At 35.7% G+C, this 71853-nt stretch overlaps 1 protein-coding gene and 1 long non-coding RNA gene across 4 annotated transcripts; one reads left to right on the top strand and one right to left on the bottom strand.

Moving 5' to 3' along the window:
• The first annotated feature begins 31135 nt into the window (after positions 1-31135).
• On the top strand, positions 31136-33285 carry LOC113282799 (tyrosine/DOPA decarboxylase 3). The gene has a single exon (XM_026531897.1). The coding sequence runs from the start codon at positions 31325-31327 to the stop codon at positions 32924-32926; it is 1602 nt and encodes a 533-aa protein (XP_026387682.1). The 5' UTR covers positions 31136-31324; the 3' UTR covers positions 32927-33285.
• Positions 33286-37754: 4469 nt separating this feature from the next.
• LOC113277836 lies at positions 37755-41010 on the bottom strand. 3 transcript variants are annotated; one of them, XR_003325159.1, is made up of 4 exons: positions 40918-41010; positions 40383-40443; positions 39620-39773; positions 37755-37999 (listed from the first exon to the last, which is right to left on the bottom strand). It is a non-coding gene; the product is annotated as an uncharacterized LOC113277836 (long non-coding RNA). The 3 variants fall into 3 exon arrangements; XR_003325160.1 differs by lacking the exon at positions 37755-37999 and adding an exon at positions 38093-38233; XR_003325158.1 differs by lacking the exon at positions 37755-37999 and having other exon boundaries at positions 39135-39773.
• Positions 41011-71853: the final 30843 nt, after the last annotated feature.

Here is a 71853-nt window from a genome sequence, read left to right as displayed (position 1 = left end):
TTATGGTATATGGGAAACTCGTAAAACCGCGACTCGTCCGTGGTTTTGGACTAACTCGTCCATGTTTGGACTAACTCGTCCATGTTTGGACTAATCTGTTTTGGACTGGTTTTTTTTTGGACTAAACTGTACTGGGCTTCAGAAGGATGGACTAAAGCGTCATAAGCCCAGTAACTTTGGGACCAAACGTCAATTTCTACTGTAGAATTGCAAATACATTCCATGGATCTACGCTAGCGGTCCCTCCACGATCTCTGATTTTCATCTTTTTTGGTCGACTCTCTTCTTCTATTTCTTTCACCATACATTGAGTAGTGCTCGTGTAGTGTGTGCGCCAATAGTTACGCTGAGAATATTCCGAGTATGGTACAATATTGGTGATATAACATGCAACCATAGCAGACTACAAGTCATCACCAGCAAATGATTATGCTTACTTTCTTTGAATCCATATGACCCCTTGTAAGCAATTGGACATTGCATATGGATATTTTTGTTGGTTTCTCTTTATCCACAATTATTTGTAATTGGGATGCTGTTATCTACACATGCATCCATGTAATTCTCTTTTGTTGTCTATGTCAATGCTTTAGTGATATAAAACCTTTTAATATATTTTACTCTTTGCCATCAAAAAAATAAAACAAGTTGAGAGAAGGTGCGGAGAATACAAAAACGAACAAGAAAAAAACCAAAAAATTTAAAGTTGGATGTAAATAAAAAATATATGTACAATTTATCATTCTTGGAAACTACAGATTGGCTCATTACAGGTAAGTAAAGAAAACTTTTCTCTCCTATATGATCAAACGAAAAAACTCTAATCATACAATAAAGGAGCGGATCTAAGCATGAGAATCTCAATAGATCTACCCTTTCTGTTTCTAATCTGATTTGTTTATCTTTCTAACCTGATTTGTTTCTAATTGCATAGGAAAGCGAAATCTCCTAGAAAATAACGTGATGTTACAATTATTGTCGGTTATGTATTGTCTTGGTCGGATTTTATAGATTGTATGACCCAAATTATTGTATTTTATAAAAAATATAATTTTTATCTAACAAATCTTCGAGTTCTCAATTATTAAGAAAACTTCCATTTACTATATAATCCTCCGTGATACTTGTATCATTCGTGTTACTAGGGCTCAAGAGACCCATCTTGATCGGTTTATTTCAAATGGAGACGCTCATTTTCCTCCACTTGTTCGTGCGACATGAATATATATTTTCTAGTATTCTAATTAACCGCCGTCATGCAGTAGCACGTAGTAGATAGTTTCGTCTTTGTAATTTGAACTCAATTCTAGTACTATCATGTCTCTCTTTTTTTTTTTGGATCGCCAATAGAAAAATATTCATTGGAAAAGAGGTACTTAAAAGGTACTCATCTCAATAAATATAACCTACACAGAAAATGGAGACTGAACTTGGAAACGATCACTCGAAGAAAAGAACGAAAAACAAACAGCCAAACGAGAGTACAAATACTATCTTACCTCCTATTACAAAATGACAAAATGTAGTGGCACCCATATAGAAACAGTGGTATACTTGTGTGGATGTGGAACAACAACCAGGCTTGTGAAACACAAGGGAAAACACTTGTATGGTGCAAAATTGCAAATACATGTCATGGCTCCTACGCCTCTATCTCTTTACGATCCTCACTTGTTAGATTTTCACTTTTTTTTGGGATCTGTTTCTTCTAGTAATATTACAGGTACCCGACACACATTCGTTTCCACGCAGCAAGTAGTTCTCGTGTAATATGTGCAGCAATACTTACGCTAAGAGTATAGTACCAAGCATGGCATAATACTAATGATATAAAATCCAAAAATGTAAATTCAAAAGAACAGAGACTTTTTAACCAATTTTGTGTTAACGATATGGATTCGCCCATATTCTCTGATTTTCTCATAGACTGTGTGGCTGGAGCTGATTTATCTTGTGGTCCTTGAAGTATAACTTGTTGCGAAGTTATGGTTGGAAATCATAAATCCGATGCTAAATTGCTAATATTACCGAGGCCTTTGCTGCAAATGCTTTTACTATGCGTAGATGTTATTATCCTAATAATTCCAGACCAAGTAAGAGTAAATACCATAGCTGTTGGAATGAAACCGTACGAAGAAAACTAATAGCCGCCCATGCATGCTATTAATTAGTAACACCAATAATTTATGTCTTTTTTATTTGAACTTCTGTTGTGTTATTAACGGTATATGTTCTTCGGGTTAATTCTACTCGTCGCTGGTGGTATGACTGATATGTTCTTACGGCTTGAGCCAATTCTTACATCATGTAAAGATAGTACAACCTGCAATACTTCACTTTTCCAGAAATATTAGAGCGGTACACCATATGAACCTTTTTTTTTTTTTTTTGACGCAAAGGGGTAAAATTTATTGATAAAAGGAAAGAGAATTACAATCCCGATACAAGAATTATCATAACAGCACAATCAGATATTCCTATCAACTGAAGCTTCCCCGTTGGTGTTTGTACTTTATGTTGTAATAACTTTGGTTTGATTCTTGGTTTTGGTTTTCTTTTTCTTTCTAATATAATAACCTTCTCTTCAAGAAAGAAAAAAACATACAAACAAACAGCTTGTTATAAGGTCGTAAAGGTAATCAATCTAAACCAGTTTCTCCTACACTCTAGGAATCGAAAACCACCTTTACAATCTTATGACTGTTGGCACACTACAGCGATAGCGTTGGTTCTTATTCATCATTTTAACAAATTTATTATTGTTAACATTAACTATGGTTGGAGTAGTATGGAGTTGACATTAACTATGGTTGGCCATGGGCATATACATCAACGGTTTTTCTTTCACTAACCTGTCGTTGTTGCTATGATTGAGATGCTACTACGGAAATGTGGCCTACGGTGCTATTTGCATTGCACCTTTCCAAATCGTCTGGATCCAAATTGGCAAAAATAATGGGGATGCCATGTGAAGTCACTCCTTTCCTTGGATTAAATCAAGAGTTTGATTTGATTGTCCAAGTTTTATGTGACCAACGTGATTCACGTCTAAATGCACGAGCCTAGGGCTGCACAACGGGTAGGGTGGATAGGATATGGCCTATACCCGTCACCCTACCCGTTTACTGGCGGTTAAGAAAATCTTTACCCGCCACCCTACCCGCCGAATAATGGATAGGGTAGGATACGGTTAAAAAACTGGCGGGTAGGATAGGGTTGGCGGGTAGGAGTAGGGTATGTGCACCCCTAGGTAGAGTGGGTAGGATATGGCCTATACCCGCCACCCTACCCGTTTACTGGCGGTTAAGAAAATCTTTACCCGCCGTCCTACCCGCCAAATAGTGGATAGGGTAGGATACGGTTAAAAAACTGGCGGGTAGGGTAGGGTTGGCGGATATGGGTAGGGTATGTGCACCCCTACACGAGCCCATGCATGCTTGTTTCTTCCGTTAACTTCTCCTCTTGTGTGGCTCTTCTTCACTCTACTCTCTGTCATTCGTTCGCTCTTTCCACTTCATCAACCGAGCAGGGACCGGCCTAGCAAGGGGCTAAAGGAGGCTATAGCCTGTCCCTAATTTTTGGGTAAAAAAAGTTTAGTATAGAAACTTAGGTTAAATTTTATGTTAGCCCACATATTAATTGTATTTAGATAATTGTATGTGATTTTTAACCCATATTACGAGGTAACCAAAATTTAAGTCATGTTTAAAGTAAATAATCTTCTTCCACTCACTACCTTTCTACTCCTACTTTCTTCTCTTTTGGTAATAACTTTGTTCTTCTGTTATTTGTGTTCGTTTTAACTTTTATTTCCCTAACTATTTGGTATTGTACGGGTGGATCACTATTTGGCCTCTAATTATGTGATGTATTCCAAAAAATTTGCAGATGAAATATGGAATAAACACTCTAATCCTTTCATGAATCACGAGAAAAATCATTACCCGTGCGACGGCTCGGTTGCAGGGACGGACCCAGGATTCTCCCTTGGGTAGGGCTGGATTGTAAAAGTTAAAACGAACAATCCAGCCGTTTACCCCAAAAAATACTGTAAAATGTAAATCAAATGAACTTGGGTCTTGTTAACTTGTATACCCGTATACATGTTAAGGTTCACTAAAACAACAATTTCTTGCATTGGAAACAAGATTTGTTTGTTTTATTGCATTGAAAACAGAATTATTTGCATTGGAAACAAAATTTGTTGTTTTTAGTGAAAAAAACAAATTTTTCTAGTAGAATATGACGAAAAAATATAATTTCCAAAGATATAAAATAATTTTTTTATTAAACCTTAACATGTATACAGGTATATAAGTCAACAAAAACAAATGAACTTTTATGGTAGAATCAACCGATAAAGATACGTAACGGGACAGATCGTGATTGTCATACAACTAAAATCCGGCGACAACAAACCATGATTGTGTTATTATTAGCAACAATAAATTCTAGTACAGGCAGGTGGGGACCGGACCACTGGTCGTGTATCACACCGCGATATGCGGACAGTTAATTTTGGTTGGTGCCGCGGTGGTATAAGGGTCTTGCGGGCATACCCGTATACAAGTCATTTTCAAATTAAAAAGATGAGGAACAAAGGCCATGGTCGAAAAAAAATATTTATAAGGAAAAAAAGTTCATGAAGGGAAGAATTTGTTTAGGCACAAGGCAACAGATAATGAATATATGAACTTTTTTAAAAAAACAGGAGCTGACAAAGGAAAAACAAAAAGAAGAAATGTACAAAACTGATTACATTTTAATTTAACACAAAATTGGTTAAAAAGATCAAAATCAACAATTTATGGGTGAAAATGATATTTAGATTTTGATACTGTTTAAATGGACAAAAATGTAAAAATAGCAATGGTGTAAACAGTTTCATCCTACCCATTTTCAAATATTTTTTTTATTTTTAATTTACATCAAGATGCATCCAGTTTCATCCTTACTATTTTTTAAGTTTAAGTCAGAATGAATTCAGTTTCAACCTTGCTATTTTTTTGGTGTCCATTTCACCCATAGCAATTTTTACTCGTCCATTTGAACATGTCTTAAAAATATTTGGACAAATGACTCATTTTCCGTTAATTTAAAATGTAAGATTATTAGATATAGTGTCGCTTAAAAATGTAAGATTATTAGATATGTTCTCCGGTTACTCAAGATGATACTTTCAAGTTTGTGAATCCTAGTCTCATAAGGAGTAACTGGGAAACACTAATGTCTGTGTAACTCCCTTGTTGTATCTTTCTTTCACTTTGTGTGAAGTTTTTTTTCTCTTAATATAAAGTTTTCCTTCGGAAAAAGAAATAAATAAAGTTTGAACCCACTGGTCCCGAAACAAATATGCTATCCGATACATGTAAATGATGTCAAGACAATCTGCCCTATCGGGCATACTTGTGTGGGGGCAACAACCTTGGCTCGTGAAACACATGGGAAAACAAGTGAATGGTGCAAAATTGCAAATACTGTCTTGGCTTTTTTGGTCGACTCTCTTCTTCTACTAAGAGCAACTGCAGTGGACGACTAAACCCAAATTTGGTGTCGAGTGGGCTGGCGTAGTGGGACGGACCATCGATCAAAATTTGATCAAAGAGTAAAACTCGGACCAAATTTGGTCGGCGATTAAGACCAAATCCAAATATAGTCGGGCGTTTATATAATGTCCGCCTACCCGACGGGCGTTGGTATAATGTCCGCCTGTAGCCGCGCGTTCGTAAAGTTAACGCCTGATGCAGGGCGTTGGTATAATGTCCGCCTGGATGGGGCGTTGGTATAATGTCCGTCTGAATGGGGCGTTGGTATAATCAACGCCTGGCATGGGGCGTTGGTATAATGTCCGCCTGGATGGGGCGTACGTAAAGTTAACGCCGGACACCCAGGCGTTGATATAGTCATGATCCCAAATTTGAAAAGTTTTGAAAACTTTACTTGGGGCGTTGTCTTTATCAACGCCCCATTTTTTTTTTTTTTTTGAACCTGGGCGAACGTATAATTTCCGTCACACACACCAGGCGTTGCTATAGTTCACGCCCCATACAGGCGTTATCTTTATCAACGCCCCATACCAGGCGTTATCTTTATCAACCCCCCATGCCAGACGTAATCTTTATCTACGCTGGACGATGAAGCGGACTTTATATCAACGCGCGACCAAATCTACTCGTCACCCGCTACGCCACAGGACGGACTAAACCAAAATTTGATCTTTTTTTTTAGTCTTTGGTTTTTAGTTATGCTCGCACCACTGTGGACGCTCTAATTGTTTCACCGTACACCGAGTAGTACTCGTGTCATGTGTGCGCCATTACTTATGCTAAGAATATTCCAACAATGGTACAATATTGATGATATAAAATGCAACCATATGATTAAATTTGAAAGAACAATGACTTTTCCCAGTACCAATAATATATATATGGCTGTCGTCCCCCTCTTCTTCCCTTCCACGTTCTTCTTTTATGATCGTTCACGAGATCAACTTGAATTATATGATACGATATTACTGTCATGAGATGTATGTTTTGTCTTATGCGCATATACCTCGTCTTACGGATCTCTAAATTCATATTCTACATATATCCCTTAAAAAGGTTTCATACATCGTACATTCATTTTTGTAGTACCAAACTGCATGGTGCGGGACAAAAAATAAAATGTCTAGTGGGCGAAGCTAATAAACTTTACGAATATATATCAACTAAATTAAGGCCGGCACAAAAAAAAAAAAAGTATAAGGAAGTACATATACACACTCACTGACTAATAGACATATGCTTGATGCTTCCCGTGGCTGCTATACCGGAGGACCAATGACAGGCTGCCTGGCTGCGGGAGGAGATAGTGCGAAAAAACTAGAAGCCGCCCATGTTACCTCCTAGGAAAAGCATGCATGTACACGGCTAATAATTTACTCCTAGCTACGATCTATAAGAAGGAAGAAAATAAGAAAATGTCTCGATTTTGCGTTGGCAGATTGGGACGTTCACTCGTAGAGAAGGCATATAAAATGACAGAACCATCATTTTCCTTTGGTGGTGGGTCAGACAAAATTTCTTTTAGAATTTACTTGACAGACCTAGAAACGAGTTGCACGGACGCGGACGTGTAGACGTGGACATGACACGATGCGGATGCGGACACTACAAAATTCTCAAAAGACTAGGACGCAGATACTTATATACATATTTTATTTATATATACAATCATGTATTTATACAGTAAAATCAAGTGTTTTGATCCTAAAAATTAGAAAATGATGTTACATGTGTATAAATTTCAAAACAAAAGAAGAGATCGTTTGTTTATACACACTGAAGGTCAAGCAATCAATCACTATTAAACACATGGCCAATCAAAATGCATTCTTAGAACAACACATGCCCAACCGATGATATACGTGATGTCATTTCCAATTACAAAACCTTAACAAAGACCTTTTTTTTTGGTCAATCAACATATTTCGATTCATTCAAATCAAAATATTGATTACATGATCGCTTATAAGAATAACAAAAACATCAAAATACAAGATGATTAAACCCATAATACAATTAAAGATACCAATTACAAGTATATCGCGAAGAGAAAGAGCGATAAACCGTAAATATACCCAATTTTTGTTTATGTAGTAAAGAAAAATGATGATATTATCCGGAATCAATCTCGACCATTTAATCTGATTTTGTTCTTCTTTGATAAGAGATGCTCCTGAAAGAAAGGAGTACTTTGCCCGTAATCTTGTATACCCAAACGAACCTGGATGCCCTAAATCTCTTATGTTGAAAATAGATTTAAAGTGAAACTGTGTTGAATGATTGATATTTTTGAACCGAGAATAGCAAGCCACGGTCCAGCCATGAAGATTTGAAAAAATAGCCCGCAAATCGAAGATACAATCGTCCAAAATGACAAAGAAAAATCGCCCCAAATAGCGAAGAAATATGCCAAAAGACATCAAAACAATAGAAAACATGTTTTATTTGATTAACTAAAGAATAAAACTTAAAAAAGAAATGAAATCTTGCTCAGATCTGGTCCAAAGGGACCAGATCTGAGCAAGAGGTTGATAAAAGATTGGGTTTTTTTCTTCTTCTTCTGGAGAGAGAAAAGAGAGAAGAGGAAGAAAAAAATATTAACCCTTAACAAAAACCTAAATGATTGATCTAAATGTTCGCCTTTCTTCACTTAGTTAATGATAGTAAAATAATGTAATTAGTTTAAATGAAAATAAAATTAGAAAAAAAAACAAAAAAAAAACGCTTCAAATTCGGATCATCAATGCGTCCAAACCAGACGCGTGCAGAACGCGCACATTGGTGCGTCGGACACGCGTCATGCAGCATTCTACGCACATCTCGTATCCAACGCGCGTCGGACGCAACGGCTCAAAAAATGCAGCGTACGTGTAACCCACTACACCGATAGCATTAGTTTTTATTCATCTTTTTAAGATTTATTATTATTATTATTATTACATGATCGTAGCAAGATCTGTCAACGGGCATTTCTAAGAGAGTAGTATGGATCCGACATTAACTATGGTTGGCCATGGGCATATACATCAACGGTTTTTCTTTCACTAACCTGTCGTTGTTGCTATGATGGAGATGATGCTACGGAAATGTGGCCAATGGGGCATTGTCGCTATCTATCATGACGACATTTGCATTACACCTTTCCGAATCGTCTGGATCCGAAAATAAAGAGGACTAGATTTGTGTCCGTGCTACGCATCAGGCATTTTTTTTTTCTTTCAATTTGGTGTGTGCGGGGCTTCGCCCCGCCCCGTGAGGATGTATTTTTAATTTGGTGCGCGCGGGGCTTCGTCCCACCCCGTGAGGATGTATTTTTAATTTTGTGTAGCGGGGCAAATACATTAAATACGTGAAAAATATGTGCATAGTTTATTAATTTTTTCTTTTTATTTTCCCAGAATATATGTGTGAAATATGTGGATTTTTTCCCCCTTTAAAGAAGAGGTAGAATAAGAATGTGATCCGCATTTTGAGAATCTACCATAGCTTATGAGCAATGTGTTTCCTTTATTTAGTTTTTCATCGTCGAGCATAAGAACGCATAGTTAATCTCAATGACAGAAAACTTGCGTAGTCTCGTCATAGTAAAAGACGCTATCTTTTTATCTCAAGATACATAGATACTACATGTATCAAGTCTAAGGGTCGTAAGTTAGTGTATTGCCATGTATGAATGTTACCGTGAATTGAGGTAAATGATTGTTTAACATTGTATAACCATTTCTTCGAATAGATGGAGGATGCATCCTTTCAAAAAATCCGAACTTTGTTGAAGTGACTGCCATTGAGAACAATGATGTTGGTATATGCACAAAGGACATAAGAATGATGTTGGTTTACTTTTCTTCACCAAGAACTCGTGACGTTAGCCCATGAGAACAATGATGGTTGACGAAGTGTGATCTCTTTCTCGTCTACAATTTTTTTAATTGAAGTGTTACTTTCCAAATGCAGGAGCGACCAAGAATCGAGTTTAACGACATCACAGACGACAGAACCAACCATGGGGTCCAAAGACCTAGAGAAAAAGCTGAAGTGGGTGAGTCTAGGAGGTGTACACTCCCAAGTCTTATGGCTGCATAAGAGTCCAGAAACACGAATCCAGCAACCAAGTAGTGTTACTACAACTACTACAGTGAAGTTGGATACTCGTTTCAGAACCGTCATCCGTGGATCAAAGGTGGATCTCAAGAGATGTTTGTAAGTAGATAATGGAGAAACACGCCATACGACATACCTTCCACTATACTTGTTGACTAAAAAACTTGCACCTGCTCTAATTCCATTATAGATCTTATTAAAGCTAATGAGATATGTACCTGGTATCGAACTTTGATAGAGAGAGAGTTGGAGGGTTCTTTGGTAATAAGAGAATTGGTGTTATTTGGAAGAGAATTCAGAGGACACAACGGTGGAATATGGGAAGAGGTGTTAACCAAGGAGAAAGAACTATATATAGGGTTTTTACGATTAGTCATAGTTAGGAAACATGGTTAACTTAGGAAACCAAAAATTAGGCGGAGTTTAGGGCAGAGTCCACGTAAGGACTTAATCGGGCACGGTAGAATAAAACCATGTTCCTTCCGGGACGCGGTTGATCCTCGTCGTTTAGAAAAAGAAGAAAGAGTCCTAATATGGTAGGTACTCGATTCTATATTGAATTTGGACTTCATAAAATTACAAACAGGATAAGTTAGATTTTTCTTTTGAGTTTCTAATCTTTAAACCAATCATATGTCGCCCAGTGTCTTCACCAAATTATTGTCAAAACAATAATTCCAAATTGAATTTGGTTTCCATCTTTTAATTTTTTTCCTACTCTTTTAAACCAATCATACGTTGCCAAATGTCCTCACCAAAACGCTCGTTTCACAAAACTCAAAAAAGACCTATTTCGGTCAATAAGAAGCGAGGATTTCCTCACCATTCAACGTGGGAGCTTTATTTGTGTAGACCTTTAAGTCTTTAGATACCGCAAAACCAACCTCAGATGGAACGTGAAGTCATTCCTTAGATTAAAGGGATCAAGTTTTTACGATCAAGATTTGATCGTCCAAGTTTTTACAGCCCAACGTGATTCACGTCTTAATGCACGAGGCTGGCATTCATGCTTGCTTTTTTTCTTTTTTTTAACTTTCTCCTCTTGTGGCTCTTCTTCTCTACGTTTTCTCCATCATTCGTTTACTCCGGTAGAGGGTAGTGTTTTTTCTCGTGATACACGACAGTGTTAGAGTTCTCATTCCATATTTCATCTCCGCACTGATTGAAACATTTACCCCTGAAAAATACTGCACATCAAATAAACTTCTCTGGTAGAATCAAGGGATACAGATCTAGATACGGCAAATCGTGATTGCCGTTCAACTAAAATCTGGCAACAACAAACCATGATTGTGCTACTATTAGTAATAAATTCTAAGAACAACAATTAATATAGTACAGTCAGGTGGGGACCGGCGGATCATTAGTCGTGTATCACACAGCCATGTGCCGACAGTTAATTATTCGTGCTCCCATGATGGGGTTGAGCTTTCCCTCTTCGGAGACAAATTATTAAAAAATATTTAGTGGTGCGGTAAAAAATTCACAAAGGTTTAACCGTGGAAGAGGTTGATGAAAATTCTACTTAAATATAATTTGCACTCCTATTTTATTTCGCAAGTAACAACGGTTGTTTAGCTTTTAAGGTTTGTCAAGTGGTTTTTGTCGCTTTTTGTTTATCCCGAAACTTTTCTAGTTTGATTGGGGTTGTCCTCTTTTCGGTGTATTCGTCTGTGCACGGTTTGTGTGCTTTTAATACACTTCCTTTTAGCCATTCAAAAGGAAAGAAAGAATTGTGCTCCAATAATCCAATGTCCATTCCCATTTAGCTAATTTTGGTGGTGCCTCGCTGGTGTAAGGATTTGGCAGGAATACACGTTTACATGTCCGTCAAAGTCACTTTCAAATTAAAAAGATGAGGGATAAATGGCATGGTCGGAAATTTTTTTTAAAAACAAGTAGTTCTTGAAGGGAAGAATTTGTTTATGCACAACCATTTACACGGAACAGATATAAGTATATCGATTAAAAAAAACCATTACCTGGTTTTATAAGGTTTATTAAATTAAATGATTTAAAATGTACCCCAATGAATGATTAAGCCATTTTGAACCTGGCGTTTTTAGGGACCACCCCAAAAAATTTAGGGGTCATCAATTTATACCCAGCCAAAGACTCTAATTAAGGGGTACCCTATATGATATTGAAGTTACATAAATGCCCTTATGGTAAAACTGTATAAAAACCAAATCAAAAACAATTCTACCCATTTCAACTCTTCTTCTTCCAGTTTCCTATTATCTTCCGATTGTGGAAGAAAAAAAAAAATTCCGCTCCAAAGTCAAATGGCCCCAATTAGGTAAGAATCTATCATTTTTGGGGTTTATTTCGCTTTAATTCGACGAATCGAGAAAAAATAATTTTAGGGTTTTCGTTTATTTATCCAGATTCGGACGATATTCATGCTCCTTTACTTCCGAATGTAGTCGTGTTCTTCATTTCTCAAGAACATCTACAGTATTCGGGAGAAATATTTGATGGTTATCGGCCGAATATTGTTGGTCATATCTTCCTGGATACAAACTGGTAATAATCGGTAGTTTAATGAATTTTTTGGCTCCCGAATATATTTAAGTAGACACACAGTATTCGGAAGTACACTCAAAATTTGAAAAGTATAAGTTTTTCCCAAATTCTGATTTTTGGGCCATCGTACATTCGGGACTTTACAAAACAATTATCCTCTGAATATAGCAAGTTCAAAACAAACCACGCCTTGGCTCTAGGTGGTTCCAAGGGCCAATATAGAATGTTAGACAGCCCATATTCGGAAGTTTGGGTAACTAATTATACTTCCGATTATTTCAATTTCAAAATTTGAAAAGTATAAGTTTTTCCCAAATTCTGATTTTTGGGCCATCGTACATTCGGGACTTTACAAAACAATTATCCTCCGAATATAGCAAGTTCAAAACAAACCACGCCTTGGCTCTAGGTGGTTCCAAGGGCCAATATAGAATGTTAGACAGCCCATATTCGGAAGTTTGGGTAACTAATTATACTTCCGATTATTTCAATTTCAAAATTTGAAAAGTATAAGTTTTTCCCAAATTCTTATTTTTGGGCCATCGTACATTCGGGACTTTACAAAACAATTATCCTCCGAATATAGCAAGTTCAAAACAAACCACGCCTTGGCTCTAGGTGGTTCCAAGGGACAATATAGAATGTTAGACAGCCCATATTCGGAAGTTTGGGTAACTAATTATACTTCCGATTATTTCAATTTCAAAATTTGAAAAGTATAAGTTTTTCCCAAATTCTGATTTTTGGGCCATCGTACATTGGGGACTTTACAAAACAATTATTCTCCGAATATAGCAAGTTCAAAACAAACCACGCCTTGGCTCTAGGTGGTTCCAAGGGCCAATATAGAATGTTAGACAGCCCATATTCGGAAGTTTGGGTAACTAATTATACTTCCGATTATTTCAATTTCAAAATTTGAAAAGTATAAGTTTTTCCCAAATTCTGATTTTTGGGCCATCGTACATTCAGGACTTTACAAAACAATTATTCTCCGAATATAGCAAGTTCAAAACAAACCACGCCTTGGCTCCAGGTGGTTCCAAGGGCCAATATAGAATGTTAGACAGCCCATATTCGGAAGTTTGGGTAACTAATTATACTTCCGATTATTTCAATTTCAAAATTTGAAAAGTATAAGTTTTTCCCAAATTCTGATTTTTGGGCCATCGTACATTCGGGACTTTACAAAACAATTATTCTCCGAATATAGCAAGTTCAAAACAAACCACGCCTTGGTTGTAGGTGGTTCCAAGGGCCAATATAGAATGTTAGACAGCCCATATTCGGAAGTTTGGGTAACTAATTATACTTCCGATTATTTCAATTTCAAAATTTGAAAAGTATAAGTTTTTCCCAAATTCTGATTTTTGGGCCATCGTACATTCGGGACTTTACAAAACAATTATCCTCCGAATATATCAAGTTCAAAACAAACCACGCCTTGGCTCTAGGTGGTTCCAAGGGCCAATATAGAATGTTAGACAGCCCATGCTTGGAAGTTTGGGTAACTAATTATACTTCCGATTATTTCAATTTCAAAATTTGAAAAGTATAAGTTTTTCCCAAATTCTGATTTTTGGGCCATCGTACATTCGGGACTTTACAAAACAATTATCCTCCGAATATAGCAAGTTCAAAACAAACCACGCCTTGGCTCTAGGTGGTTCCAAGGGCCAATATAGAATGTTAGACAACATTTCAATTGAAGTTTGGGTAACTAATTATACTTCCGATTATTTCAATTTCAAAATTTGAAAAGTATAAGTTTTTCCCAAATTCTGATTTTTGGGCCATCGTACATTCGGGACTTTACAAAACAATTATCCTCCGAATATAGCAAGTTCAAAACAAACCACGCCTTGGCTGTAGGTGGTTCCAAGGGCCAATATAGAATGTTAGACAGCCCATATTCGGAAATTTGGGTAACTAATTATACTTCCGATTATTTCAATTTCAAAATTTGAAAAGTATAAGTTTTTCCCAAATTCTGATTTTTGGGCCATCGTACATTCGGGACTTTACAAAACAATTATCCTCCGAATATAGCAAGTTCAAAACAAACCACGCCTTGGCTGTAGGTGGTTCCAAGGGCCAATATAGAATGTTAGACATCCCATATTCGGAAGTTTGGGTAACTAATTATACTTCCGATTATTTCAATTTCAAAATTTGAAAAGTATAAGTTTTTCCCAAATTCTGATTTTTGGGCCATCGTACATTCGGGACTTTACAAAACAATTATCCTCCGAATATAGCAAGTTCAAAACAAACCACGCCTTGGCTCTAGGTGGTTCCAAGGGCCAATATAGAATGTTAGACAGCCCATATTCGGAAGTTTGGGTAACTAATTATACTTCCGATTATTTCAATTTCAAAATTTGAAAAGTATAAGTTTTTCCCAAATTCTGATTTTTGGGCCATCGTACATTCGGGACTTTACAAAACAATTATCCTCCGAATATAGCAAGTTCAAAACAAACCACGCCTTGGCTCTAGGTGGTTCCAAGGGCCAATATAGAATGTTAGACAGCCCATATTCGGAAGTTTGGGTAACTAATTATACTTCCGATTATTTCAATTTCAAAATTTGAAAAGTATAAGTTTTTCCCAAATTCTGATTTTTGGGCCATCGTACATTCGGGACTTTACAAAACAATTATCCTCCGAATATAGCAAGTTCAAAACAAACCACGCCTTGGCTCTAGGTGGTTCCAATGGCCAATATAGAATGTTAGACAGCCCATATTCGGAAGTTTGGGTAACTAATTATACTTCCGATTATTTCAATTTCAAAATTTGAAAAGTATAAGTTTTTCCCAAATTCTGATTTTTGGGCCATCGTACATTCGGAACTTTACAAAACAATTATCCTCCGAATAATATAGTCGTGTTTAGAAATACCAACCTAATCGGTAGATAAGAATTTAAGTTTTCCACCGAATGTCTTATTCGAAGGGAATACGTGTATCGTTAACAACCGATTGTAGTGCACCAATGATACGAAACCTCAACGGCCATATTTTCAGAAACCTCAACGGCCATATTTTCAAAAATTAGATCCGTTGGAACTGTAATCTATATAAGGAGGGTAACCCCTCTCAGTTATTATTGAGTAACAAATCTGAATGAAAAACCTTTTCAATGGCAAGTCCATCATCAATCGACAACATACTTCGAAGATGCAAGCGAACAACTACATCAATTGCAGCAAGGGAAGAAGAAATACAAAAAAGGAACAAACAACCCAAAAAAAATTAAACCATCGTTAGTGGCAACGGAGGAGGAGGAAGAGGAAATCAAGCCTAAGAAGCTAGGTCAAGAACAATTCCATCATAGAGAAAGAGACCGAATGGATAAAAAATTATTACATTGTGAAAGATCTACCCAAAGAACAGCAGGACGATCGTATATTTTGGATTAACGTTTCATTGGGTCCTTTTGTTGGTAAGTACAAGAAGCCACGCCACAATTATGAACCATCCCATGTTTCTTCAAGGGTGCACCATGTTATAAAATTGTGCACCGAGTACAACCGTATTCTTGCTAGGCACAGAGACGACAGGTTTGCGGCACAAGATGCTTATTCCAAGTGGAGAGGAGAGTCGTTTCTACATTTCGAAGCCGCGTTGATTGTTGCATCTCGGACTGGGAAAAAAGAATAACATGTGATGTTTGAGTGCTGTAAATTCAAATTTTTAATATTAATCGGCGGTTTGATAAAATATGGAATTCCCGAATATGATTAATCGTATTGAAGTGTTATAATACTGTTGTTCCGATTACATAGTTTCAAAAAAAATTATAATCGTGCCTCGAAAAAAAACGATCAAACATCGTCATCATCCGAGGGGATCAATTCGAGTAACTCAGCGGGAAAGTTGTTGTCCATAACACGATCCCAATCAACCATGTTGGACTCATATTGTTTCACCCAATCCTTGCAATGGTTCATCGGGAAGTAATCGTGCCACTTACTCAACGGAGGTAACGGACAATCTTTCTTTACTCTTAAACCGATAAAATGCATTTCATTCACAAATGCCATTACGATTCTTCTATCTTTAACCGACTCGTCGCAAGCCGTTCTTGTGGGTGCAAACGTCATGCTAAGTCCATACATAGGAGGAACGAAGAAATGTACCACGCAATTCAAAACGTCCGCTAGGAGATATCCAAATTTAGGCATTGTCATCCAATACTTGGATCCGATTGTCTTCAATCCCTTTCGACACTTCACACGCGCAACTAAGTCTTTGAACTCTTGTTCTTTGTCGTATCTATCTCCTCGCCTCATCATCTCCATATAAAAACCCTTGTCCTTCACTAGTTGTACCGCCATCTTATTTCTTAAATATTGGCATTGGGTGACATCTTCGATATCCGCCTCTCTAAAGTAACCCATTTGTTCCGTAGCAACGTGAAACCCACAATTTCCATCCCCATCAACCTCGTCGGTCGACAAAACAAATGGAATGATAAGTGGAGGGAGTTGTTCCAAATACTCTTTGTATATTGTATATGTGGATCGATTTGGTCTTCCATTAAGATCTCTAGGGCAACGAAGAGTACCTTTGTCCTCTTTTATAGTAAGAATTTCCATTGGTTGGGTTTGTTGCGAGGCGTTCATTTGCTCAACAACTTCTTCGACAACATTGGGTTGACTTACTTGAGAAGGCTCTGTAGAGATCTTTGGCCTTACTTGTCGGGTGGTTGGTCCACTTTGATCATTTCTTGGACGACCTCTTTTCTTAGGTTCCGGCTCATCTTCAAATTCGGCTTCCGAACACTCGTGCCTAGACAATATTCTTTTATTAGACAAATACTCCTTCAACTCTTTTCTTTGGATGGTCCTCGACACTTCGGTGTTCGGCCTACCGGTGTTCTTTTGCTTAATAGGTTCATCAACCTCCCTTAAACAAGGGTGAAGGGCTTCCTCCAAATTATGCATCAATATTTTTTTTGGTGCCGTTTGATGTAGCGTAACGCTCGGCTATTCGTGCATACAATTCCGACTCGAAGAAAGACGGACCATCAACTACCGGGGTGTTCGGAGTGAAATTTAATTGCTTCCAAAATGGGTGAATATCATCGATGTCAATCACTTCAACATACCTACCCAACTTATGACGACATGGGAGTCCAATACCTATCATATCCTTGCAAACACAAACCGTATTCTCGTCATCATAAGTTTTATATAACTTCAATTGTTTCATCATGCGATTTATTGCCCATCTTGAAACTTTATGAACAACTCCCCTTAGAAGCAATTTTTCCTTAATATGTTCCATCGGGAATTGGTGTACACTAAATTGCATACATTTCCTAATCTTTACGAGATCACGATTGGTGAATTCATGGATTGCTTCTTGGATCGACACAACTCCATTTTGACTACCAATTAGTATTTTCTTTAGTCGACCATGAGACCCCTCCGCAATGCTTGTCGCCTCGTTCTTGAAGTTACGATATTCATATGTCCATGCAAACACAAACCTCTCCTTAATCGTTAACCATTGTGTTTTACAATACTCAACCGGTTTTGGGTAGTCCGTGCGTATTCATCCTCAAATTTCTTCAAGTTACATTCGTAAATTTCCTCGGTCATCGACCAAACGATTTTGTCCCATGCTTTCATGAACATTTTCCAAATTATTCCATCCTCCTTCCACTTTTCTTCAAATAGCCTATCCTCTTACGTTCTTCCAAGGTTAATTTACTAATGCGCTCATCCTCTTCCTTTGACCTCTTGGTACCCTTCCTTGGTCTTTTAGCTTGGAAATGATGATGGCAATTGGTTTTGAGATTGCATTGAATGTGCCACGTACATTGCAAGTTTTGGGCTTCCGGAAACACTACCGCTATTGCATGCATTAAGGCTTGATCGTTATCCGTTACAATAACCCTTGGAAAATTATCACCGTTATAAATGGACCTCAACGTCTCCAACATCCAAATGAAACTCACATTGTTCTCATGATCCATTAAACCCCATGCAATCGTAAACGTGTTTTTGTCCGAAGTATGGCAAGCAATGTTCAACAACGGCATGTTATACTTGTTTGTCTTATAAGTAGCATCTATCAACAAAATTTGATGAAAGCATTGAGCCAATTGGATCATTTCGGGATGTGCCAAGAAAATACGAACCACTATACCATCCTTTTCTTCCCTTCTCAAGGTGTAGCCGTGTAACTCCGCTAACCACTCGATTGTTGCATGACCGTTCTACCATCCCAATCAGTCCTTTTGATCGTAGCTAGGGCCGACTTAATTGTAGACAAAGAAGACAAGTTGTCGGGATCGTCCGCCTTTATTTTACTTAAGATCGCACTCGCTTTTTGGATCCGCATAGACCTCACCGTCTGCATTTGATGTGGTTTTAACTTGGCAACCATTACATGTCCAATTAAATCCAACGGATCATCATGGTTGTGACAACCGTTATCAACTTTATACATTTTATACTCTTTACCTTTAATACCATCGGGCTTATAGAAGACAATCTTAAATGGGCATCCTATCTTCTTGGTATTGCTTCGGTATTTCCTATTCGTCTTCCGTATGTACTTACTATTCTTTCCCTCGTGACTCTTTCGCGTCCCACCTCGCTCACAAATCATTTCAAATCGAGTGTCACTAACATGATTATTTTGAACTACCACGCACATGTTATCTTTTGCCTTGTTCATAAGCCATTCCTTTGCCTCCTTCTTACTTCCAAATGTCTAAACGTGCATAAAACAAAACAAACCTAATAAGCATAACCATTTAACATATAAATTTTGAAAAAAAAGAAAAAAGTAGTAATGAGTATACCAAATCGTTTGCATAGTATAGGGAAGTGTCGGGCCTCAAATAGAAGTCATCAACAAACTCTTCAACGGCCTGCATATGAAAGCAAAAAATTATTATACAATAATCGGAGGTTATTAAATAAGTCAAACTTCCGAATATTCTATATTCGGAATCCTATCGGTTACCTAAAACACCCGATCTATGCAAATGAATGTACACAGTTTACTGAGTGAAAAAAATGATATAATCGGAGGTCATTAAATAAGTCAAACTTCCGAATACTTTATATTCGGAATCCTATCGGTTACCCAAAACACCCGATTTATGCAAATGAATGTACACAGTTTACTGAGTGCAAAAAATGATATAATCGGAAGCTAAAATATATAGTAAACCAGCCGAATATAAATAACCGGGAGATAACTTTAATCGATAAACATCCGATTTTCAAGTTTTCGGAAATTTTATTTTGAGGCCACTGTTATATTCGGCAGTCAAATAATGTTAAACTATTACCGATTGTAAAGGATAAGAATACTGAGTTTTGAAATTTTCTGAGGAATTCGTTTTTGGGGCCATTCGGAGGTAAATAACTCTACATAACTACCGAATGTAGATATTTTTGGAAAACCAGTTTGGGGTTTTTCTCATATTCGGCAGTAAACTAGTATCTTGGAACTACCGAATATACATATTTGGTACTCAGTGTGTTATATTCGTAAGTTTAATCTAGAAATTATCTACCGAATATGGGTAGTTCATGGCATTCAGTGCATGCAATAATCGGTTTTTCTTGTTTACAAAAGCACACAAACCATGCAAATCGAGTATTTTAGTTTCTTAACACAATACCTGTGTTTTACATGCATCGTTAGCTTCAATATCATGCGATTCTCCATTTTCTTCCATGAAAGGGTCGTCTAGGTTTTCCTCTCCACAAAAGTTTGGATCATTCAACATATACCCCAAATCGTCTTCTCTAAACGGTCGTGAACCCTCAACATTTTGTTCTTCGTCATGATTATCACCTTCTTCTTCATATCCATCCATTTTTGTAGTGAAAAAAATGGTTTTTCCCTTTTTTTCCTTCAACCTCTTCTCTATAACTCTAATAACTCACAAATGCAAAAGAAATGAAAAAATGAAACAAAAATCATTCTAATACTGCACCGACCACAATCGAAAGTCTGGGAAATATTTTGGCTTCCGATTGAAATCGGAGGATAACAATGTTATCATATCCTCCGAATATATAAGGGTAATTTTGCCATTACGAATTACGCGAGATAAGGGCTGGCTACATTTTCCCTTTGGGTGACCTTTTTTGTTTTATTGTTGGCCCCTAAAAACGCGAGGATTTTGAACCATAAAATAATCTGAGCTTGGTGAATCGCCTTTCTTTCTTTTTATAGATGTTTTTTTCAGGATTCTTCTAACATATTCCCAACGAATATTATTTAAGTTTTTAGTTTGTTTTGGGAAAATGTAAGATATATTAATTAAACAATATAGTACAATAAATTTACAATTTTATGTTTATCTAAAACATTAGAAATGATGCTCGCTCTTCGATCTCTTCGGTGAAGGTGGGTTGTTCTATGTTGTATTCTTCTGATCCTCGCTTATTTTGCAATTGAGTCCACCGCTGCATTGTGATTTCTATTTATATACCTTACTTGAGATTGTGGGAGTTTGTTAGGATATAAGTAGTTTCTTGTATATTCTCCCATGTCCATGACGTAGTTGCTTCTTGGTTGTTGATTGTATCCACTAATAGTTTACATTATGCTATTATTGAGACACTTGTAAATATATTTACTTCTAACCATTTTAAAGCGCCTAGTAGCGCTTTTTCCTCTGCGTGTAAGATTGAAGAGGCATGCTGAGAGATGCATGAAAGCTTCTTGATCCACTGAGTACAGAATGAAAGCATATCCCATGGATAAATCCTCTTTTTTCTTATAGGCATCAATAAAAATTATCCAATCTTGACTTAAAATTTGACCATGAAGGTTTTGCAATCTTAGTTTGCTGGTCACCATGAGCTGTGATTTTTCCTTTGTTATTTAACTCTTGAATAAAACTTTTAATTTGGTCAATCAACCTTGTTGGATATGAAATGATTTTCTGAAAAACTACCTCTGCATTTTTAAAACTTTTTTTTGCCAAGAATCGAATTACATCTGCATTTTTAAAAATAGATTGTGGCGAGGCAGATTTAATATGATTTTGCTAGGTAAGAATCGGTCCATGTGGACATTTGTAAAATCCGATTGTGTGAATTGATTTCGAAAAAATTAGTCGTCGAGTCCTTATCAATATAAATACAACCTCTTTGAGCCGCTCCCACATCACCTTGAGCCTAGAAATGGAATGGGATCCGGAAGAAGATATGCAGCTCGTGAAACCGTTCATCCCCGCCTTCCATGAACGTCCCGACAAACTGATACGGGACGTATTTGGGGTTGGGATAATTGTTTCCGAAATTTGATGATATCTTGGATATCTATTACTTTTGGTATCTTATTGTTAGGATTTTATAGTTTCTTATTATGTTTATCTTGCTTAGGAAAGTTCTAGACTCTAGGGTTTATATTTGCAGGCTATAAATAGCCTTTTATATTGTCATTTCAATTTAGCTGCGGCTCGCCTTTTATCGTTTAATGAAACTTTTAAGTTTGTTTGGTTAAACACCATTATTGTTTGTCTTTTTAACTCTTGGATTAGAGTCTTGCTCCTGGATTGGAGTCTTCTATCATCACCATTAGGAGTGGATTCTCCTTGTCATCATACCGTTTCCGCTTGTGCCATATCAGCTGGCATCAGAGCAGGTTTTCCAGCGTTGTTCGTCTGTGAGGCCGCCTAGAAGAATCAGTCGAGGATTCCTGTGATTTCTAGGTTTTTATCAAAAAAACAAACAAACAAAAAAAAAAATTGGTCGTTCATCATCAAAGTTGCCTACTCAATTTGGGTTGTGGCCCCCTTCTCGCCAATCAGTTGCTCCCGAAAGCATCCTTGCAGTTGCAGTTTTCCCTCACCGCCTTATAGGGTAAGCTTCTCGTTCAACCTTGCTACTGCTATTTGTTTGTTTTGGTGAAACCCTAGTTATTACTAGTGGGAAGGAAAGAGATACGTACGTTCTGTTAAGAATAAGAAAATTATTCTGTTTGGTCTTCGTTTCCAAAGTTGAACACGAGCAGTTTTTTAGATCTCATCGTGTATTGATCATCACCGTCGTCTAGTTCACTGTTTGGTAAGATCTCCAACTCTTCCGTTGGTTATTGAGGTTTTGGAAATCAAGAATTTTATTAAGGTCCTGTTTGGGTGGGGAAAGATATAAACTCATTAGAAATCTTTGGGTTTCTTTTATTAATCCTTATTATAAGCCCCTGACTTTCTTACTCATCTGATCCCACCAATCAAACAAGCTTTCAACAAAGTTTTATAAACTTACAGACTCCGTTAAATCTAAAATGTTTTGAAAAATGACGGAGTACTCATTCGGCCAGAAAAACGTATTGTTTGCTGGATTTGTTAATGGAAGTGTTTGCCGTTTTATACTCGATGGTGGTTGCATTGATAACTTGGTATCTAGAAAAATGGTAGAAGTCTTGGGGCTAGAGATGGATTGGTATCCTTACCCGGATCAAATTGAGTGTGTCAACAGGGATCAATTACTTGTGTCGGTGTTTGCCGATTCCCATTGTCATTCGGTAAGAACATTCTGACTCAATTGTTTGTGAAGTGGTTGACGTGGATTTATATGATATTGTGTTGGGTAAGCCCTGGTTATTTGATGTTGGTGCAATTCGTAGAACTCAGAACAACTCTTATGAATTTATGTGGGAGAAGGCAAAGATAATTCTAATACCCAGTCCTAAGCCAAAGGAAGAAGCAATAAACATGGAGTCTAGTAAGCTTGAGGCAGTAGGAAAAGGGAGCTTGCTGGAACAATATGAGCCTGTTGTTGATACGATACTAGAAAGGGATATTTCATTAATCGTTCCCTGTCAGTATGAAGATCCTCTTGCCAAAAATTGTGAAGCGCGACCTAACTTTAATGGATGCTCTCGTGATTACATTCATCTGACTGAGTTGGGATTTAAAATCTCTTTTTGTTGGATTGTACAGAAGCACCAGTTTAAATCCACTATACAGGGATGGAAAGGATGGCATCATTTATTGGGTTTTAGTCGTTTTGTTATGCCCATGCATAATTCGACAGCAAGCTACGCTACTGAAGCGCCAATCCAAGGACAGTCAAGTGCTTTGTATCTGACTTGCCTCATTCGTTGTAAACTCGAGACGAGTTTCTTCGCAGTAGGGGAGCCTGATACGGAACATATTTAGGGTTGGGATAACTGTTTCCAAGATTGGCTGATATCTTGGATATCTATTACTTTTGGTATATTATTGTTAGGATTTTATAGTTTCTTATTATGTTTATCTTGCTTAGGAAAGTTCTAGACTCTATGGTTTATGTTTGCAGGCTATAAATAGCCTTTTCTATTGTCATTTCAATTTAGCTGCGGCTCGCCTTTTATCGTTGAATGAAACTTTTAAGTTTGTTTGGTTAAACACCATTATTGTTTGTCTTTTTAACTCTTGGATTAGAATCTTGCTCCTAGATTGGAGTCTTCTATCATCACCATTAGGAGTGGATTCTCCTTGTCATCATACCGCTTCCGCTTGTGCCTTATCACAAACTATATTCAATGTTTTGGAAGAAGGTTAAAGAGTTCTATTATGAGCGCACCACGAATCCAAAAAACCGCAAATGGAGAGAGACTTAGATTTTTAATTCCAATACATAAAAAACTCAATGCGAGAGTATTTTAAAGTTAGCAAAATGGTGAACGACTATCATCCATTAGCTCGTTCTCTTGAAAAAATGAGTAGTCCGATATTTTTATACGTGTGTGATCGTTTAATGTTTGCATACTAACATGTAATAATTCATTCAATTGCAGCTGAAACGATTCAACGGCCTATGAAGAATTCGTAATTTACCAAATAATTCATAAAACTTTTGATTTGGTCTGACATTTCTCACCGTAAACTGAGCCATATCTTGGACGATAGAAACTATATTCATGATATTCTTCCATAGACTTCTACATTGCGGCTTGCTATTGACATCCGACATTAACAACTTCGAATTCCTCTTGAATTTATGAGTAACTATCTTCCAAAGACTATTTTTATTCTTCGAGTATCTCCAAATCCGTTTTACCATAGTAAAGATTGATTGGTAGTTCTCTGAACTTTAACTCCTAACCCTCTATTCTCTCTAGGCATGCATATTTTTGTTCAAGCAACCCAAACTAAGTTCTTTCTCCCTTCCGCACCACCCCACAAAAAGTAACGCATAATCCGCACCATATTTTCTCCACATTAACTGGAAGATGAAATAAAGACAAGTGGTAAATTGGTAAACTCGCAAGACAACTCTTGATAAGGATAAGCCTACCCGCTTTATTCAATTTTCTTTTCTTCTAAGTCGCCAACTTCTGCTCCATTCTGGTCAGGATATACTCCCACACCATTGTACTACGCCAATGTTCACCAATTGGCATTCCTAGATAAGTAAAAGGTAATTTTCCATCTTGCACCCAAGCTCCCTAGATAAAACATCAATCATTGCATCAGCTCCAACACTTATCATTGTACTTTTATCTAAATTCAGTTTCAACCCAGTAATGCTTTCAAAAACGACTAAAGTGACCTAAAGTCTTCTCATTTCCTCCACGCTTGCGTCAGTAAAGATAAGCGTATCATCAGCAAGTTGAAGATGAGAAATAATAGTACCATTTTTGACGACTTGAAACCCTGAAAGTTGACCTTTCTCCACTGCATCATTTATCAACTAAGAAAGAACCTCTACCACCATAAGAAAAAGACATGGAGATAAAGAGTCACCTTGACGTACCCCTTTGCTTGGTTTAAACTTCTATGTCGAACTCCCATTAAACAAAACATACAAATGAGAAGAAGCAACACACCATCTGATCCATTGAATCCATTTAGAACCAAAATCATTCTTCTGTAAAATTGTAAATGGAGATTGCCAGTTGATATTGTCGAAGGTTTTCTCCATATCAATCTTATAAAGAATACCGAGCTTCTTATCCTTTAACCTGCTGTCCACGCATTCATTAGCAATAAGAACTCCATCTAAAATTTTGATTGTCATGAATAAACGCTCCTTAAAAGTCAGAATTAAGATCCGGCATCACTTTCTTCAATCTTTCCGCAAGCAATTTAGACAACATCTTATACACATTACCAGTAAGACTCAATGGCCTAAGTCTTTTGGCGTGCAAGAGTCCTCCTTCTTCGAAATTAGAGTAATAAAAAAAATAATTGAAACGCCAATCAATGGAACCATACCTGTGAAAGTCCCTAACAAGCTTCATAAAATCGTCTTGTATAACACTCCAACAACTCCGGAAAAATTCAGCCAAGCAAATGTAAGATTATTAGATGCAGTGCCACTTATATAAAAATAGTGGCGACCTCTGTTCAATAGTTTGAACACCCACTGGTCCTGAAACAAACATGCTGTAAATCTTTTCTGGATACATATAAATGATGTCAAGACCATCAGCCCCACTGCCATTGCGGGTATACCTGTGTGGGGGCAACAACATTGGCTCGTGAAACACGAGGAAACAAGTGAATGGTGCAAAATTGCAAATACATGTCATGGCTCCACGGTGGCGTCCCTCCAAGATCCTTTGTTATTTAGAAATTAGAATTCATCTTTTTTGGTCGACTCTCTTCTTCTATTTGTTTCACCATACATTGAGTAGTACCCATGTAACGTGTGTGCCAATACTAATGCTAAGAATATTCCAAGTATGGTACAATATTTGTGATATAAAATCCAATTCCAACCATAAAATTAAATTTGAAACAACAATGACTTTTATCAGCAGTCGGTACCAATAATATATATGGCTGTCCCTCTTCCCTTCCACGTTCTTCTTTGAAAGTATCGTTCACTAGATCGACTTGAATTATATGATACGACATTACTGTCATGAGATGTGTGTCTGATTATGTTTGTCTTATGCGCATATACCTCGTCTTACGAATCTCCTAATTCGTATTCTCCCGATATTCCTTAAAAAGGTTGCATACTTCGTACATTCATTTTTTTTTAGCACCACTCTGCATGTTGAGCAAAATAAAAATAAAAATAAATAGTAGGTGAAGCTAGTAAATTTGACGAACAAAAGTAAGGCCGGCACGAAAAAAATAATATAAGCAAGTACATATACACCCACATATGCTTTGATGCTTCCCGTGGATGCTGTACCGGAGGACCAATGACAGGCTGCGGGAGGAGATAGTATGAAAAAACTAGAAGCCGCCCATGTTACCTCACATATGCTTTGATGCATGTAGACTGCTAATAATTTACTTATAGCTATGATCGAAATGAAGGAAGAAATAGGGAAATGTTTGGATTTTGCGTCGGCAGATTGTACCTAGTACAGTTCTAGAGAAGGCATATAACATGATAGAACCGCATTTTCCTTTGAAGGGCCAGACATAGTTTCTTACAAAATTTATAGAAAGATCAAAAACATCGATAAGAGTATCATACAGTATTTGACTGAACAAAGACTAAAAGTCCAAACAATCTTACATTCAGATGATAGCAAAATAAATTTCGATGCGCATTTCCAAGAGAGTAGTAGTATGCAGTGGACATTAGCCATGTGACATGGGCATATACATTGACGGTTTTTCTTTCTCTTACCTGTCAATGTTGCCATGAATCCATGATTGAGATGTTCTTATGGAACTCTGGCCTATGGGGCATGCATTATACAATACTCAGTCAGAATGTATCAAGACGGCATTTGCATTACACCTTTCCAAATCGTCCGGAACCAAATTGTCAAAAATAAAGTGGATATCGCATAACGGCACATGATGGGATATAAAGCCATTTCTTAGATTGATGAAGCGTTTGATTGTCGAAGTTTTTACACCCCAACGTGATTCACGTCTTTATGCACGAGGCTAGCATGCAAGCTTGTTTTTTTCTCTAACCCTTCTCTCTAATCTTAGTCACCCCTTTGTTCTTTCTCCTTCATCAATCGACTCGCCACGCAGTAGCGTAGTGTATTACTCGTGACTCACTACTTCACTAGAGTGCTTATTGCATATTTTATCTCCTTGCGCGCACTTGAGGAGAAAGGGGGTGGTGTTACATGTAATTTTTGCCACAAAAGAAATTAATTTCACTCTCTCATGAAAAATATAGATTATCATCATTAGCATGGTTTGCATAAATGAATAACGAGCATCACTAAAATCGGTACAATCGCATCGGTATTCACATACGATATCCTGATTGATCCCAAAAAACCTAGTGACTCGGATCGGATATATTAATTTGTTATAACTTAGAACTGATTTTATATATCTTTTCTGTCTTTGCAAATCATAATAGTAATGTAAAACATACGTACAATCATTCATTTTTGTTAAATAGTTTTGGAAACTTGTGTAAGCTCCAAGCCCCTGACGATCACATGTATAAATCTGTATTGATTTGTACGGGAGAGATACGGGACTGATTCGGATCCTCAAAGATACTTAGTGATACAGAACTGGTACAGAGAACTACAGAAACACAAGATCTTGTATCGGTTATATAACAGATACGGATACTATCTGTGTGCCAACCCGCGATATGCGACTGATGGAATAAGGATTTCGCTGGAATACACGTTTATATTCTAAGAAAGTCGCCATCAAAATGATAGGGCGAGGAACAAACTCCATGGTCATAGAATATGTATAAGCACAATCATTTACAAGGGTAAAATACAACTATAGGGATTAAAACAAAAACAAAAAAAAAAACAAGCTCCCAGAAAGTGCGGAAAATATAAAAACGGGGAAGAAGAAAAAGGAAGACAAAACAAAAAAAACATCTAAACTAAAAGAATTTAAATTGGGATATAAACAAAGAAAATTATATACTACTCCTTTTGTTCCTAATTAATAGGCTGGTTTCTATAAATATATGTTTCAAAAAAAAGTAGGCTGATTTCCTAATTGGGAAAGTCAAATATTACTTTAGATTTTTGGGACCACTTTTCTCTTAACTTCTTTTGATGAAAGTGTCATGTAGACCATTTCAATTTACTTCTTTTACTGACAAGTGTCATGGGGACCATTTCACTTCACTTCTTTTATTGACAAGTGTCATGAGGACCACTTTCAATGATTAGTTCTCTTAATTTTCTTTATTTTCTCTAAAAACAAAACCAGCCTATTAATTAGGAACGAAGTATAATTTATCGATTTTGAAACTATAGATTGGCTTATATTTCAGCTAAGAAAAAACAGATTTTCTCTCATATAAAACCAAACCAAGAAACTCATCATATTGTAGAGGAGCGGATCTAAGCAGGAGGATCTCAATAGATCTACTCATTGTGTCTTATTTTCTAGTTTGATTTGCTTCTGGTCATTTTCTAGTTGTTTTGGGTTTCAAATCTGTCCGTTCCCAGATTCATCTTTTTCTAGTTGTTTTCATTGTAACTTTAAATTTTTATTAACGAAGAGATACTTTGATTTCTAAAAGAAAAAAAGAATTATAAGAAAAGAAAAATCAAAACAATACTAGGGACCGAACTGTGTAACTGGACACATACCATTTGTGTGAGTTACAACCCAACTTTCGGCTGCTCTTAATAATAATAACTACTCCTAAAAGAAGCGAGAAGATAAGAAATTCTCTGCATATTAAACTTTTAGCCACCAACCCACTGCTAATAATAATGATGATAACAATGAATAATAATAATAATAATGGACAGTAGATTGATTTTCCACAGCCCTTTAGTACAATCACATTGTTGACAACCCACGCGAGGTGTCCATAAGATTTACCAGTCTGTTTAAATTACTATACTTAATAACAAAACACCAATCCATTAGATTTCTGTAGGTATTACTAAATTATCCTGCTGCCATCTAACAACCCCCTTTATTTTTAATGTCAAATCTACTTTTTAGGTTTGTGTTAATTTTAACGTACGCGATGACGTGTAGTGACGCAAAATGCGGTGACTTCGGCGGCATGTGTTGAAGATCCCACGACGGTCCTCTGACCGTGATAGGTAACCCTGTCCCCACCACGACGACGTTATGCAGACGTAGTTGTAAGATCTGATTTGATTGTGTGGTTCGAAAAAATTTCTGCCTCGAGAAAAATGTCCTATTTTACTAATTACAACTTACCAATTTTATAATTAATAGATACAAGTATTACCAGCTGTGAATCTCGTATACTGAATTACTGATCCCTTTGTAAAATATTTCATCTTCTTTACTGCAAAAAAAAAGAAAAAAAGAATCTAGTATGCTGATGATTGATGAACAACTATTTTTTTTATCTCGTATGCGCAGTGGACAACTTGCGTCGTGATCAATAATCTAACTGCAGCAGCTGTGCAGACAAAGGAAAAAAAATGCAGACAAACTCTACGATATGGGGGTGACAGACAAATTAATCTATCTTCTTCGTCATCATCATAAATGATAATGGAAACAAATGGCTTCAAAAAGAACAAATGTCAGACATAATTACTGGATGATCATAGATTACTTATTAATCCTTTTTTGTTAATTGATGGGGGGAGTAGACAACTCTAAAACATCATTTTGATTTTGGGAGCTGTGAGTGCGTTGGACTGATTCCATCCTCTTATCTAAACGATTATTCAAAAAAAAAAAAAAAAAAAAAACATATTCCTCTTAATAGAACACTACTGCTAAGCTGGGAAATGCCGATCGAAGAAAAGCGAAACACGAGTTGTACATAGAGGTGTTTTTTCTTTTTTTTGTTGGAATTGATATTTTTAGGCATATACTACTTTCGTTTCAAAAAGAAAGATACTTTCACAGTTTCATTTTTATCTAAAAATAGGCCAACTTGAAAATGTGAAAGTATCACTTTTCTTGAAGTGGAGTGAAAGTATCATTTTTTCTGAAACGGGGGTGAAAGTATCACTTTTTCTGAAACAATATGAAAGTATTATTTTTTCTGAAAAAGAAAATCAGTTTCATTATATATCATTTTTTTGTTGGAATGATATTTTTAGGTGTACATTATCTCCATTAACAAAAGAAATAATTTCACTGTTTCATTTTTTTCCTAAAAATAGGTCAAAAATGAAAGTATCACTTTTCTTGAAAACAGAGTGAAAGTATGACTTTTCTTAAAACGGAATAAAAATACCATTTTTCCAGGAACGAAAGTAAAACCGTAAGTGTTAGATTTTTGTTGTTAATATTTTTTTCCATTCTAGCCGTTGTTGTAATGTTTAAATATACGAAGAAATTATGGTTTTTATTTCGTACGAAAGAAAGGAAGATTAGTTAATTAATTAATTAATTAGTGTTTTATGAATCTGCTTGTACACCCGACTAATTTCATGGGGGGTAGCATACTGCATACCACTGTCCCATTCTACAATCTCAACAAGACTGACGCAAAACTTTGCAATTTCATCCGACATATGATTAAAGTCTCTGGCCACATAACTACAAATCCAACTATACCAAGTAATAAAATGTAAAAGAGTCTTTTATTAAGCTACTTGTTGTCCAATTGATAGTTTCCTTTCTTCCATATATGCCGCAGAGATGACATTCTGACAATCTCCTTCCAGTTCGAAATTTCTAATCCCTTTATTTTGAGCATATTGAATAGCTTTTAGAACTGTCAATGCCTCTGCATCCAACTCCATTACCATATTACGTCTTAACTGCAAAAGAAAAATATCTTGATATATAGGGACATAGAGGCCTGAATATGTATGAATTAAGGAAGAAATAAATGTACGAGTGCAAAAATAAAAATAAAAAAACATCAGTTTCTCGGAGGTTTAACAACTTGAATTTCATCTTAAACCGCAAAAAAAAGATTGAACCATATTCCCGAGTATTTGACTTAGAATTTCAATAGTGGTGCCGATGAATATGCAAGCAATAAACAAATGTGTTTCACGTGGGGTGAAGTAGTTGTGTGTGAAAATGGAACCACAAAATTTCCTCAGAATCAAAGCCTTCCTAGAAACCTCTCTCCCATATGATCCCTTCGTCAACTTCCCTATATAAGCCCTCCATTCCCTCTATCTCCATTCACAACTTGCAGTTTCATTTCCCAAGAGAAAGAAAAGAAAAACAAGTGCCAGTGGCAGCAGTGCTTGTTTTCATTCTTTCTCTCTACCTTTTTATCTTCAACATCCAAGAAAACCAATTCCCACCGTCTCAACCAGATCAAAACCACCTCTCTTTCTTCTTCATTTTATCTAAAAATGGGTAGTCTTAACACAGAAGATGTTCTTGAACACAGTTCAGCTTTCGGTGCAACAAACCCATTAGACCCAGAAGAATTCAGAAGACAAGGTCATATGATAATCGACTTCTTAGCTGATTATTACAGAGATGTCGAGAAATATCCAGTTCGAAGTCAAGTAGAACCCGGTTATCTACGTAAAAGATTACCAGAAACAGCTCCATACAATCCAGAATCTATCGAAACGATTCTTCAAGATGTGACGAGTGAGATTATTCCAGGGTTAACACATTGGCAAAGTCCTAATTACTATGCTTATTTCCCTTCCAGTGGTTCCGTTGCTGGATTCCTCGGTGAAATGCTTAGTACTGGTTTTAATGTCGTTGGTTTTAACTGGATGTCTTCACCTGCTGCTACAGAACTCGAGAGTATTGTTATGGATTGGTTCGGCAAAATGCTTAACCTTCCAAAATCATACTTGTTCTCTGGTACCGGTGGTGGAGTTTTACAGGGAACTACTTGTGAAGCTATCTTATGTACATTAACAGCTGCAAGAGACAGAAAGTTGAACAAAATCGGTCGTGAACATATCGGAAGATTAGTTGTTTATGGATCTGATCAGACTCACTGTGCACTACAGAAAGCTGCTCAGATTGCAGGAATCAACCCCAAGAACTTCCGTGCTGTTAAGACGTTTAAAGCTAATTCATTCGGATTAGCAGCTTCAACTCTAAGAGAAGTTATTCTTGAAGATATTGAAGCCGGGTTGATCCCTCTGTTTGTATGTCCAACGGTCGGAACTACATCATCGACTGCAGTGGATCCAATCGGTCCTATCTGTGAAGTGGCGAAAGAATACGAAATGTGGGTTCACATCGACGCAGCTTACGCTGGAAGTGCATGTATCTGTCCCGAGTTTAGACACTTTATCGACGGAGTGGAGGAAGCTGATTCATTCAGTCTCAATGCGCATAAATGGTTTTTCACAACTTTGGATTGTTGTTGTCTTTGGGTTAAAGATCCAAGTTCCCTGGTTAAAGCTCTTTCCACAAATCCTGAGTACTTGAGAAACAAAGCTACAGAGTCAAGACAGGTCGTTGACTACAAAGACTGGCAGATCGCACTCAGTCGCCGATTCCGATCCATGAAGCTTTGGATGGTTTTACGTAGCTATGGTGTGACTAATCTGAGAAATTTCTTGAGGAGTCACGTTAGAATGGCAAAGACATTTGAGGGTCTCGTTGGTGCGGATAGGAGATTCGAAATTACTGTGCCTAGGACGTTCGCTATGGTCTGCTTCCGCCTTTTACCCCCAACAACCGTAAAGGTATGCGGTGAAAATGGAGTACACCAGAATGGAAACGGGGTCATTGCAGTACTACGCAATGAAAATGAAGAATTAGTCCTTGCTAATAAGCTGAATCAAGTGTATTTAGAGACGGTCAATGCAACAGGTAGTGTTTATATGACACATGCGGTCGTCGGAGGTGTCTACATGATTCGGTTCGCAGTCGGTTCGACCTTGACAGAGGAACGCCATGTTATTCATGCTTGGGAGGTTTTGCAAGAGCATGCAGATCTGATTCTTAGTAAGTTCGATGAAGCAAATTTTTCAAGTTAAGTAAATATTTCGCGTATCTTGTGGTTGACACTTCAGACCAGAGAAGCTGCATTTGATGGTGAACGGTGGCAATTGAAAATCTAATAAAATCGTTCGCTAGCATCTATAAAGTTGGAACAAAGAATAAAAAAAGAATGAAAGAAAAGAAAATGGAAGATAGTTGTTGAGAGGGGGAAGTAATTTTGGTTTGGTTCTTTACTTAAGAAATATTTCTTAGGTTTAAATTTATTATTTATTCAAGTTCAATTTTTATTTTATTTTTTCAATGAATTAATGTATCAATTTTCGTCATTATTTTTGTAATGTAGATTTGTACCAAAGTTGTTCATCAGTAAATGAGATACTATCAATTATGTTTATGATTGCGGTGTCTAATATCATTGTATTCTTTTGATGATAGTAGTTAATATATGTTAGTCACTGATATTAACATATCATCACCTGATGACTTACATGCACGTAAGGTTACGGTGTCTCTTTCATTACTTCTGGTTTTACGGTCTCACCGTAAAATGGGATTTATATTTTCTTTTGATTATTATATTTTCTTTTATGCGTCTAAAGATCTTTGGAGAATTATTTTCTGCATTTTCTTTTATGCTCTAAAGATCCTTTGGAGAAAATGGGATTTCTTAGAAAAATTGAATACTCATTACTCACCATCTCAACAACTGCATGCGGGAGTAGACCAAAATAACAACTTTGAAATATTAGTTCACCAACTTCATTCTACAACTCGGTCCAAGTCTCCAAAAGACAATAACCAAGTCTATGACCAATTCATCATTCTTTTGAGTTGCCCTTTCTTTCTATTATTTTCTTCTTCTTAGTTGGTGAGATTCAACACGTACAAATTTCAGAGCTACCACTAAGAAAAAAATAAATAATGGTGTTCATATTTTCTCTGTAAAGATACACTTTCGTGGCGCCTCCTAGCCTCAGGTGTGGTAGGTGAATATCCCACTATCATTTTTTTAATGATTTTCAAAGGACGTATGCAATCTAATGAAAATCGGACCATGTTTTGATGGAATACAAATATTATTCAAAAAGCTTACTAACCCACTATGACAGACCACATCAGTCTAGCAACATGGGGAAATCTTTTTTAATACAAAGATTTCCCTAATACCAAAATAATCTACTTTAGCGCTACTAATCATTTACCAACTTCATGGATTTATTTATTTGTAGAGTATGGAGCCATCAATTCTGGGTAGTAGTTTATGCGAATTCATATATTATCAGTTTTTGTTGATCCGGTCCACGAATATTGGTTGTTATTATTTTTTGGAAAATGTACAAAATAATTCTAGTATTAGGATCCGATTCACAAAAACATCCTACTATTACAAACTATTAACAAAATGATCATACTTCCGTTAAAAAGAGAGCTAAGCGGTGACTCACAGTTAAATATGTTAATGAAATTACTTATGTGTCCTTCATATCGTTATAGGTGGTGCTATTTATAGGTGGTGGTGGTGCCTCTTACATATCGATACATCTCATTCAGGATCGTAAAACCGCATTCATGTTCGTTAGACCGCATCCAGGGTCGCTACACCGCATTCACCAAAGGGTTCACCGCTTCCCCTTCGGGGTTTAGCATAGATTCTTAAGCTTCCACCACCACTTCAACCAATTAGTTAATTAGGAAGGGTATTTTGACGGAGGATATTTTCGGAAATGATAAGACCGTTATATTCAAAAGTGTTAAATCGGATGGAAAAGGACCATTTTGTAAATGAATTACAAAAGTATGATCATTTTGTGACTGAATTAAAAAAAATATGACCATTTTGTAATTGGCCTTTTTTTTTTATAAGCAAAGGGTCCAAGATAAGAGTTTTCCTCAACAGTTGACAATCGCTGAACTGGACGAAAACGAAGTTAAGAGGAGTCCAAAATATAGAAGAGTAATTTACTTTTTACCAGCTAGCAAGAAAATATGCAACAAAATTACTCGTCCAGGGATCAATACTAAACTTGCGCGCAATAAGACAAGACCTAAAAAATCTAAAAAAAAGATTTTTACATAAAGCATCAGTATGACAATCAATCTCTTTCAAAATACCGATCTCTAGATAATCTATTTTAAGCTCCTTAGCGTCACTTTCGATAATAACATGAGTAATATCGTTATGATTTCTGTCTAATTTAGCCCACAACTGTTGTTGTTTTCTTTTGCAAATTATTGAAACTCAAACTATAAATTATCATTCACTAATCTGAACAACAATACAAAATTTCAAAACAATGAATACTTTTGTGTAAAGTAAGAATTTAATACTCTTATTTTGACTCGTTAGGTAGATAATTAAAAGAGTTTCTCAAATATATAAATTTTACAAAGAAATCGATTTATATTTTGAAAGATATTAAGTTTTTAAATTTTCGGGTCTATTTATAAGACAATGATATTTATGTAAATATATACATATTTGTTTGTTATACATTTTTATCCTCGAATCTGTATACTGTTCTAATTGATATTAAATTTCTAGAAGTTAAAAATGAAAAACAAAGAAAAGAAAAGTGGGGGTCATGTCTGAAAACTCTCAGAGTTGTTTTTCAGATGAAAAATACGAAGAAGTTAAAGTCAGCGTAGTTACGTAGAACCTTATATAACATGTTAACATATAAATATACTTGTACGTCTAAAATTAGTACATACATAAGTAGGGCAGGCCCTGAGTTTTCGGTGGCCAAATGCATAGAGAAAAAATGTAGACTTTTATTTAAAACATACGCAGAGGAAATCAGAACTAGAACCATTCTCATCGCTTTGTCAATTGTGATACCAACAATTAAGATTGCTATCATCCATGACGAGTATCACTAATAAGAATTCGATTTTTATGTTGATTTTTCTTAAAGCATAATTTCTGCGTTGAAGTCCATATTGCCTATGTTTTTATAATTTAGGTTCTTTAAAATTCGTTATTTTTCATTAGATATGTATTTTATTAGTCTATAGTTAAAATTCCCTACACAAGATGGGTTTTGATGGTCTCTTGCAGAGTGTGGCCTGGTGCCCTGCATTGTCTGTTAGGCCTCGGGGTCGTCCTTGTAGACGTCATTTCCTGTTGAACTTTTCTATTTTAATTTAAAGATATTTCAAATGTTCAGATAGCAGAGTTAATTATGGGAAAAAAACATAATTAAGAACGATAGACTCATGGGAAAGGACATGGCAAATGCTACAACAACAAGAAAGGAAACTTGAAGCAGTTGATCATTGGTGCTAAGTATACTGTGGACGATTGGGCTTTCAGTTATGATATTTGTCAGGATTTTTTTTTAATCAATTTTAATTTGTAACAAAAATGTTGTAATTAGTACTTCCTAATTCAGATATTTTTCTTTTGATTTTTGTCATTACTTTAGGGACTCTCTTTTAACTAAAATACGTTTTGCTTCTCAATTTTTTACCTTTTCTTTTAGGTTCATTCCTTTAATTTCATTAGTTTTGGTTCCCCTCAACAAATTTTATCTAGCGTCAACCCCTTTATGTTGAGTTACTACCATAATGGTTGGATTTTTTTTCTCTTCTAAATTATTAAAAGTCATAAAAAAGGATAACGGTTTCCCTCTGCAGTTGGCAACAACCAGGTAGGAGGCTTAAATCAATGCATAGAAGTGTTAGGTTTTCCATTGAGCAGCTTGACTAGTTTGAAACCTACCACTAGAAGATAAAATCTGTTTATTTTGAAGCAAACTCAAAAACTCCTTAACCAGCTATTTTAGTTAATGGCTAATTTACTTATAATTATTTGATATTAATTCAGGTGATTAATAGTTGTTTAATCTCGTTAACACAGAAATCAACTAATGTTAATTGATCACCAAAACATGATTATTATTATTTTTTTTATTATTTTTTTTAAGAACATCAACCAAGAATTTGTGGATGTTCATTTCCACGTAATAGGACAATTCTGAGTTAATGTTCCTCATTCACGAAGAACACTAAAAATCTGTAGACATTTATTTACATACGAGACAAATTGCAACAATCGACGAATGTATATGTTTTTATAAACCGATTATAATAATTGTCTATATAAAGACTGATTGCAACAATTGACCGATGTGGATGTTTCTAAAAATTGATTGCAACAATTAGCATATATAGAGATTTATATCCACGGATTGTAGCCTATAAAACATGGTGCAAAATTGAGTATTTTCTTTAACCAGAATCAATTTATATGAATGTCCACACCGATCAATTTTGGATTGATGTTCTTCAATAACATACAAAACAATCAGCCAATGTGTACGTGCATATTAGCCAATTGTGCAAAATCGGCTAATGTTGGATATTTATGTCAGCCGATTCTGGATAATCCAGAAAACCTAAATTTCTGAAAAATTTCACTTTTAGACGTATGAATGGATCAAAAACCTATTTAAGAAGAATCGGTTGGTGGGTGAAAAAAGTAGTTGAGAAACACCGAAAAGATTACGATTAACTAAACAAGAAGCCAAGTAGGAGATGCATCATACTCTATAGTTAGCCTTTTAAATTTTAAGCTAGAGTTGCGTTAAGTAATATGTGGTAGGCGTAGCTAGGTGCCTGTGAAACACCTGCCCCGAGGCAGACAACTCATTTTTAACTGTGAATCACATTCTCATAATAACTCTCGATCTGTTTCCTACTTTGCTGGACAACAGTTTTTGTCCGATTGCGATTTTTTTTTTTTGTTCTTTTGATTTTGCGTTGTTGAAAAAATACATCAATCAGTTGAGGATACGTGTTTCATGACAAACTGCATACAGGCTAAACACTCTAACACGAGATACACGAGGGCGTCAGAAAACAAAATAGAGAGATTAGTGGGTATGGGACCGTCTGTCCAGATTTCTTTTTTGGTCTTTTTCTTTTTATGGAACAGATTTCTTCTATCTGATCCCATTATCTCTGGGCTACACTCCCCCAAACATGAGGGCGATATTGAAGAGTCTTTTTCTTACAGCCCGACACTCAGAGCCTTTACTATGATGCATTGCAACAGCCTGACACCCAGAGCCTTTACTATGATCAATTGCAAGATGGTAGATGGAGACCTAAAGATAACAAGCATTGACAATCAGAACCTGCCTTAAAAATATGAATCATAAAATAAACACTGCTCTTTCACTGCGTCGTAAAATTTGTCACTCAACAATAGCTCTTACTCTTATTGATGGTGCAGGGTACCGTCGAGAAGCAAAGGGAGGATATTTTGGATGGTCCCCTAGAAAGCAGCGTGAACTAGATGATGTCGAAACGATTTTCTAATGGGCAACAGAGCTGAGTGGCTACAATGTGGAGTTAGAAGTGATTCAGAACTACTCTTCCGTTGATAATTAGAATGTGGCAAAAGAAGAATGATTTACCCATAGCACATTTTCTGGATATCAATCACCAAGACTCTTTAATTTTAAAGCAGATACAACAACTTAACAAATTATTTGCTGTTAACATATCAGTGCACTGCAACAAAGTCATTTTAAGCAACACTTAGGTGGGGGAAGGCATGTGTGCTATCATTACTTATCTCACACCTCACCCCAAGCCTAGATTATCAGTTAGGCATACAAAATTAGACACCTGCAATTCCACAGTTGCCAAAGAACTTTTCAGTAAGTAACTTGTTCAACTTTTGTTTTGTTAAGGTAAGAACAGTTCATCAAAAACTGATGTGAAAATTGATCAAGCAAAAACAATTCTGATAAAACAACTGACAATCCCCAATACTCCCTCCGTCCCTAATTAGATGACCTATACCATAAATAAGTGGAGTGATAGATTAGTATTATTATAAGAAATAATTTGATAGCCATATTTATATTCATTAGATAGGTGTTTTAAAATGCTTTCCGATGATACAAAGTTTAGAAAAATCCGTTGTATAGTTTGAGAGATAAATCATTTCTAAATTGACTAGTAAATTTTAACTAGGTCATCTAATTATGGACGGAGGTAGGTGCACGAAGGAGAGTATTGAGAAGGGTAGTTAGACATTAACTTCAAATTACAGGGAGGAACAACAAGCAAAAAACGTGTTTGTTCTCAAGTTATGTGGCTTTTCATGTTATGGATGATTCATGCATGAAATTTATACCAAAATCACGAAAACAAAAAATCATAAAAGTTACATATAATCATGGGCGGAAATATGTACTGGCATGTTAGTTGAAATCTGGATTAACAAGCGAATTAAAAAGGAAAAAAATTCCCTGTTGTTGATCCAAAAAACTGGGCCACATGAACTTTCAAGAGAAGAAATACTAAAACTCTAAAACTCTTCTTGAATATAGGAATTAGTGGAGTCAACTGATTTAGGAACACTAAAACTCTTAGCAGACCCTAAAAAGTTACCAACTGATATTGTCAAATCTTACAACCAAAGAGTTGATGGAAAATATAGTAGACATACCGAAGCTTGTAAGATTTAAGACCCTACAACTTTAATATGTCAACTACATTTCCCATCAACGTAAATTTGACAATCCTTAAAAAACTACTATAAGTTTGTAGTTTTCAGGTTTTAGTGCTTCTACAACGGTTACACCAGTATTTCCTTAGCATGGAGATATCTGCCTACCTTAAAAGACAAAGCGGGGGATACAATATACATGTTTGAAAGGACTCATTTCTTATCTAGAAAAAAAGTAACCTTCCAGTGAATTTATACAACTTACTCTTAAGTTCTTCAAACAAAATTACTTCCCTCCCCTACACATAAGTTTTTTTTTATGAGCATGTTCTTCACTGTGATGATGTGTCAGGCATGAGTATTGATCCGTACCAGCAATCTTAGCAATCTTCCCTTGTAGATGCATCAGGTGGTCAGGTCTGAAAACAAATTTCACAAAACGAAAAGCATTAAAAGGAAATCAATAAGTATATTCACATCCTAACAGCTAGCACAGAGCTCGGGTTATGATTTATTAACCAAATTTATCATGGAGTGAGAAAAATGCACAATCAAAATAACCAAGTAATCGCTGAGAAATTTGGTCACCCGGTATTACAAGTATCATTTACTGTGTAATCTTAACACCTCATCAGGGTCAAAAACAAATGAGACTGCAGTTGATAACACCTTTTCACTTGGAAAATACTCTTTGAGGTAATAATTCGATATCAATACAAGACAAAGGAGACCAACTTGTCATAACAACATCCAAATAGGAATGATATTCATAACAATAAGAACCTCTTCATCTTAAAAAATAGCATATTGATTAAGTGATTAGCGAACTAGGCCAATAGACAATAACAGTTGTAAAGTGATTAGCAAACTAGGCCAATAAACAATAACAGTTGTAAAGTTGGTTTACATCTTCCAGAATTAACCCGATTCTCACCATGTAAAGCATCACAATGTAACCAAATGGCTAAAGGTTGGTAATCAGTAATAAACTCTAGTTGAACTGTACTAGATACGGCATTATAACTTACTTGCAAACACACGTGTCCCTGCAGTTCATCCCTGCATGGTTCAGTGGCAATCCTGATCGGTCTGCAAAGGAAGTCTAGATTAACAATAAAATTAAAAAGGATAAAAAGAGGTGTACAATCAATTGAATTAAGCAAAAATCCCAAGAAAAATCCACTCTAATTGATAAAAAAAAAAAAACTGGGGTGCAGAAATTTTGGAGAGAAGAAATACATTAAATCACAATGATTTGGACTGGTGTATGCGATTTGTGACAATGATTTAGGAATTAGCGGATTCAATAGGTTCAGGAACAATAAAACCCTTGGAAAACCCTAAAGATTAGGGATTGTCAAACTTTTACAACCAAAGCGTTAATGGCTACTTCCTTAGCATCATACCATAGTACCCTAAAAAGACTAAGCAGGGGATAGAACATACATATGTTGGAAACTATTAAAAAGAAAAAAAGAAAAGTAGACTGCACAAGCTTCTACTTCTCTCGTAAAAGAATAGTTGTTTGCTCCTCAAATGAATAAAGAATGAAGAAGAAAAAACCTTAAAGCTGCTGCTGCTCTCTTTTCTTCCTAAACAAATCTTAACCAGCCTATAAATATATGTAGGTTATAGTAAGGAACCCTAGTATTTTTCGTATTTCATTTTAGTCGATCCCAAACCAAAGAACTATAATTTTGGGCATACCAAAATCTTTCAAGGCATACTGAATGAAGAAAAAAAAAGGGTTGTGAAATAGCAAAATCAGATAACCCCTTAACCCAAATTTTTTTAATGGTAAATCTGCCCTTTAGTATTAGTGTTAATAATCTTGATTAGTGATTAAATATTTTGTTTAATGATTAAAATAATTTTCAGAATTATAAGAGTTATTTAGATGAAAAATTTGAGGAAAAAAAAATCAAAGTTTTGGTTTGGTTAAGAAGGAGAGAAAGAGAAGGAGAAAGTGAGAAAATTCTAATTCTTGATTCAATGGAGGATGAGGAGGGTCATCATTCATCTAAAAAACCTAGAAAAATACATATCAACTACAACAACGATCCAGAAATGGCTGATTTCTTAGATTATGAGAATGATTTTACAACCACTCAAACTCAAGCTCAAACTCAAACACAAACTCAAGATGATGATTTTTATGAGCCAAATCCTGATGATGAAGACATTGATGAGGAATCCAATGCTTCTAATACACAGGTACACTTATATCCTATACTTAATCTCACTTCTATAGCTCTCAATTATCAAAAGTTAGGTTTTTTGAATCATGGTTCGGCGAAACAGGTTGAGGTTCGGCTCACATCTATGAGCCGAATCTACCAATTGATGAACGGTTCGGCTTACTGAATCTGTTTACTGCTTGCGCCGAACCTATAATTTCCAATTCCAACCCTTTTGCTAAACACTAGTTCGGCTTATATGAAAGTTTCATAGTAAGCCGAACAACATCCTGAATAGCCCGGAATAGAATCATTACTAATTCGGCTTATATATCCAAAATCGTATGTGCCGAACATAATTTTTTAATTTCTGGGTTGAAATATTGTTACTGGTTCGGCACATATGGAGAATATCGTATCAGCCGAAACCTCTTATGTTCAAGGTTCGGCACATAATATGATTATCGTCTGAGCCGAACATGAATTTGTTAATTTTTGGGTTAAAATATTGTTCGTGGTTCGGCACATATTGAGGATATCGTATAAGCCGAAACCTGTAAATGTTTATAGTTCGGCACATAATGTGATTATCGAATGCGCCGAACCTTGTTATTATATTCCCTTTCTAGTGTTTAACCTTGTGATATTCTTTGTAGATCGTGCTTGGACCCATGGAAAATCAACCTGATCCAGTAGACATAATTCACGAGGATACCAGGGATCACTTCCAAAATGATTTGGTATGTAAGAACCTTTTGTTTACCTTAATGTTGTCGGAATATTCCAAAGTTTTTCTTACAAATTACTTGTTTTGTAATGAACGTAGATATGGAAAACTAAACCAGAAGTTCTGGATTGGCTTGAGGAACACGCGATGAAGATAAATTGTGTACTAGTTAAAGGACAACAAAGCCGATGGGATCGGTTTGAAATGATTTGTGAGCGTAGTGGAACCGGCGCTAGCAAGGTTAAAAAGGGTATTGTATACGTTGGGAAGACCGGGAGAAAGAATAGGACGAAGACGAAGAAAAGAAATTGCCCTTTCAAGATCGTTTTCAACCTCAAGAATAAGTCCATGAACAAAGAAGATCAATATTGGATAATGAATAAAGATATGGATTGTCGTCATAACCACCCACGTCCCAAAGACCTTCATGGACATGCGAAAGTAGCGCGACTCAAACCCGACGAGATGCTATAAGTGGATAAAATGACACGAGCACGTTTGCCACCTTCTAGGATTCTTAGCAAATTGAAGGCGGACAACAAGAATAACAAGTCGACTATGCAAACTATCTATTCATTAAAACATGAAATTGAAGGTGTCCATAACCCAATCCCAGCACCATTAAAAACAAAGTTGAGCACCTAAAAGCAAAGGTGTTTGCAACACCATAAAAGTGTACTTAAAACTTAAGAAAAACATTAAAAGGAAGTTGGAAACATAAAAGGGCATTTAACCACGACCCATCTTCTTAGTGGTAGGCCTTTGTTCGGGTTCCTCGGGTCCTTGTCCTTTGTTGATGATTGCATCCCACTTGTTGATGAGGTATTTTTGTTCTTCCACGGTCATTGGTGTTTTACAACCAAGTTTGGCCTTCATTTTTTCAACATCTCCCTACCCGCGGCATTGGTCCTGACACAAGTATGAAAGTTATAAGACTAATTCGGCGCAAGTATGAATCATGTCTTGAAATTTTTATTAGCTTACACAGAGAGTGGATCGGCTCATACCACAAAACAATTATAAGCCGATCCTATATATTCGGCTCACAACCGATACCGTCGAATAAGCCGAATCTATGATTATGAACTCAAACATGTATTTGGCGCAACATGATATCATATAAATAAGCCGATCCTATACACTTATAAAATTTATGAAATTTTAACAATGATATTCGGCGCAACCCTAATACTATTGAATAAGCCGAATCTAGACTTATGAATTGAAACATTTATTCGGTGCAAAACTAATACAACCATACAAGCCGATCCTAAGCACATGCAAAAATTCTGAAATTCAAACAACATTTATTCGGCACAAAACTAATACAACCATACAAGCCGATCCTAAGCACATGCAAAAATTCTGAAATTCAAACAACATTTATTCGGCACAAAACTAATACTACCATACAAGTCGATCCTACGCACATGAAAAATTTCTGAAATTCACAAAACATATTCGGCACAAAACTAACACCATCGAATAAGCCGATTCTAAATATAAGTCTCCGTGTCACTAAGTTCGGCTCAAAACGGATTTCAGATCTACGCCGAGCCGTTCATATGCACTTTCAGGGTTCAGTTCCAAGAACAGCTCGGCGCACATCTAACATTTGTTTTACGCCGAACCATACCTTGTAACCGCCGCAGAACACATGATTTTGACGAATTAAATCGACCAAAACAATCAAAAACATCAAATATGAGATGGGTTTGTAGAACTAACCTTCTTATTGTCATTTTCGGAGTTGGTTCTTCTTCAATATCTTCTTCCGGTTGATTTATTGGTTGATTTTGAGTTTGTTCTTCACTCTCTAAATCTTCTTCTTCATCAATAGGTTGTTCAATCGATCGATTTGAACGAGATACTGCCTTACGACGACCCATTATATAGATGAGTTTAATCGTCGATTAAAGTTTCACGAATCGACAATTAAATTTACGCGATGAAAAAAAAGAAAGGGAAGGGTGAATGAGTTCGGCTGTGGAGAGGAAGAAGAAGAAGGTGAATGAAACTGTTTTTAGGTGTAGTTGATTATAGGTTTTGTATTAGGGTTAGGGATAGATTAGTAGCAATTTAAAGGATTTAAGGGCATATAGGTAATTGAACCACCCCATAGGGTACCTCTTATAAGGTCACCCAAGTTAGGACTAGTGCTTTGTATGCCTAAAAAGATTTTGGTATGCCCAAAATCACGGTTCAAACCAAAGTCCAAAAACTGTTATGACGTATTTTTACTGGGCCCATTACCTTTTGAAGCCCGCTTACTCAAATCAAATAACAAACTAAATTTTTCTTACCAAACACCCATACATCGTTCATTCATCAATATGATTTGATTAGGAAATCTGATTTTATGTTTGCATTTCCCTATTCAAAATTGAGTCGATCATTCCAAAACAAGTCGACCCCAACTGGACTACTAGTTCTTTATAACCAGTACATATAAAATCTAATTTAAACATAATTTTTATATATGCAATTGCGCATTCAAAATTATAGAGTAACTAAATTTAGTTTTGCCTAATTTTGGATTTTGGGCTTGTTCGAACATTCCCTACCTTTTCTGGAAGCATCTTTTCGATATAAAATCAAAAAGAAAAAGAAAAAACCAAGTAAAGGCGGTGATAGGTGGGAGTGATAGCATGGAAGAAGGTGTCTCAGAGACTTTTTTTTTTCTTTAAACTAGGCATAGGCCCATGAACCCCATAATAAAGTGTCCTACCCCTGGCAGCGTGACCACCGGCTTACTCCCCACTGAGCAAACTCGGTCCCATGAACCCCATAATAAAGTTAGTATAAATACACGAGTACTCAAATATTTGAGCGGAGACTCGAACTCCTGACCTCCTCCTTGAGAGTCAGGCTCCTGGCCAACTGGGCTAACCCCAGATGGTTAAAAAGGCAATCAACACGAGGACTTCCCAAAAGGTCACCCATCTTAGTCTGAGAGACTAATTTGTAAATTAGTGTTTTTGTTAAAAAATTTAGTGGGTTTGTCTTATTGTTGGGTGCAATGACAAAGTCAAGAAGTATATATGTGAAAAAATATATGGGCGGGGGTGGGAATTAATGTGGGTGGAAAACATGAAAAGTGTGGGTGGCAAATAAGTGATACCTTTCCAAACTCATCTACAATTTCCTCTTTATCAGTAATGATGTTACCAGTTACATCTTCTAATTTACTTATCAAATTTCGCAGTTACATCTTCTAATTTACTTATCAAATTTCTTGCTTGTCTAATTTTTAAACTTGTATGAAAGAATAATGGATTGGCTGCTTATTTCTGACCCAGTTTTAATTCTTGACTTTCACTTTAAAATAGTATTCAATTGAACCTTTCTAGAATTATAAACATTTCCAGCTTCAACTAATGTGTCCAAAGCTCAACATCAAAAGGACTGTTATCTGAGTTTGTCATAGCTTCTTGAACTTCGTTTCCAGTTTATTTTATCTTAATATGAACATTACCCAACACACTCCAATTCCAGTCTCTTAGAACTTTTTTCAAATTTTTCTGGATCACCATTTATTTCTTCAGACCAACATGTGTGAACAACTTCCATAAATCGTGGATGATATAGCCACTTTTTTTGAAATATTTGAGGAACAGAGTCAACTTCGTATAGGTTAGCTTGAAAGTATTAGGATATGAGACATCACAAGTATCGCGAAGAATTGAAGAAGTAAGAAGCTACAACGACAACATCATCCTTCCACTTGAGGTTAGTGATATTTGACTTGAATTGTTTCATTCCCTAACGTATCTTTCAAGTCGCGCATATTGAAAACGAAACTGCGAAGCATGAACACTCTAGATAGACATAGTATTAAGGAATACAATATGAATTTTATTGCTTAACCATTAAACTTTGTAGATAAGACATTGACATAATCGTTTAAATGCTATCGTGATTATGTATGGGTATGAGGTGAGGATTTCATCCTAGGAAACAATGTTTTACATGTGTTTTAAGGAAGTAAGTTCATAAACTTGTTTATGAATCGAAAAGGAAATCGCCAGGCGTTATTGGGATTGTTATTCATTGCATATCTTGTGAACATCCAATATGTGTGATTTAGTATAACCGCTCACGACTTGTTTGTGTTCTTGGTAAAACTATTCACAAAGCCCTGACTATGTATTGGTATGACTTTTATTAGTGAAACCGATCTTAAGTAATCACCTGAGATGGTATGATTGAGTTTGTGATTTGTTGAACCGAATCTGGGTAAAGGGGAACTGATCCTATGAAGAGGTGCAACACATCACCAAGGGGAATCGATCCTTTTATGATGTGCATCAAGTTTGTAGCAGAAAGGGGAACCGATCCTATGGACGTGTGCAACACATTTTTAGGCAAATGGGAACCGATCCTACGGATATGTGCAACACATATAAGTTAGATACCATATATATGTGGGGAACCGATCCTAGTACCTAGTCAACCGAATTTTGGAAAGCCAGTGTGACTATGCACAATACTCATATGGAGGTAGAACAAAAACTTGTTTTGGTAGAACCGTTAAACCCATGATTTGTGATTGAGTGTTCTTGATCAATCACATAGTTCTTGAGAGTCAGATGAACCAATTCTAAACTTGTTTGGAAGTGTGGCAAATTGGTTTCAAGGTTGTAAGTATGAAAGAGGACTTACAAAGTAAGGATGTCGACATACTTTGAACACGTACAGTAATGTTTATGTTTTATTGTTCAAAGACATTCCTTAATAGTTGTAGGAAGAAAATCCCAGGATCGAAACATAAAGTAGTTAAGAATCTTTTAATTAAGGTTGTTAATTTTATTTTAGGAAAATGAGAATTACTAATGTGCATTTACTAGTTGAGATTTTCCAAAGAGATTTTCGGTCATTATTTTGGACAGAGCATTTCCAGGAATTATGGAAACCGAATTTGGAATATATTGAACATCTTTGAGAATATTTTCGGTTTTGGAAATTCCTTGGTGTCCAAACTTCCTTGTCTATAAATACTTGAAGTTTGCATTTCTAGCAAACTAATCCTTCGTGACAACAAACTTCCTCGGTTGTGTTGTTACTGGTGTAGCCGCCTATTCGGAGAGGAGAGTAACCTAATTATGCGAAATCTCTTACGGCCGCTCAGTTTAAAATCTTCTTTGGGATTGAGAAGCTCTACGAGTACCGTAGTGGGAAACTAGATAATTTCGGTTTATCTTGTGTTTTTGATTAATTTGATTGACTAACGGTGGTTGAACTTTGATTGCACCTAGTTTGTTTATGCTTAAGAATTTTCTCTTCTGATATAAGAATCACTCAAACTAGATCTAAGTTTCGACAGGGATCTTTAGACTGTTGTTAGTGCTAAAGACGATCTTGTGATAATCAATTGTTAACAGACTCCGTTCTGTGCGTGATTGATCACAAGAGATTCAAGTTGTTATGTGCAGGTGTTTATTGAAGATCTAAGAAGATATTGAAGATTTCTGATTTGGGGTCATAATCTTTGGTGTGCACAATACTTGTTTCGGTATAAGAGGATCCAACTATAATCGGTTTATCCTTGTGGTAGATTGGATTGATTAGTTGTGTAGATCGGCACAAGTATAATTCTTTATGATTAACAATATTGATTGCAAAATCTTAACAATTACCTTTGGTGATTGAACATAAGATAGATCTAAAAACCTGAGGAAGGAGTTTATGTTAAGATAAACAGAAGAGCCTTTGTCCGACTCATATCACTTGGTTGAATAGAGTTGATACCAAACAGATTTGTTGTTCCTTTACTGTTTGGAATACGAACCAAAGGAATTGTTCCAAGCACCTGACTTATTTATAAGTTGGAGGTGTGGGAATACATATGGAACTAAGTGAACTATAGGGTTAGTTACTTGGTCCCAATTATAGGAAGTTAGGTGTAATTTTGTATTGCGGCTTAATCCTGAGAGTATTCAATTCTGGAAAAGGTCCCGGGGTTTTTCTGCATTTGCGGTTTCCTCGTTAACAAAATCTTGCTGTGTCATTTACTTTATATTTCCGCATTATATTTTTTTTATTATAATTAAAGTAAATTACACAAACGTTAATTCATATTTACTTGATAAGCAACCCTATTGTGTTTGGTTAAGTCTGAACCTTTTTATCAAGTAAACATACTTCGTTGTTATACTGTCTCGATCTCGTATCCATAGACGATGACACGAAGTGTGAACCGATTAGTTGAATTGTCTCGACTCAGTCCATAGACAATCACTTTCGAAGAAAGGACTTATAGGTAGGAATTTTTTTAGCTTGAGGTATATTTGGGTACCCTCGCCTTTTCACCGGGGTTTTTCTGCATTTGCTGTTTCCTCGTTAACAAAATTTCTGGTGTATGTGTTATTTCTTTTCCGCATTATATTTTCTATATAATTGAAATATCACAGGTTGTGCGTCAAGTTCAATCATTTCTTGAATCCGACCTTTGGGTTGTTGATTGAATTAATTGAGACTTGGATATTGGTTTGTGATACCTACCATGTTATTTCTCTTATTCAATCGGGCTCGCAAATTCCTATTTGTTTGATTGCAGATTGAATTGAGAAATTGAGATATAACTCTTTGATATACTTTTCTAAAGATTGAGTCTGACTGTCTAGTTGATTCTCTTGAAAGTATATTGGAGTTACTCCATTCAGATTGCCGAACGAAATATTGGGTGTGGTTGTTAGACCCCCACTTTTTCAAAAACACTAATTAAGACACATAATTAACCGAATTACCTAATAAACACCTGAAACACTAACAATTTGCATAGAAAACTGAAAAAATTGAATGAGTCAAAGAAATTTTTGAGAATAATGCACTGAGTTTAGGAACCGAAGAGAAAAAAATCAGCAATATATTGAATCTACTGAAGAGTTGTTTTCAGTAGAAGTTAATGTCTCTCTCAAGATAAATAACACCAATAACAACAAGATTATCATCAACTCAAGACAGAAACAAATTGATCAAGCTCATCATCAAGTTCATCTACAACTACTTCAAAACCGAATCAACCCGATTTGTTCCGATCAAGACACTTAAATACCTATTCAGACTACCACTGCTACTGTTACTTGGATATTGTCACCTGGTTACTATTATTTGGGTCTTTGTTACCCTGATTGTATTAGGAAATCAAAATTTTAAAAAATCCAGTTTATGTGATTTACATGTCCTGAAGAAAAATGGGTTGGATCAGATCCAGTCTATGCCTTGTGCATTGACACATACAAGATTTATTTTCAAAATAGTTTGTCCCTAGTTGTTTGTTCCTCTCCTTTGCGAGAGAGAAGAAGATCTTATGAATTTTTTCTTAGTTTTGGAGGAATAGAATTGATAGGAAAGAATTGGTGGAGACACTTTGTACGACTGCTCTATTATGTTGAGAAAATGCTGTAAGGTTTCTGATTTCCTAAATCGGATTTGTCAATATATTTACGGAGGTTTAACCTCTTTTCTAAAAGAATAATCAATTTACATAGAAGTTTATGCGATCTCTTAAAGATAATTAGATATTTTTGAACTCATATTCCCACTTTACCCAGATTATTTTCGTTGCATAATTGCCGACTTTTTTGATATAGGAGTACAAACGACAAATTTCATTACCACCAAAAGACGAATTCGAAATAGAATCATCGTCCATAGAAACAATGTGTTGAATTGTGAGTCGATGATGGTGCGAACATTTGAATTTGCAGCAACAATGATGGTTTTTCCTATTAATAACATAGTGCCCAAAATGATCAATTCTACTTCCTCGGCATTTATCATGGCAAAAAATCACAATTATTGAAATAATTCACAATACTAAACATGTAACAATATATTTGTTTCGTAATAAGAAGATGTCAGATGGTGTGGCTTTTATTGTATTGAACATATGAAAAAAAGAATAAACCAAAGAACACAATCGTTAAAATCTTTCCCATCTAGAGTGACTCTTTCACCAAGATCTCATCTTTAATCGAAATCAACCTAACCAAAAAAATTACAGAACCTACAGACACATATAGAGTTAGAAGATTCAAAAACTAAATAAATATAATGAGGAAAGAGGAGACAAAAAAAAGTCTTGTAACTGTAATTCAAGTATTTGCAATGGAAATTCATTCGTACATTTAATTTTTTAGAAATTCTCCTCTAAAAGTTTATTAAACAATTTCAGGAACAGATTAAATTACTTCAAAAATTAAAGGCAAAAAAAAAAAAAACCAACTGTTAACCCATTAATTACAGAGGCAGGATCCATGGACACTCTTAGATGGACAAGGTCGGACAATATTTGCGTCATTTTTTCCGCAAAACTCAAACGAAAATGATTTTAAGTGTAATATTTTGATGATGTGTTCCTCTTATAAGACTCTACATTCCTACAAAAAAAATGAACGTAATTCGAGATAGCAAACCTCACCATCTTCCAATCTTAATTTCAACCGTTAAATTTGAACGACTGATATTCAAAGGGGTAGATGTTCGTTTCATACTTATCGAATTGTATTCATTTTTTTGTAGGAATGAAGAGTCTTATAAGAGGAACATATTGTCAAATTATTATATTTAAATTCGTTGTCGTTTGGGTTTTGCGGAGAAAATGGTGCAAATCTTGTCTGACATTGTCCATCTAAGAGTGTCCATGGATCCTCCTCTTATTTACAACCACCAAATTCTTGGAACCCATTCACAGTATATTGAACTGCGAAACTTATAGCTTTTATATATTGTATAAAAGTTTAACGAACCTAACTTTTTTTAATAGAATATACACATAAAAAAATAGTAAGCATAATCCATTTTTTCTTATAATCTAAAATAAGATAGATGATTATGCTTTTCCAGGAAATAATACCACATGCCCACGACAAAACCTAAAAAAGATTGATCAGAAGCTTAAATTATTCGAACTATGACCTTTTTTGAAGTTAAAAAACTTTTGTTGTTTCAATAGAAATCTCAAGGAAGTATTTCAATCCGTAGAGAAAGCCCAAAAGTTTATCTTATCAGATTCTAACATGAACATGAAATACTCATAATTATTTATACGACAACAAGAATGGTTATTGGTGTCATTTTAGAACCTGAAAAAAATGAACAAAAGCATAAGCATTCTAGCTATGACTTGTTTTGACGCTATAAATATTCTGTTTTTTCGTTAGAAATATTAAGAAGGTATTCCAGTTCGTAAAGCAAGGTCAAAATTTTATCTTATTAGATTCCAGTATCAACACAAAATGCACATAACTATTTCCACGACAACAATCTTCGGTGACCTTTTAAATATCAAAGCTTGGGATATCAATGATGATTTTCTTAATTGGTTTATCATAGTAAATTTCGTACAATTCATAACCTATTTTCGTAGTAAAACACTAGTTTCAATATTCTTAGATATACGACATTTAATGTAGAAATTTTATCCTTTGGCATCCCTTCTCATCAACCTGATTGTAATCACTCTATTACTGTTAAAGCCAACATTAGATTTCGTGAACCCATACACTTTGGTTCCCATGTTAAGAATGTTACGGGTCAAGTAAAATGGTTTTCTTTTTAATTCCATAACTTCTCATTTATTCTATAGTTTCTTTGATCTAATTGGTCACAAGGTAAATGTGCACGTTCAACATCAAGCAGATGTTGAACAAGTAGAAGATGATGCACTACTAATTGCTATAAAACAACCTTATAATATTATAGAAGCTCTGAAAACTACTATCTAACCTGGCATGGAGATCTCAAAGGTAGTGAGGATATTTTTTTTGACTTATCAATATATCAACTTTCATCTGAGATAACTTATACTGACAATCAACAAGCTACCTGAAAAGGACAGGGTACCAAGTACACTACCAACTTTTTCGTTAGGAAACCTGTATGGAAAAAACCTAACACAATTGCAAGTAAACCAACTTAATGATCCTTGTAAATACATATACAAAGTTTATATCTCTATCCTTTCTCAATCAGATAGTCTAGACAATGGATTATGTGAACTTGATTGTTAATAAGAGTACTTAGACGATCCCGAAAATCAATATCCAAGATCAATATAATTTTATCCAAATATTCAGATTTGAATTCCAAGTAAGAAATTTGTTATCTATCTTTCAAGATACGAATTCTACAAGAAAAAAGTCTCGTATTTGATCTTAAATAAGTACTACTTGTGTAAATCCTATTATAAAGATAAAAAATATGATGTGGAAAGGGAAAAATACAAGACACCGGAAGTTTTCTTAACGAGGAAACCATAATAACATAAAAACCCTGAGACCTCATATAGATTTGACACCAAATTGTATCAAGCCGCTACAGACACTAACCTATTGTCCGACTTCGGACTAGAATATAGTTGAGACTGAATCCATCCTCCAAGTGATTCAGTTACAGTCGCGCTCGTCATATCTCTTGAACCTCGCAAAGCTCTACGCAATTAATTCCCTTAGATTATGTCCTTTACATCCTAAGAGTTACTTCAACCTAAGTGAAGACTTTTGATGCCAATCTGCAGATAAGCCTATTTGATTTACCTTTAGATCAAAGATAAAGACTTGTAAATTTGTTTGCAATAGACAAATCTAGAAAACTTTACAATCTAGAAAACTTACACTCAGTTAGCTGAGAAGCCTGGATCTTGAACTACTCCTCAAGAACAATCTTGAACTAATCAACTAAGAGAAGTTTTCAGATATTTATCTCGATGAATCACTAAGTCTGAGACAAAGAGAGCTTTGTGATTACTATCTATCTTGCCTGAAATATATTATGAAAACCTCAATAACATAACAACAAGATAAGGATACACGAACTATCAAGGTAAAGGTAGTCGAACTTGGCTTCACGAATCCCCAAGCAGTTTTTTTTAGTCGTAGACCTAATTATGTTTCTCAGAGGAAATATAGGTAAACATAGGACGACTCTATTTATCAAATAGGACACAAAGTGTCAGGGATTAATTTTCCCAGTTGATAGAGCATCTCTATTTTTAGATGTTCAAGACTGAGGATTGCTTAGAATCAAGCTAAGATATCTTGAGATTCGAGCAAACACTTTCTTTGTTTATATGAAGCTCTAATTAGGGTTCCAAGTAAGCATGTGGGAATTTATCTTGAAATCACATATAAGAATATTCACAATGGTTCGAGTACGTGAATCGTGTATAATGATATAGTTCTTTGGTAAATATGCCTTATGAACTCACAAGCAATTTGATGTCCATCTAAACAGTTAAGAATTTAATCATGATGCAACACAGGTGTATTGGTGATCAATGATGTCTTAGAGGTGTTGATGAGAGTCATAGAAATGCTAAACATATTTTAAAAAGTTTTACTAGGACCGTTGTTAAAACGGTTCGTGAACCATACAGAATAATTCACGGGTCAGGGTGCAATGGTTCGTGAATCGGGTTAGCCATCCATACTCGGCTCGAGAAATCAGATGGACATGGTTGGTGAACTGGGGTCACCTACCATTAGCCTTTTCACCAATACAAAAAATTCAGAACACCAAGACTCACGAACCGGGTTAGTGAACTGTTCCGTTCTGAACTTAAGGTTTGCGAACTAGCTCGCCAACCTTCATGTATTCCAGAAACTCAGATATCCATGGTTTGCGAACTGGTTCGCCAACCTACCCTGAGTCAAAATTACAGAAGTTCTGAATTCTCTTTTTTTGATATTTGAAAAATTCCCAAATGATAAAATCATCGTTTAATTAAGCAGTTTTCAAATGAACCACAAATTAATTCTTGAAAAATAAATTGTTCCGCACTAATAATGTTAAGGACCTTTGAACATCCAATGCTTAAATCATATTTTGAGACATTTAACAAGACAAGCTTGACTCGAAATATCTTCTTTGAAATAAATCTACTAGAACTCATACGACATAGTATCATAGGGATAGAATGATAAGATAATGAGTAAAACAAAATGGTTTAGTCTTCACATACCGTATTGATGAAGTTCTTCAAAATTCTTCGTCTATCATCAATTTTCAAGGGTGATGTATGATATTTAACTACCAAATTCTATACCTAGTCCGAGACTTGACTTAGTAGACTAGAAATCAAGATATAGTTTTTTTCATCCAACATTCACTACAATCTTGAGATAACAAAACTTGTGGATTCAACCGAGTAATGCTCTAACGATCTCCCATTTTATCGATTGAGTTAATTAGTATTTGGGTCGTAGATTTTGGTATGTCTTTGAGTTTTGGTCATATGTTTGTCCGTTTTTGTATTTGGGTCATTGACCCGTTAGTCAACTAGTCAATCCGTTATAATATTAATGTCTGGTAGTGAAATTAAATTTATCCATTAAAAAAAAGGCTCCACGGCTTTAATCATCATTTTTCTTTTTAATCAAAGTCAGTTGCAGCCCGGTGCTACACAATCTGAAAACTCAAAGTTAAATTGTTAGCTAGCTTTGCGATTTTGGTTTTAACAAGTTGATTACTGATCTCAAACTCGATTTGAGGGTCTTCTCGAACTGAGATGATGGCGGATGTGATGATGAGATATTGGTAATGGAGTTGACAGTGGTGGCAGCGATGAAGGAGGAGTAGCTCTGTAATGGGTATTTTAAGATTCACAAATGGAACCCTTTCCACCATCAGCTGAATTCAGGGAATTATATGAAAATGATTTGAAAGTTCATAATGGTTTAGATGAAGATATTTTCTGTTCTTGCGCAAAGTAGGTTGATGGTTTTGGTGCAGAAAATTGGGGGACATCATTAGGTGAGATTTGGGGTTAAATCGGGGCACTCTTTTTCTTTCTACTTTTTGTTTGCTTCATGGTGTTAGTGACGATATTGATGAATCAGTGGTAGGGTTGTTGTGAGTGTTAGATTCAATTTGATTTTTTAATTTTTTTTATAATTGAGTATCGAAGATAAGACTAGGGATTCAGCTTGATTTTTATTCCTCACTGAAATTGTACCTTTCCCATTTTCACAACTCCATTGAAGACCACTACTACCTATATCATTAGTTTTAATTCTTTCTGGATGAGTATTTCAATCACGTTCAGCTCTAACTCTTCGCCAATCCTATACTCTGCCTAATGAGTGATTTGATTTTGATGACGATACCCTAATTGTTATTGATTGTGAATGGATTTGTCATTTGTGATGATGAAAAAAACTAGATCATCTAGTAGTTTTCTCTTTTTTTTTTTTCCAGCTGATAAGATTTTACCGACGGATGTTAATTAACGGCTTGATCAATCCACCTAGTTGACTAACGGGTCAACGACCCAAATACTAAAACGGACAAACTTAGGACCCAAAGACAAAAATATACCAAAATCCACGACCCAACTAATTAACTCTTATCGATTTTAGTGACAAAACTATTGAATACATATGGATTCAAGATAAGTTATCTTTCAGCTCAAAATCCACTATACTTGATTTCCTTGGTTCTTCAATAGTCTCTTGAATCCTTTGTACTTCAGTTCTTCTATGTTTCTGCATGTGTTTGTTCAGCACCGTTGTTGTTGAAGATCTGTATCCATGAAAACTTATGTGAATACTCAATGGTTGTTATTCTTTCCTTTCTCAAAGTTCAATTGCATGTCAACTTTGAAGCAATACTACAATGATATGTCCTCCCCCTTAGTTAATACTTACATCTTTTGCAAAATCGTTAAAACCTATAGATCATAATCCACTCTCCCTTACATAATGCTCCGAGAAGTCATTTTTTATAATAAGATAAGTGGGGCCTGTGTTTGAAAACTCTCGAAATGCATAGAGAACAAAATTAGTACAAAATGTAGGCCGTCCCTGAGTTTTCAGTGGCCAAATGCATAGAGAACAGAATGTAGCACTTTATTCAGAACGTATGCAGAAGAAACCGGGACAGAACAATTCTCATGGCTTTGTCAACTGTGGTACCAACAATTAAAATTCTTATCCTTCATGACCTTGAGTATCACAAATAAAAATTCAAGTTGATTTTGTTAAAACATAATTTCTATGTTAAAGTCCATAATTACCTATGTTTTTATAATTTAAGGTCTTTAAAATTCGTTATCTTTCATTAAAAATCCCTACAAAATATGGGTTTTGATGGTCTCTTGCACAATATGACTCAATGGCCTGCAATGTATGCTGGGCCTCGAGGTCGGCCCTATACACAGGGGTGATATGCAGTTTATGACACAGATAATTCAAATAATTATATCTCCATAACTACTAAACTGATAAGTAAATGGCATCATTCTGAAATTTAGGCAATTTCCTCTTAAACCTTTTAGTTTTAATTTTGAATTTATTTCAAAGTTCATATAACGGAGTTTAATCAGATCTCAGATGGAAAACAACATAATTAAAATTGACAGTCTCATGCGAGAAGAAATAGCAGATACTACAACAATAAAAAAAGAAACTTTAAGCCGCTTCTCATGATGTCAAGTATACTCTGGATAATTGGGTTTTTTTTTTCTGACATTTTTCTAGATTTTTCTTATCAATTTTGACTTGTAATAAGATGTTTTAATTAGTACTTCCTAACTCAGACTTTTTCTTATAACTCTGTCATTATTCCGGTGATTCTTTTTTTAAATGCCTTTTGCTTGTCAGTATTTCATTTTTTTTTTTTTTGGATTCAATCTTTTAGTTTCATTAGTTTTAGATTCAATCCTTTAGCATTAAGTTCCTAGGTCTGTCTCCGACTATGATAGTTAGATTTTTGTTTTTGTTTTCTTTTTGTAATTAATATAAGCCTACAAAAAAAGATAACGGTCACTCTCTTCACTTGGAAATAACCAGGTAGGAGGCTTAGACCACTGCATAAAAGTGCTAGATTTTTTTCCCATTGAGCAGCCTAGCTAGTTTGAGGCCTACAACAAGAGGACAAAATCGGGTCATTTTGAAGCAAAGTAAAAAATTCCTTAACCAAATATTTTCACTAATGAGTAATTTAATCATGATTACTTATTATTAATTCAGGTGATTATTAGTTGTTTAATATTGTTAACCTAGAAATCAACTAATGTTAATTGATCACCAAATCATGATTTTCTTGATTTTTCTGTAAAAACATCAACTAAAAAATTGGTGGATGTTCATGCCCTCATATGCCGATCTTGGGTTGATGTTCCTCATTCACGAAGAACACTAAGAATCGGTAGACATTATTTATATATAGGACAAATTGCAGACATCTAAGGATGTAGATGTTTTTACAAATCGTTTGTACAATGGACATATAAGGATGTCGGCATACATATAGATTTATATTAGTCGATTGTAGCTAATAAAAGATGATGGAAAATTGAGCATTTTCTTTAACCAGAATTGGTTTATATGAATGTCCACACTGACCAATTCTGGTTTGATATTCTTCAACAACATCAAGAATAATCGGCCAACGTGTATGTACATATTAACCAATTGTGCAAACATCTAATGTGGGCATTTATATCATCCGATTCTAGATAAATCAAGAAACCTAAACTTATGAATTTTTCTAATATTAAATATATGAATCTATCGAAACCCTATTTAAGTAGAATCGGTTCTACGAAAATACTAAGTGGAATCCAATAGATTTGATTTAAGTTTTTGAATTTTAATAGTGAGGAAAACTTGATAATATCATCTTTTTAGACATCTGTTATCCCTTTCATCTGGATAGGAGAAGAAAACAATTGGCCTCAAATAATGTAAGTAGGCCTCAAACTAGCCAGACAAGTTATGGGGAACAATGAAAAACGACAATTACTTAAACATGAATAGGTATACTTTTTAGTTTAGAGCATTATACGTTACAAGAATAAAAGCCTTTTTTAATAAAATCCTTTTTTTAACCTGGCATTTTTAGGGCGACTAAAAAACATTTAAGGGCGATTTTTTTCATATCCATCCCATAGATGTGGCTTTGAGATGTCCTAGTTGTTAGTAAAATACCTATATTCCCTTTTGCAATCGGTAGTTTAGTATAAGTTTTATCAAAAAATATGAATGTGTTTTTCATTCCTCCATAACAACAATCTTAATCGGTAGATATTATTGATACTTATCTACCGATTACGTTTGGTATTTTGAGTTTTTGTATCCAAATTTAGACATAATCTGTAGATATTTGATTTGCCAAACTACCGATTGTGAAAGTAGAGAAATCCGAAATTTCATTAGTTTTGAAAAAAATAAAATTTGGTCGACTATAACAATCGGTAGATAATGAACATTAATAAACTACCGATTATGAAAGTGGAGAAATTCGACATTTCATTAGTTTTGTAAAAACTTAGAATTTGAACATTACTAAACTACTGATTGTGAAGGTAGAGAAATCGAAATATCATTAGTTTTGAAAAAAATTAGAATTTGGGGTGATTATCACAATCGGTAGATAATGAAAATTACTAAACTATCGATCGTGAAGGTTGAGAAATCGAAATTTCATTGGTTTTGGAAAAATTAGAATTTGTGGCGACTATCAAAATCGGTAGATAATGAATATCACGGAACTACCGATTGTAAAGTAGAAATTTCATTACTTTTAAAAAAAAAATAGAATTTTGGGCGACTATAGATAATGAACATTACTAAACTACCGATTGTGAAAGTAGAAAAATTCGAAATTTTATTAGTTTTGGAAAAATTAGAATTTGGGCGACTATCTGATAAGAAACAAGATGTTTCTTATTCAACGGCCAGCAAACTCAAGCTCAAAAGGTCATGATTCTAGGAACCAATAAACCAAACAATAACACTTTTCTTAATATTTTTATTTTTAATTATCACTAAATGAAAAAGGCTTATTTATAGGCTACATTACTTGGAAAATAAGAAATCAAACCCTAAAACAATTCCTATGATAATCCTAATAATAATAAAATACTTATTTTCATTAATAATTGGACTCATAATAAATCTAACACTTAATATTAAGTCTTCTATAAAATCCACGTTCTTATGCCTCGTAGTCACTAGCCACGACGACTTCCATAATTTTGCTACACTTGACCCGTATAATGGATCATTAAGACCAAATATGCTTAACCAACGTATCGGGTCAACAACGTTGACATGGCCGATAAGACATGGTCTTATCATTCCACCCTTCTTAAATGAGACTTTTCCCTCAAAGTCCACTATATATGCACATGTAGGTTTCGCACATGGTTTTATCACTATCACAATCTGTAGATAATGAGCATCATGGAACTACCGATTGTGCTATCGGTAGATAATGAACATCACAAGACTACTGATTGTGCTTCTCTATTTGAATAGAAGCATATAATCGGTGGATAAAGTTACTTTATTATCTACCGATTGTAGGACGTTAATGGCGTTGAATGCATTTAATCGTCTCTATATTCGTTATTGAACCTTCAACATGATATTTACAACCTTCTTCTCCATACTCAACCATTTTGTTTTGATTTTAGGTAAACCTAGTTTTCTCCCATTTCTTCTTCTTCTCTAAAATCTTGAATCTTAATAATTCAAATGATTTCCTAACACTAACTATATATTCTATAATTACCGATTAACACTAATTAATCAAAAGTATATTAACCATTATGAAATAGGTGTGGAAAAGGAAAGGCTCATTTTACTTCTTAGAGCATATCCAACAGAGGGTGAGAGTGTTACTTTTTTTTGACACATAGGATTTTAGACCCCCGTTTAGATTAAATCCATATCCAACAGTAGGCCCTATAAAATAGGAAGGGTGTCAAAATAAATATGAAGGTCTTAGAGAAAGTCTTATTTAGACCTTGGGAATGACCTCCATGTCATCTTTTTAACAGGGGGGTAGTCAAACGAGATTTCAGAGGACTTCTGGGGAGTTCCCAAATCTACTATTAGTCCATAAGGATTTTTAGAGAGTCTCCCAATGTCTCTTGTTATTCGTTAGAGACTTTTTTTAAGTCATTGAAATTCTCTAAAACTCCATGTTATTGAATTAAGAATTTGTAAGAGTCACTTTAACACCCCTGTTATTCGAATAAGAATCAAAAGTCATTGATTTGTTGTTTTTAGAGATTTGGGGAGACTTTTTTATGAAAATAGGCATGGTTGAAATCTCCCCTCAAGAGGTGATATTTTGGGAGACTTGAAAATTTGAAAAAAACTTGGTAAACATGAGAGCCAAGATAACAATGCTTCCCTATTAACCGAATTATGGAGGATTAACATTCGACCCAACTATCAGTATTTTTTTTTTGTCATGGATATCCAACGAACAAGTCTCTCTGTTGCATGCTTATCCAACCTAGTTGTCATCAGATTATCCAACCTAGTTATCATTGTGAATCTTATTCAACCTCTTAAGAGGTAATCCTCCTTTATTTCAAATGGATATAGAAATTATCATGGATCCAAATGGAGCCTCCGTCTACAAGAGAACGTCGTGAATGATGAGTATATTCCACCATGTAATAAATGATTTGAAAGATAGCAATTAGATGTGAAGAGATAATTGATATCCAGGATTCTGATTATGATATGCAAGATTAGTTACTGCACATAGACTATTTTTTGTTCCATGTATACACAACAATTACAAAAATCCTCATGCAAATCTTTTATTATAATTTTTAGTTTTTCATGGGATATTATACATTTTTTGTCTCTACAAATCACATAAACTCTTTGCAAATCTCATTTTGTTGTCTCTATATGTCACAAAGACTCTCTAAAGTACTCTCAGAGAATCACTAGAAGTCTCTAGATTTTCAGAGAATCTCTGGAAGTCACTCAAATTATAAATCTACGAAAGTATATATAAATCTTGTTTGACTACCCCCTGTAAATATTTTTTTAATTATTTTTATTCAATAAATTTTTCTAAACCAATAGGAAAAATTAATCATTTTTATCTTTATCCAAAAAAACAAATTCTAAAACTAACACCCCACACTGCTGGAAATGGTTCATGAGAAAAACGTTATTCTTTTTGCTACATGTATTTAACCCCACAAATAAGGATCTAAATAAAAACTCCACCTAGGATTAGTAGCACCCACTGTTGGAGATGCTCTTATTGACCTTATTTTATTTTTATTTTATTAGCCGCCCCTAAATTTTTTTGGGTCGCCTCAACAAATGCTATTTTTTTTGGGAAAAAAATATTTCTAGCCCAATATTGAAATTTTTTATATTAGGAACCCGCCATTAAGATACCCTATATTAGAAACCCAAAATTTAATTTTAGAACTACTAGTTTTACTATATTAACCTTTTACTATAGTAATTATCTTTTTTTATTGGTAATTATCCAATTTTGGTAACAAAAGTCAAAAACCAAGAATTTAGGAAATCCCAACAATCAAGCTCACCTAAAAACCTCCCTAAAATACTTTGACTATTATTCCGTTAATTCCAAAAAGTACCTAAAATCTCTCACCGAAATTATTATTCTTTACTCGTTTGACTCCTATTCCGTTTATTCTAAAAAATCCTTAAAATTTCTCCTAGAAATTATTCCTTTTATTCTAAAAATCCCTAAAATCTCTCCCCAAAAGTATTCTTTTTTACTTCTTTTGTTTAATTACCATGCCCGGTTCAAAGTGAAAATTCTAGTTTTCATGATGTAGTGATATGTATTTTTTTTTACATAATTAAAGGCCATACGTGAAGTTTTAGTTTTCATAATATAGTGATAATTGTATTTTTCGCATATAAAAATAAGGAAATTCTAATTTTCAATATATAGTGAAATTGCAGTTTTTCACATATGAAAATTCTACTTTTCACAATGTAGTGATAATGTATTTTTTACAGACAAAAATATGAAAACTGTGCTTTTCAGAATATACTGATAATTGCAATTTTTCACATATGAAAATTCTGCTTTTCACAATGTAGTGATAATTGGAAATTTTCACACGTCGGAATATATTTAGTGAGAATTTGAATTATCATCGGGTCGTTGAATACGTAAATTAGTGATAGTTGTATTATTTTTACTTGAACATGAGTGATAAAAGAATCCAAACAAAGAAGGTCGGAATTTAAGAACAAAACTGTAGGAGCGTTTTTAAATTTCCACATTTTTTTAGTAGCACCCACTGTTGGGTTCCTCATAAATTTCCACATTTTTAAGTTGGGCCGAGTACATATAGTAGCCACGTACCTGTAAAGCACCTTCCTCGAGGCAGACAAATCAATTAGTTGTGAATCACATCCTCATAATAACTCTCGATCTGTTCCCTATTGCTGTACAACAGTTTTTGTTAGTTATTGAAGACTAATTAATTATTTTCTAAAGTTAGCCGTGGTTATTTAGGGAAGGGGTTTTCTAAACCGGTTAGAATTCTTGGTGGCCAAGTTTGTAACCTATATAAATAGGTAGTTAGGCCTTGTAGAATGTGTACATTGTGTAGAAAACGATTAAGAGATCGGTGAGAGATTGCTTGTATAGCTTTTAGGTCTAAAGCTAGGATTTCGTTGTGAGAGCATATTGGTGAGGAACAAGAGACAAGGTTATCGTCTCGGGTAATTGTTGCGGTGTAACCAAGGGTTTGATTGCTGGGATTCACACGACGTTGTAATCGTTTTTCTTCATAGTGGATTTGAGTTGGTGCGGCTCAAAGTGGACGTAGACAATATATACAAGTTGTATGTATTGGTCGAACCACTATAAATCTTGTGTCTTGTGAGTTGATTTATCTTTCTCGTATTATTATAGTTGCTTGTGCTTGGTTTACTTTTTATTCATCATAATATCTCAAGATCCGTTATTCCGCGGTTGTCAGTGATTCCCTAAGAAAATCCTGACAACTGGTATCAGAGCTCGGGTTAGAGCTTTAGGGTTTATCGTAGTACGATTGGAGTGCGAGTTGTGGGTGACAATAACGAAAGTACGGTATCTAGGGTTAAAGTTTTTAATGGGAAGAACTTTGCGTTTTGGAAGTCTCATATGGAAGGCTACATATATGAGAAAGGCATTGCTGATCCATTGGGTGGAGTTGCGAAAAAGGGAGCACGCAAAGACGATGAATGGACAACTCTTGATCGCAAGTGTGTAGCCGTGATCCGTATATGTCTAATGGAGAAAGTCTACAATAACGTACAAGAGGAAACTAGTACGAAGAATCTTATGGATAAACTTGAAAAGTTGTATCAAAAGTCATCAGCCTCGGGGAAGATTATGTTGTGTGAACAATTATTTAATCTGAAGATGCAAGAAGGCGAAGCGATTTCAGCACATCTTGGGAAGTTTAAATCAATTATTTCTCAGCTTTCAAAAGTTAGTATTACTTTTGATGATGAAGTTCAAGCTTTACGGTTGTTGTCATCATTACCAAAGAGTTGGGAGACTGCAAGGACAACCATAAGAAATTCTGCAGGGAGCGAGAAGTTGAAGCTTATGATGTGCAACAAAGGTTAATTGCTGAAGAGGAGAGAAGAATAAAACAAGGTTATGTTTCTAGTTTTTCAAGCTCGGCTTTAAGTATGCATGAAAAGATAGAGGCAGGAGTTCAAATCGGAACAACAACAACAAATCTAGATGGAAGTCTAGAGGAAAGTCAAGGGTAAGATCTCAATCTCGGACTAGAGGTGTTGTTGAGTGTTGGGCGTGTAAGAAAGTAGGACACTTCAAGCGCGATTTTCAGGAAAACAAAGGTGCTAATAATGGTGGAAACAAAGGTAATCAAGAAGATGTCAACGTAGTTGCAGCTGCGGAACCGGTGAAGGTCCTTGTTGATAACAAGAAGATGATTACGGAAGGTTTTCTACTACTCTCTGAGGACAAGCAAGATGAGTCTTGGATTATAGACTCGGGAGATTCTTTCCATGCAACGGGTGATAATAGTATTATGATCTCTTATAAAGAAGGATACTATGGTCAAGTATTATTGGGTGACGGTGAAGCATGCGACATCATCGGTTTGGGTGATGTGATCTTGAAAGTCAATGGTTTGACATGGAAATTGAAGGATGTACGACACACTCCAAATTTGAAGAAGAACTTGGTGTCTGTGGGACAAGTTTGTGATGATGACTGTGAAGTTGTGTTAACGAAACACAATTGGAAAGTGAAGAAAGGAGCTATGGTGTTAGCTCGTGGAGTTAGAGTCGGTACTCTATATCGGACTTCAGATGGAACTACTTTAGCAGTGGCTAGTAGTGGTGAAGACACTAACTTATGGCATAGAAGATTAGGGCACATGAGTGAGAAGAACATGAATATTTTATGTTCGGGAGGATATCTACCTAAGGTGAAGTCTGTTGATATGAGTTTTTGTGAAGACTTTGTTTTTGGAAAGCAAAAACGAGTTAGTTTCAGCAGAGGAGGAAGAGACTTGAGAAGTGCAAAACTTGATTTGGTTCACACGGATGTATGGGGACCAATTGATGTTGCATCTCACAACGGGTTCCAGTATTATGTCACCTTTATTGATGATCACTCAAGGAAGGTGTGGCTTTACTTCATGAAGAATAAGTTTGAGGTGTATGAAGTGTTTAAGAAGTGGAAAGATTTGGTTGAAACAGAAACTGGTCTGAAGTTAAAGTGTCTAAGGTCAGACAACGGTGGTGAGTATGAACAAAACATAATTCTTACAGTTATGTGCTACAAATGGAATTCGTTTGGAGAGGACAGTTCCAAGGACAACACAGGAGAATGGATTAGCAGAACGTATGAATTGGACGTTGAATGCACGTGCAAGGTGTATGAGGTTGCAGTCTGTTTTGCCCGAGACCTTCTGGGCACATGCAACAGAGATGGCTGCTTATCTAATTAACAGGACACCTAGTAGTCCATTAGATATGAAGACACCAGAGGAGGTTTGGACTGTCAAAAAGGTAAATCTTTCCTATTTGAAAGTTTTTGGTTGTGTTTGTTATGTTCATCTTAGTCCCGGTGAGAGGTCTGAGATAAGTGCTCAAGCAAAGAAGTGTATATTCCTTGGTTATGGAATTGACGCTTTTGGGTATAAACTTTGGGACTATGAGGGTCACAAAGTTATTAGAAGTAGAGATGTCACTTTTAATGAGAATGATCTGTACAAGGACAGGAATACAGCACAAGTTGAAGATGTCAGGTCAAGCAACGTCGATAAGGAGTTGTATATCGATATTGATGATGTTTCTGGAAGAAGTGTGGAACAAGAAGAGCATGATGTTGTTGATGGCAGAGAAGTAAAAGTTGAAGAGACTTCTACTGCAGTGGGAGTTATTCCTACAGTTTCACAACAAGTACAAAGATCGTCACGAACTCCTAAACCAAACCCAAGGTATGCTCTGAATTATCTATTACTTACGGATGAAGGCGAACCTGAAGATATTAAGGAAGCACTAGCGGCTGATGATTCAGGTAAGTGGAAACTTGCTATGGAGGATGAGATAAATTCACTTGATGAGAATGGCACTTGGGTGTTAGTAAAATTACCAAGAGGTAAGAAGGCGTTGCATAACAACTGGGTTTATCGGATGAAGTCTGAAGAAAATGGAGATATTCGCTACAAGGCGAGGTTGGTTGTGAAAGGTTTCCAGCAAAAACCTGGTGTTGATTACAACGAGATATTTTCTCCAGTTATGAAGATGACTACTATTCGAGTAGTGTTAAGTCTAGTGGCTTCTAAAGATCTCTACCTTGAACAGTTGGATGTAAATACATCTTTTCTTCATGGTGACCTATATGAAGAAATTTACATGAAGCAGCCAGAAGGATTCATAGTAAAAGGCAAGGAAGAGATGGTGTGCAAGCTAAAGAAGAGTTTGTATGGTTTAAAACAAGCCCCGAGATAGTGGTACAAGAAGTTTGATAACTTCATGCATAGAAGTGGTTACTCACGGTGTAATGCAGATCATTTTTGTTACTTCAAAAGGAATGGTTCTGACTACATCATATTACTACTGTATGTGGATGATATGTTGGTTGTCGGAACATCTCTACAAGAAGTTGAGAATTTGAAGAAACAATTAGCAAGTGAGTTTTCTATGAAATATTTTGGTGAAGCAAAGCAGATTCTTGGTATGAGGATCATAAGAGACAGAGCTAAGGGTGTACTTATGCTTAGTCAGGCTGAAAATATTGAACGAGTGTTGAAAAGGTTCAGTATGGAGAATGCTAAACCAGTTAGTTCTCCACTTGGAAGTCAAATTCGTCTTTCAAGTATGCAGTGCGCGAAGACAGATGAAGAAAAGGAGTACATGACTAACGCACCATATTCTTCGGCTATTGGGAGTAATGTATGCTATGGTGTGCACGAGACCGGATATTGCGCATGCAGTGGGAGTAGTGAGTAGATATGCAAGCAACCCAAGAAAACAACATTGGGAAGTTGTGAAGTGGATTCTCAGGTATTTGAGAGGTAACACAAACGTACCATTGTGCTATGGAAAAGGTGGTTCTATTTTGAGGGGTTATGTGGATGCAGACTTCGCAGGTGATGTAGATAAAAGGCGAAGTACGACCGGTTATGTTTATACTATGGGGTCAGCTGCAGTGAGTTGGAACTCAAGGTTACAGAATTTGGTGACATTGTATACTAAGGAAGCGGAGTACGTAGCGGTGGCGGAAGCGAGCAAGGAGATGATTTGGTTACAAGGATTATTAGCTGAGTTAGGCAAAGAACAAGGAGATAATGTTCTGTTTAGCGACAGTCAAAGTGTTACACATTTAGCCAAGAACTCAGCCTATCATGTTAGGACGAAGCATATAGATATCCGTTATCATTTAACTCGGGATCTCTTAGAAGAAGGAGAGTTGAAGCTCGAGAATATTCTTGGTTCGAAGAATCCGACGGATATGTTTACCAAGGGATTTACATCAGACAAGCTAAAGCTCTGCAAGGCTTTAGTTGATCTCTCAGAATGAGGATCTGGGAGAGGAGCCGCACTAACAAGGAAGATGTTTTAGCACCGTCAATCCAAAGTTGAAGAATGGAAGACAATCAATAAGTCTTCAAAGTGGGAGATTGTTAGTTATTGAAGACTAATTAATTATTTCCTAAAGTTAGTCGTGGTTATTTAGGGAAGGGGTTTCCTAAACCGGTTAGAATTCTCGGTGGCCAAGTTTGTAACCTATATAAATAGGTAGTTAGGCCTTGTAAAATGTGTACATTGTGTAGAAAACGATTAAGAGATCGGTGAAAGATTTCTTGTATAGCTTTTAGGTCTAAAGCTAGGATTTCGTTGTGAGAGCATATTGGTGAGGAACAAGAGACAAGGTTATCGTCTCGGGTAATTGTTGCGGTGTAACCAAGAGTTTGCTGGGATTCACACGACGTTGTAATCGTTTTTCTTCATAGTGGATTTGAGTTGGTGCGGCTCAAAGTGGACGTAGACAATATATACAAGTTGTATGTATTGGTCGAACCACTATAAATCTTGTGTCTTGTGAGTTGATTTATCTTTCTCGTATTATTATAGTTGCTTGTGCTTGGTTTACTTATTATTCATCATAATATCTCAAGATCCGTTATTCCGCGGTTGTCAGTGATTCCCTAAGAAAATCCCGACAGTTTTTGCCCGATTGTGTTTTTTTTTTGTTCTTCTTTTGATTTTGGGTTGTCCAAAAAAATACATCAATCAGTTGAGGATACGATGTTTCATGACAAACTGCATACAGGCTATAACACGTCAGAAAACAAAATAAATAGAGAGATTAGCGAGTATGGGACTTTCTCTGTATTCCCCCTTTATCTCTGAACTAAAGGATGGCACTGCCCCAAATGTGAGGGCGACAAAATAGTCTCATCAATTACTAGTTACAGTCTGACCCATAGCCTTTACTACGATCTGTACGAGTCAGAACCTGGCTCTCTCAATGCTTCAAAAAATTTGTGACTCGGCAATGGGATACTGTCCAAAATCAAAGGAAGAATCTTCCGGGTGGTCCTCTAGAAAGCAAGTTGAACAAGATGATGCCGAGATGGCTTTACTACAATACGGATTTCGAAAGTGATTCAGAACCTATTCTTCGGCTAATAATTGAAATGTACGCAAAGGCAAAGAAGAAAGAAAACAAGTCTTTTGGAAATCAATCACCTAAGACACTTCAATAGAGCAATAATACTTTGGTGCATACTATCATTACTTGTCTCAACATCTGATAATCTTATGTCCTGCCTCCCTATCCCCAGTGGGATATTGAGCAGACTATGTTTCAGACTAGCTATTAAAAAAAATCCCATATTTTATCGACAATTGTGACCTCTTAATGCTGCTGGATAGTCATTTTCATTTACCAGTGAACCGGGGGAAGATTTTTCTTTCTTCGCTAAAATCTGTAAGAAAAATTTGATGGAAAGAGTTAGAGAGAAAATATTTAATAAATGAGACTTGTGGGAATGAAATATTAAATCTAGCTTGAAACACGTATTCTTCGTTATAGATGTTGAGTGTGCTCATTCTCCCTTGCAATGATGAACTACTCCGTATGATCTGTTACAGGGTCACTAACAGGAAGAGGACTTGTAGGTCCGACTGGTGGGTGAAAATACTAAGACTGCTAGGGGCCGAAATTTGAGTCCAAATTTGTGCATCCCAATCATAAAAAAAATCTTATCGCCATTGGAAGTCAGAAATACAATCATGCAGTCAATAAGAGCAATCTAAGAGAGAACCCATAAGACAGTGCTCTTTCTCTTCTCATGCCAGCTGCTTGTTTCTGTTGTACGCTGGCTTCAACTTGCTCCTTGGATTGAATACCATCATCCAATTCTCTCCAATCTGTTACGGAGAAGCTTGTTTAAAAGAAATAAAAAGCATGTAGAACGAACACGAGAACTTATTTTATTTGATAAAAAAACAAAGACTACATAATTTCTACAAAATGCAAAAAGGATTCTGTACACACTCGATTCACCGAAAATACTGCTAGAAGAAACTTTGTATGGAGATCACAATGATTTAAATTTTCAAAATTCCAACTTAAGAAACACGGTGGAAACATAAACCAGGTAGTAGAATAACAACAGTGAAACCTAAAAGCAAGCAGTCAATTAATAACATACTCATAATAAGAGTTAGTGTTAATGGCAACTGCAAGATGAAACTTAGCTTATATAAAGACAACTCTCTTTATTGATGTTTTTAAGTCTCTCAAAACTAAACACAAGCTCTAATCTTGCTCATATGATCAACCACAACTTTGGTGATCATATATATATATAGAACTATGAATTCCTTTTCCTAGTCTTATTACCTTATTACATGTCTTTCCTTTTCTTATAACTAGATGACTTCTAATTCCCTTAGGATTACATCAATTTCCTAATCTTGTCCTAACCAGCTTGTTAGTGACTTCTATGTTGAAGTTTAACCAACATTCTCCCCGTTAAGCTTCAACCTTACCCGTGACATATCTTGTACTCCAATCAGTTGTCTCATTTCTTCAAATTTGATCCGAGCTAATGCCTTTGTCAATATGTCTGCTTTCTGCTCAGTTCCTGGTATGTGTTCTACGTTAATGACCTCCTTCTCGATGCATTCTCGTATGAAATGATACCTTTTGTGAATGTGTTTCGTCTTCCCATGAAACACTGGATTTTTAGTGAGTGCAATTGCAGACTTATTATCAATCTTGATGAGAACTTTTTCAGGTTCTCTTCCTTTGATTTCACCCAACAGTTCTTGAAGTCATATTGATTGTTTAGCTGCTTCTGTTACGGCCATAAACTCAGCTTCACAGGATGAGAGGGCTACAGTGTCTTGCTTCTGTGAACACCATGTAATAGGTGCTTCACCTAGATAAAATATATGACCAGTTGTACCTTTTCCATCATCTTGGTCAATATTATGACTGTTGTCACTATACCCAACAATTCCTTTTGATCCTCCTCGACCATACTTCAATCCATAGTTGATTGTTCCTCTTAGATATCTCAATATCTGCTTTATTACATCACCATGAGACTTTCGTGGACTCTGTATATAATGGCTTGCTACTCCCACAGAGAAAGCCAAATCTGGTCTTGTGTGTAATAAGTATCTTAGGCATCCAACATTTCTTTTATAACTCGTTGAATCAATCTCTGCTTCTTCTTGTGCCTTTGAAACTTTAAGTGCAAACTCCATTGGTATCTTAGTTGGATTACAAGTTTCAAGTCCTGCTTCTTTCAGAATTCTCCTTGCATAAGCTTCTTGTTTAATCTGAATCCCATCTACTCCTTGATGGACTTCTATGCCAAGGTAATAAGTGAGTTTTACGAGGTCTGACATCTCAAACTTTGATGATATTTTTCTCTTGAACTCATTGATCACCTTAAGGGAGTTGCCAGTCAAAAATAGATCATCTACATAGACTGCAATCACAAGAAGCGTTCCTTTTTCTTCTTTTCTGTATACTGATGTTTCTTTAGAGCACTTAACAAATCTGATTTCTCTTAAGATTTGATCTAAATTTGTATTCCAGGCTCGAGGAGCTTGTCTTAGACCATATAGAGCTTTTGATAACTTACCTTATGCTCTTGTCCTTTTACTTCAAAACCTTCTGGTTGTTCAACATACACATCTTCTCGCAATTCACCATGTAAGAATGCTGTCTTAACGTCTAAGTGGTGAATTTCCCATGAGTTTGATGCTGCTTCTGCTATTAAGAGACGAATTTTCTCTAGTCTAGCAACTGGTGCGAAAACTTCATCAAAGTCTATGCCTGATTCTTGAACGTATCCCTTAGCTACAAGTCTTGCCTTATATTTGTTGACAGTACCATCAGCATTCCGTTTTATTTTGAAGATCAACTTAAGACCAATCACTTTTACCCCACCTGGCTTATCAACTAGAAACCAAGTCTTGTTTCTGTTGATTGAAATAATTTCTTCTCTACATGCTTGTGTCCATTTAGTCGAGACCTTTGCTTTCTGAAAATTCCTTGGTTCATCATTAACAGAAAGTAGCATAATCTCACATTCTTCTGCAGCTTGAAGAACATAATCCTCCAGATACTGTGGCTTTTGTATCTGTCTTTTTGATTTTCGCAGTGGAATGGGTTGAGTTATTTCATCGATCTCCTCTTCTTCTTCTTCTCCTTCTTCTTCTTCTTCTTCTTCTACTTCTTCGTTATTCTCAGTGTTTTCATTATTTTCTTTTTCTTCTTGATTAACATCATTGTTTCCATTGGTATTGATGATTATGGGTCCTTCGCCTTCATCAATTACTTGACCCCATCTCATGTGAAACATTCCTGGATCCCTACTTGGTCCATCATTAGTTTCTTTCCAGTTCCAGTTTGTTTTTTCATCGAATACCACATCTCGACTCATTATTACTCTTTTCGTTGTTGGATTGAATAATATGTAAGTTTTGGATCCAGGCTCAATTCCTAGATTCACAAGAGTCTGAGATCGATCATCCAGTTTCTTAAGAGTTACAGAATCAACTTTTGCGTATGCTTTGCAACCAAACACTCTTAAATGATCTATGTTTGGTTTTATCTTTCGCAAACTTTCATATGGAGTCATGTCTTTCAGAGCTTTCGTAGGTATCCTGTTTATTAGGTATGTGGAGTGTCGTACAGCTTCTCCCCATAGATAATTAGGTACCTGCATAGCCTTTAAAGAACTTCTTGTCATCTCCATTACAGTCCTGTTTCTCCTCTCCACCACTCCGTTTTGTTGTGGTGTATATGGTGCTGTGAGTTTCCTTTTGATTCCATTTGACTCAC

Source organism: Papaver somniferum, chromosome 5 (genome assembly GCF_003573695.1).
Source record: "Papaver somniferum cultivar HN1 chromosome 5, ASM357369v1, whole genome shotgun sequence".
NCBI lineage: Eukaryota > Viridiplantae > Streptophyta > Magnoliopsida > Ranunculales > Papaveraceae > Papaver > Papaver somniferum.
The sequence above is the reverse complement of the archived record's forward strand: the minus strand, read 5'-3'. Positions and strand labels throughout refer to the sequence as shown.

Bases quoted from the DNA above. Each gene is read 5' to 3' on its own strand.
- LOC113282799 (XM_026531897.1), top strand. From the start codon at position 31,325: ATGGGTAGTCTTAACACAGAAGATGTTCTTGAACACAGTTCAGCTTTC.